Consider the following 72,089-nt stretch of genomic DNA (forward strand, 5'->3'; position numbering starts at 1 on the left):
GCCTCCATAGCACCCTCAGGCACTATGTAAACTAGCAGGCAGGGAGTGTGTTTCCCAATTAGTTCGGGGTTGATTTCTGTATTCCTTGCAGTGAGTATGCACCCTGTTTTTAAATCCTTTTCATTCTTTTATCTTGTAATTTCCATACTCTGAATTGGAAGACATAGAACAAGGGAACCCAGTTAATGTTGTACACAGAAGTAAGTTTTGTAGAACACACAGTAGATTAGGGACTTGTTTTGAAGACATTAACAAAAGATATTTCACAGGATGGCAGCTTCTTTCTGCATTGACTATTACTGCATGTTTAGAGTACAATAATTAGTTTTTACCAGAAAAAAGCCATAGTCAAACAAATGCTTTCAAAGAAAATAAAATACTATAATGAGAAAACTCCAAAGCACTGCATATAAACTTCAGAGGAAATAGCATTTATTATTATTGCAATAAGAAAAATTTTGACAACCAATTATAACTTTGTAGTTAAGGCTACAGACAGTGGAATAAGCTCCAAACTTGATACCTCTGTGACCCTGAACATGACATTTCTTTCAGCTTCCATTCTCTCATTTATAAAATTAAAATATTCCCTTATAATATTCTGAATTTCTTTGGTATCTGTTGTAATGTTTCCCTGTCTGTTCCTGATTCTGTTAATGTGGATCTCCTCTTTCTTTCTTTTGATTAGTTTGGCCAAGAATCTGTCAATCTTCCTTATTTTCTCAAGGAACTGGCAACTACATATGTTCTTTCTATTGTTTTCTTTGTTTTGATTTCATTGATCTCTGCTTTGATTTTTATTATTTCTTTCCATTGACTGGGTTTTTATTGGGTTCTTTTTTTTCCAAATTTTTGAGTTGCATCATTAAACCATTTATTAGTGTTCTTTCTTATTTTCAATAGTAAGCACTTAGAGCTATTAATTTCCCTTGTCTGACTGCTTTCAATGTGTCCCAAAGGTTTTGTCGAGTTGATTTCATTTTCATTTTGTTCCAAGAAGTTTTGTATTTATTTCTTGGTTTCTTCTTTAACCTATTTTTCATTCATTAATGAGTTATTTAATCTCCATGAGTTTGTGCATTTACTAGGGTTTGCTGTCAATTTTAAAGTTAATTCATTGTGATCAGATAGGATACAAAAAATAATTTCAATCTTTTTGAATTTGTAAAGATTTCTTTTGTGTCCCAAGAAGTGGTATATCTTAGAAAAGCTTCCATGTGCTATTGAGTAGAATATATATAAAATTAAAAATAATAATCATACCTGCCTTATAAGATTGTTTGCTGTGGGATATTCTCTGTATGGCAAATGTGTTGCTGATTAGTCAATAAATAAAACACTGATTGGCCATTGGCTAGGCAGGAAGTGTAGGCGGGACAAGGAGGAGAATAAAGCTGGGAAGTAGAAGGCTGAGTCAGAGAGACACTGCCAGCCGCCATGATGAGAAACAGCATGTGAAGATGCCGGTAAGCCACGAGCCATGTGGCAAGGTATAGATTAATGGAAATGGATTAATTTAAGCTGTAAGAACAGTTAGTAAGAAGCCTGCCACAGCCATACAGTTTGTAACCAATATAAGTCTCTGTGTTTACTTGGTGGGGTCTGAGCGGCAGTGGGACTGGCAGGTGAGAGAGATTTGTCCTGATTGTGGGCCAGGCAGGAAAACTTTAGCTACAATTGTTCAAATTTTTGTATGTCTGTGTGTGTAGTATATGTATACACCTATCTGGTGGTATATCATGTACTTGTGTGTACATGCACGTGGAGCCCGGAGAATGACATTTAGTGTCTTTTTCAATCATTCTCCACCTTATGTTAGAAACAGGGTTTCTCATTGAATATGATGTACACAGACTCAGTAGACTGGCTAGACACTAAGATTCATGGATCCACCTTTATTTTCCCATTTGTGCTCTAGAGTTACAGATGGCTACAGATGTAGCATGAATCTTAAAAGTTCTTATTAATAAAATCAAACCTGGGAGCCAGGTATTGGCGTGAACACTGGAAGATCAGAGAGACAGAACAAGCCACAGTCACCTCCCTTGCCAATTTCTCAGCTGATCCTGTTTCCTCAGATTGGAAGCCTCTGAGTCCTCATCCAGAATGGATCTCAGCTGAACTGTGCTGTTCAAAGCCTAAAAGCTTAACCAGCCTAGTTCCTGGTTTTCACGCCTTATATATATACCTTTCTGCTTTCTGCCCTCACTTCCTGGGATTAAAGGCTCACTTTCTGGGATTAAAGGCATGTGTCACCATGCCTGGCCGTTTCCAATGTGGCCTTGAACTCACAGAGATCCAGAGGGATTTCTGCCTCTGGAATGCTAGGATTAAAGTTGTGTGTGCCACCATTTTCTAGCCTCTGTATCTAGTGGCTGTTCTGTTCTCTGACCCCAGGTAAGTTTATTAGGGTGCACAATATTTTGGGGAACACAATACCACCACATACAGCGATGCCTAGATTTTTATGTTGGTGCTTGGGATCTGAGGCTTGTTCCTTGTGCTTGTATGTCAGTTACTTTATGGCTGAGCTATCTACCTGTCTCAGGGCTGTTAGAATTCAATGACTCAGGATGCAAAAACACTTAAGGGAGTATGTAGTAAATGTTCATTGAACAATTGCGGTTGGGCATAGTAGAGAATTTCAAGTATATATCTGAAAAGAGTTGAACTAAGTCCACTGAATTTACAGTTTAAGGATGATTTTTACTTTGGGTAATGATAAATTATTTCACAAACTTTCATGACTTTAATATGAAGTATTTTCTCCAAAATACTGTGTAACAAAGGCTTGATCCCCAGCTGGTGGTACTATTTTGGAAGGTTTTAGGAACTCTAAGAAGTAGCACTTAGCTGGAGAATGTATGTCACTGGGAGTATGACCTTGGGAGCTGTATCTTGTCCCAGGCCCCTTACTCTCTGCTTCTTTTCCTCTGGGATGTGCTCCTGTCCATATCATGTGCTACCTCATTACAAGACTGAAATCCCTAAACCCAAGAGCTAAAATAAATCTTTTCTTTATGCCAGGGAAATTGTCAGAGCAATGAAAAGTTTGACTAACACACAAACATGTTAGACACACTTTTATATGATAGTGGCTCTCCTATCCTAGAGGTATTCAAATAAATGGCGTGTTTTACAGAAATGCATGTTTGAAACTATGTTAGAAGACGTTTGGGATCCATTTTAATCTTGGATTAGCTGTGATTCTTCACAAAAGTCATGCAAGTTACATTTCATTGTAAAGATAACATTAGCTCAGCCTCTGTCCTGGAGGACTGACTGCCTTATGGAGTAAACATTGTCTATGCGTCATTCTTAAGCTTCAGGAAGTACATGAAAGCACATTTTGAAATCACTTTGTGATTATATCATATTCCCCACCCCCAAAATCAGCTTGCAATCATCTTCCCCCAATTCTATTTTCTGCAATGAAAGTGAATGGAACAATTTTAATAGTTTGATACTTAAGCCTGTAGGTTTTATAGTTATATCATATAGCTTTGAGAGTTATGTTTAGCAACATGGATGATTTATTTGGAGCAAGTTAATCTTTCAAAGTCTCAATTTTCACTATTGTAAAGTGGGAGTAATTATAACACCCATTGCCTGAGCTCATTGCAAAGCTTATTTAGAATACTGGTGACAATGTTTTTAATGCATAGTGAACTTTGAGTAAATATCACTTGTTATAGTAGTACTTAATACCTGTTTTTGCTATTGTATGACTAATTTCTGACATGACTTAAGTGTGACTGGTTTACATACTTCCCTTGATAGTAGCCCATATTAGACTATTAATTTTGGAAGGTTTCTGTGAAATTGTTAGGTAAAATAAAAAGTTTTTTCCCCATTTGCAATGAGAAACAGCTTTCTCCAAGGCCATTCCTATACTTAGGCAAGGCACGAGGAAGTATACACAGTAGAAAATCAGTCTTCCAGCTGTATGGCGATAACCTTGTCAACAAAGTGATTCTTATGCCACTTAGAAGCCAAGCATGAGGCTTATATTTGGATTTTTCACTTGAATAAAGATTCAGAAATTAGAATAGCCAGCTGCGAAAGGCCTGGCTGCTCTTGATCTGTGGAACAAGAGCTTACAATAAAGAATAATAATAAGGGAGAGAAAACGACCACCTTTCCAGGCTTTGTCTGTATAATGAAGGAAGTTTTCAAACTTCCTTTAGCAGCAAATAATTTCAATTAGCATTTTGAGGGGGCTGAACGTAAATACCCACTGCTGCCAGAGCCTTGAGCCTGTTGATTAACCATTGTACAAAGTGTTACAGCCTTCTATTTGGGGTGGAGAAATTGCATTACAGGCACTCTTGTTTGGCATTCTGTTCTAGCCCCAACCAGAAGCACTGAGTCTAATCTTCCCTCTTCACTTATTCATCCACCCACTCCAAAATGCAAATTGACTTTTAAGCATCTCAATGTGATAATGACAAAGAAAATAGATGTGAGGGTACTGTGAAAGATTCATCCACGTTTTCCCATCTGGGTTTTAGCCTTGAATAGTTCTTGTCTTATAGGTCTGTTAGTCTTGTATAGTCCAGAATGACTGGTCACTTTAACTGGCACTATCAGTAAATATCATGAAACTATTACATGAGGCACCTATGAAAAACCTTGTGAGGTTAAAGGGTCGGTAACCTCACCATGTTAATAGATTTCCTTAGCTAGGAAACAATGGAACAAAACATATCTTTGCTTTGAGGCTGAGTGACTAAAATGAAGCACATGAGTTGGAGGAGAGACAGTATTGAGGATGAAGAGACAGGAAGTAAGAGAGGACAATTATACAATGCTTTTTAATTTAACCTGTTTACTGTTGCTCAAGTAAATATCTGAGAAAAATGATTGAAAATGAAGGAAGATTTATTTGTCTTACAGTTTTAGAGGTCTTGGTTCAAGATCTGGATTTCTTGCTTTGTGTATGATCAGCAGAGGGTTTGATGTGGCCAAACTCATCACCTCCTGAAAGCCAGGAAGCAGAGAGAGACAAGAAGGGTTCAGGGCAAGTTATACTCCATAAAAGTGTGCCCTGCCCATCCCCACAGTGACCTACTTTCTTCATCTATGCTCCACTACCTAAAGTTTCTACCATATTTCTAAATGACACTAAAAGATAGAGAAAAAGCCTATAAAATGAGACTCTCATATTCAAACCATGACATTTGCCCCTCACCTCAAAGACTCATGCTGATCCTATTATGTAAAACACAACCAGTCAATTTCTAAGATTATCCATAGTTTTAACAGTTCTAGATCAAAAGTTAAAGTCCAAAACATCTTTTGACATTCAAGGAAGATTTTTATCTGCAAACTGTGAAAATTGAAAAGCAGATTCCATATGTCTATCTAATATAACAGTATTGACTAAATATCCTCATTTGAAACCAGAGAGGTGGGGACATAGAAAGGTGAGATAAACTATGTAAGACTGAATCCCAGCAGGAGAATCATTAAATACTATGGCTCCATGTCTGGCATCTCTAGTATATAGTGTGCCCCAGTGTTCTTGGTAAACCCCACACATATGTATAGCCTTGCTGATTACAGTTGACACGTCCTCACTGCTCTGACTGTGCTCATGTTCTTGGTGGATGTTCTATGTTCCATGTTTCTGGCATCTCCAGATTCCTGGAATCTTCATTATGTTTTGGCTTCATTATCACAGCTCCACCCTTTTACCTTCCCAGGGAATTTGACCCAATAACACATTATGTGCTCTCTAAGACTTTTCCTTGAAATCCTGGTAGAAGCCTCTGGGATTCTGGCAAAATAGCTTGAATTGCTGGCCTTTCAGGCCAGCATCACATGGATGACTCCATGGTTTGCCACCTACTCTGGCAGTATCTGGGCCATCTTAAACCATACCTACAGTGGCCTCTGAGTTTCTGGATGGCAAAACCTAAGGAAACACTTCCTTAAGTAATCCAATGTCATCAGGTACCTCAGAGCTCACTTCTCAAAGCAAGTACTTTCAAATCAGTTTGCATCTTTCTGTCCTTGAGCCTGAGATGAGGGCTACCTTGTCCATTCTTGTGCTAGGCTTTTGAATTACAGTAGTGGATATAATATATATGTTTTCCATTTTCCTATTCTTAAGGAGATTTGATTCATCAAAGTGACCCATATAAACTTGGATATTGTATTCTTTTGTTTTCAAATACTTATAGTTCCAAGAACGTCTCTGTCATTGTAACAATTTGAGACAGAATATGTGTGTGTGTGTGTGTGTGTGTGTGTGTGTGTGTGTGTGTGTGTGTATGTGTACGTTTTGGACTTTTTATTAATGTAAATATCTCCATAGTGATAGAAAGTAGTTAGATAAGTTGATTATCTATCCCAGAAGAGTAGGCTTTTGTTTTGGAGAGAAAATGCTAAGGTGAGTAGTTACTGGTGAAATAGGAAATGACTGTGATTGCTTTATATCAGTTCCCAATTATACATTAAACAGAAAGAAATTGTTGAACAACATGTGATGATGATGTCTCTCTGGGATCAAAAAGATATCTGTTAACAGATATATCATGCCAATTGCAATTTAAAAAATATCCTCTGTCAGCAACTTTCAAGGTTAATATCTAGTCATAATTCTATATGTTATTGTTATGGTGGGGAGTTGTGCTTCCATAAATCTATGTCTTTCCCTAAAATGTAGCATAGCCTACTAAGTCTTACCAATTTCCATTTCTGAGTCTATGAAACAAAGGAACAAAGTCAAAATTTTTATTACCCATTAAAAGCAGAAAGGGTTATGCATTTGTAGGATGAAGTGAGTTGAAATTTCAGTTCCTTCCATTCAGTTTTGTGGTGAACATAAAACTACTCTAAAATTAAAGTCTATTACAATATGTATTAACTATTCTTAGAATCTGCTTGATTCACACATAGATCAGGGGTTCTTACCCTGACCTGAAGATTGACTCCAGTGTAATGTCTATTTTTGTAGTCTATGAAATTGGATTGATTTCCATACATTTAAACGGCTGAAACAAAAGCAAGTGAAGAGTATTATTTTTGGCATGGAAAAATTACATAAAATTCAAATTTAAGTGCCCATAAATAAAGTCTTATTGGAACATATCCATGCTTATTTCTTTATATAGACAATCTATGGCTTCGTTGCTGTGGCAAAGCAGTGACTATATGATCCATAAAACCTATACAATTACTATTTTATCCTTATGAAAAAAATATACTGACCTTTGGCCTAGAAATCAGGCTTTTCATCTAGGTTTCATTATAGCTGACAGGAACCCTAGACAAGATGCTGAGTCAAATAGAAACTAAGGAATGATTTACTTCTTTCTATCTTTTTCTCAGAGCTTCTAACTCAAAACTGTGCCTCTAATTTTTCCTTTAAAGCAAAGCAAAGCAAGAAATATAAAGGAATTTCTTTGATACTCCACTCTCCCTAACTCCTCAACTCTCTCCTTTCTTCATAAAGTTCCATTATCTGCTATGTTGAAATGATAAGTTCAAAATATTCAGCTAATATGTTCCTGTCACTGATGGTTTAATAAATCAACACTGGAAATTGAACTATTAAAATTTCAAAACATTCAACAGCAAAGTGGAGATGTAATAGAAGAAAGATGAGGGGGAAAAGGAAATTACCAGGTAAGAAATATTTACCCTTCATCATAGCTCCTGTATAACATTGCAGATTGAGATTCTATCATTTGTTACAGAATAATTATATAAAAGGAAATGGATTGCAGTATAATTCTTCTGCAGTTTTCTTGGATGCTGGTAGGTGAACTGAAGGGGTATGGATCAAAGGACATTACAAGGAAACAGGGGATAAGGTTTAAATGTTTTAATCCCCTAGGAAACAAAGTGATTAGAAGTGTGGACTTTCAAGTAAAATGGACTTAGGTTTGAATTCTGGTGCTGGCACTGAGGAGCTGAGGGTACTTAATGGACTTATCTTTCCTTATTTGTAAAATGGAGATATTAAAACTACTTCCTTTTTGAAATTACTGGGAAATTTTAATATGTGTAAATGTGTATGGCACAAGTGTTAAATGTAATTTTTTCATTTTTGTTGTTGGGATAGATACTTAATTGTAGCTGAAGTTTTCCTGGTCCTGCCTGGCTCCTGTGGCCCTGTGGCCACTTGGATCCAAGTAAACATACAGAGGCTTATATTAATTAAAACTGCTCAGCCATTAGCTTAGACTTATTACTGACTAGCTCTTACACTTAAATTAACCCATAATTCTTATTTATGTTTAGCCACGTGGCTTGGTACCTTTTCTCAGTTCTGCCTTCACATCTTGTTTACTCTGTGTCTGCCTGGAGACTCCTGACAGCCTTCCTCTTCCCAGAATTCTCTTCTCTGCTTATCCAGCCTATACTATACTTCCTGCCTGGCTACTGGCCAATCAGCATTTTATTTATCAACCAAATCAGAGCAACACACATTTACAGCATACACAAATACATCCCCAGCACTTAATGAGAAAGTACTAGCTAGAAATCACTGCAAATCACTTTATTCCTTGAGAAGGAAATGGAAATAGTGAAAGTTGAGAGACCTGTGTTTTAATCTGGTTAATAATGTTAACACCACAATAGGATGGTATCTTTTATTTACAATGACAGTATATAGAGAATGCCATTATCCTTATTTTAAATATGAAGAAACTGAGACTAGAAAAAATTTGGTGCTTGAGTAAGATAACATAGTAATTAAATTTAAACTTTGGCAGACTAACTTCAGAACTTCAGTTGTTTAACAGGGAGACTACATTATCTTTCCAATATGTAGACTGGCTATCTGACCAAGGGCATAACAGGGCTACAGTACATTTGCACAGATTCCATATTACACAATTTAAGAAATGTTCTATTTGTGTTGCTATATGAAGCAAATCGCCTGCACAGTCACATGTATTAGTTTGATTTCTATTGCTGTGATAAACATCGTGCACAAACAACATTGAAATTAAAGGGTTTATTGTGGCTCAGACTTCCACATCAGACTCCATCATTGAGGGAAGTCAGGGCAGGAACATAAGGCAGGAACTAAGGCAGAGACCACAGGGAAACACTGATTACTGACTTGTTCCCCATGGTTTCCTCAGCCTTCTTTCTATGTGGGGAGAAGGAATTGTTTTATTTTAGATTATTTTTCCTTTTATTATTATTGTTTAATTTTTTCATATAATATATTTTGATCATGTTTTCCCCTCCTCATTGCCTCTCATCTCCTCATCACCTCCTTAGCCACCCAATTTTGTTGTTTCTTTCACTCTAAAAATAATAAGAAACAAAGCCAAAATATCCCAAGAAACAAAAAGTCCACACAAAAATGTAAAAAAGAGGTATTGCAAAATAAAAAAAATGTAAAAAAGAAAAACAAAAGCAAAAGACAAATATGACTGTCTGTCTGTCTGTCTGTCTGTCTGTATCTATCTATCTATCTTCTATCTATCTATCTATCTATCTATCTATCTATCTATCTATCATCGTCATTTGTCTGTACCTGTATCCATTTATCAATTATCTATCCATCTACCATCTTTCTGTTTGTTTATCTGATGAAATTAATTTGGATAACAAACCAAATATGGACATGGCATTGGAAAGATTTAGACCTGGTAGACTTTAGACTAGAAGAGAGGCCTTGTTTATCCATCATGCTCTCTTGCTCAGATTTCCCATACCTAAGGAAGCAGTTCATATCTGAAACAGAGGCTAAAGCAGCACAAAACAAAGTGCCTATTTTTCTAACATTCTTAGGAGTAGGGATATAGTTAACTGAATAGAGCTAGGATGTGAGCTGTATAAAAATTAAGTGAAAAGAACACCAGAGACGCAAAAGCAGTTATTCAAGTAAATTGAGTGTTTTCTAGAGAAACCCATTTTAATGAAGCAATTAATTAAGCAAGGATTATATATGCTATCCAACTTAAAAGCACATTTTTTTTTTTGCAATCATATTGTGAATCTACAGATATGTTCATACAAAATAGATATAGTTATCAGTGTGGTACTGTCACTATATTGAAGCATCACACCATTTCCTCTCATATGCTGATACTTTATGTTAGCAGAAGAAAATAGATTAACATGTTCTGTTCTGTTGTATTCTACTCCTGTCTTCAAATGTTAATTGAAAGCTATGCATCACCATTAAATGCATGCTGTTAAAATATATAAAGCTTAAAAAAAATAAATACAGTGTATGTTCTTATTTCTTCCATTGTTACACATGAATATGTTTCTTTCTGTTTGTTTGTTTTGTTTCTTTTGGTATGTAAAAGATTTTAATTGTTTGTAAAAAGTCACATCTAGCAGTCCAGTCATCCTTGTTCCACATCTAGTATCCTGCTATGAGTGAGTACGTACCATATTTGTCTTTCTGAGTCTGGGTTACCTCACTGAGGATGATTTTTTCTAGATCCATCCATTTGCCTGCAAACCTCATGATGTCATTGTTTTTCTCTGCTGAGTAGTATTCCATTGTGTATATGTACCACATTTTGTTTATCCATTCTTCAGTTGAAGGGCATCTAGGTTGTTTCCATGTTCTGGCTATTACAAACAATGCTGATATGAACATAGCTGAACAAGTACTCTTGTGGTATGATTGAGCATTCCTTGGGTATATGCCCAAGAGTGGTATAGCTGGATGTTGGGGGAGATGGATTCCCAATTTTCTAAGAAAGCGCCATATTGATTTCCAAAGTGGTTGTACAAGCTTGCATTCCCACCAGCAGTGGAGGAGATTTCCCCTAGCTCCACATCCTCTCCAGCATAAGATGTCTTCAGTGTTTTTGATCTTAGCCATACTGACAGGCATAAGGTGGTATCTGAGAGTTGTTTTGAAGGGCGAGGGTCGAGGGAAAGAGAGCTTGGGGGAGCAGGAGATCCCAGCTGGATCAACAACAGAGAGGGAGAACAAGGAATAGGAGACCATGGTAAATGAAGACCACATGAGAATAGGAAGAAGCAAAGTGCTAGAGAGGCCCACAGAAATCCACAAAGATACCCCCACAACAGACTGCTGGCAATGATCGAGAGACAGCCCGAACTGACCTACTCTGGTAATGGGATGGCCAAACACCTTAATTGCCGTGCTAGAAACCCCATCCAACTACTGAGGGATCTGGATGCAGAGATCCATGGCTAGGCCCCGGGTGGATCTCTGGGAGTCCAGTTAGTGACAAAGAGGAGGGTTTATATGAGTGAGAATTGTTGAGACCAAGGTTGGATAAAGCACAGGGACAAATAGCCAAATGAATGGAAACACATGAACTATGAACCAATGGCTGAGGGGTCCCCACTGGATCAGGCCCTCTGAATGGGTGAGACAGTTGATTGTCTTGATCTGTTTGGGAGGCATCCAGGCAGTGGGACCGGGTCCTGTGCTCATTGCATGAGTTGGCTGTTTGAAACCTGGGGCCTATGCAGGATCGCTTGGCTCGGCCTGGGAGGAGGGGACTGGACCTGCCTGGACTGAGTCTACCAGGTTGATCTCAGTCCACGGGGGAGGCTTTGCCCTGGAGGAGGTGGGAATGGGGGGTGGGCGGGGGGAAGGTGAGGGTGGCGGGAGGGGGGAGAACAAGTGAATCTGTGGCTGATATGTAGAACTGAACTGTATTGCAAAATAAAAAAAATAGTCACATCTAACAACAACAAAAAGAAATACTAGTTCTGAATAACTAACCATTCATACACAACAGTCTGCAACTGAGACAATACCATGCAATGTTCAAATATCTCAGAATATATTTACAAAAAATTCACTAAAATCCATGGGTATAAGAGCTCATGGGTTTATCAATAATATGTATTTGAACATCCTTATCTGTTCACCTGAGGAAACAAAAATCTTACAAGGGTATACATACAAATTTCAACACACCACACTTGTAATTTTTAAAATAATATATATGTCTATATTAACAAAAGAGAGAAAAGGCTTCCTGTAGAAGCATAGAAGCATGTAAGAAATGTACTAAAACTTAGCCTTCTGTCTTATTCATATGAACCACCACTCTTTATCATAAAAGGTAGGTTGTTTCCTTGACTTCCTGAGATTAGAGCTATGATAGCAGGTTTAACTTGAATATGCACTTTGTGCTGAATGTTTGCAGACCCTGGATGTCAGCTTATGCTCCTGTTGACAACCTCATACCATGTATATATAGGCAGCATTAAATAGATCCAGTAGGTATTAAATTGAGAGAGAGGGAGGGAGAGGGAGAGGAAGAGGGAGAGCACATAAAGTTGAGAAAAGTTTGTGTATGTTTTCCCTAGGGAAGTCTATTTCTTCTACTCTCAACATTCCTTAGTTGCTTGTGGTTCTTTGTATAGGGTTGAGGACTCAGGAGCTTTCCCCTTCCACATTAGAATGTCTATTGGTATTGTCCTCCTTTAGGTCCTGTTTAGATAGTCCTGTTGGTAAGACTTCATGTGTGCTGTTCCTGACATTTATAGGAGACATAATCCCACAACAAACTTCCTGTTTATTTGGCACTTACAATCTTTCTGTTACCTACTCCCTTTGTAATGATTCTGTAGTCTTATAAGAAGGTATTGTAATGTAGATGAATTATACACCCACAAGTAATATTATATATAGTGAGAAGGTTGTATTTGTATATTTAGGGATATACATATCAACAATTAAAGAAAAACAGAACATGAATTTGAGTGGGAGCAAGGTGGGAGTACATGGGGGATGTTGGAGAGAGGGAAGGGAAAGAGGCAGATGAAGTAATTTTAATCTCAAAAGATATAAAAAAAAGGAAAGAAAGAAAGAACCCAGAAAACGTATGTGTGTTGAAGGAGGAGAATTGAATAGTGTTTGTTCATTTTTTTTGAAAATTTTTTGTTCATTTTACATACCAATCACAGATCCCCCTCTTCCCTCCTCCTGCCCCTCCAGTCATTTTAAAGCTTATCAATTCTCCCTATCTTCAAGAAACAAAATGTCGTGGGTCCTTGGCCTTTCTTCCTATGCAGGTAGTCAATTTTGCATCCTTGAGAGAAAGATAACCACTTCTTCATAGCTAATTAAAGCTTGGAAATTCCTATACTATTCTCTTTCCCATGCTTTAAAATGATAGTTAGAGTCCCATTCTAGTCACACTAGTTTATTCACCACTCCTTCCCCACCACACCTTCCTGTCTAAGAAGATATTTCTCTCAGGCTTTATATGTTGTATAAAATCTGTCTCCCATCTATCCATTTCTGACCATCCCTGGTTTATATTCCCTCATTTAAATCCAAAGGCAAATTACACTCCCTCTAAAAATCTTCCTCTCACCTCCTTTGTGTTCTCTGTAGCTTATAATTTAGTTATATCACCAGTTGACTGCATTTGCTTAACTGTAAAATCAAGAGTTCATTCACTGAGAACTAGGACCTGTATCTAACTGAACACTTTGATGGATAATTTGAAAATGGAAAAGAATGACTAAACATTTGTCTGAAGTGTAGGACTCTTCATAGTCTGCCTTGTATTGGTATTTTCTTTTGACATGTCCTAATGTTATGAGTAAATACTGTATCTTTCACACTCTTATATCACCTCACACCTGTCCATTTTCTTTGCTTTCAGTAATCATTTCATGAAGTCATCAAAGATGTATTTAACTAATATGGCATTGCAGTCACTGTGTTAAGTGCTGGAGATACAATAAGGCCCTTCCTTGTCATGAAAATACATCATTCCAACTCCAGCACATTGAAAGTAGTACCATAATATGAAAGGCTAAGAATATAGAAGACTATGATTGCCTAGATTTGAGTTAAGGAAGTTTTAAGGAAAGTGATTTGTAAGAACTAGAGGATGAAAATTGTTTTGCCCAGAAAAGAACCTTAGGGCTTTAGTGTTAAAGGAATGTATGCAAATGTTCCAGAGGTGGGAGAAAATGACTTGTTATAGAAATTAAGTTTTCCTATCTCATTTGGAAAAAGACTGTGAAGGGGAGAATGGATGAAAGGAGAGGTTCAAAAGGATAGCAGGTTACTGGGCCAGATGCTATGGATAAAGGCATGCTAAGAAATGGCCTCTTTGCTGCCGAGTAGTTTACATTAACTAGAACACAGAGAAGTAATGAGGCTATTATGGCACGAAATACAGGTACACATTAAGGTACCTCAAACAAATAGGGAGATCTCCCATCAGGTGTGATTTTTATGTTGAAATGTAATCACTAAATGCTGACTAAATGAAATTGCATGCATGTAGTCATTTCCCATTTTTTAATCTTAGCCAGAGGCAATAAGAGCCAAAGAATGAAAGAAGGCTGTCTTATCTTTGGTTCCCTGATTTTCTCTCTGCATTTATGCACAGTTGCTGAAATAAATTGATTACATAAAACATAATCTCTCTTTTATTCTTCCAATAAGAAAGCAGTTTCTCAGCCACTTTATTAAATGCCTTGAAGCTTCTGCTCTTTTCTGATCAATATTTTAATGGAGTCTTATGTAAAATGTAATTTACATTCAGGTGTTCCCTTAGCAACCATAACAAAATCAAATACATCTGCTTTCAGAATGAGTTCCTCTTTTGAAAAACCCTTGTAGTTACACAATCTTCTTTTATTAGCAGAAATGGCTTTCTAAATGGGCTACCATCTCTTTTTAAAGCAAAGTACTTTAAAAACCATGTTTAAATAGAACTTACAGGGATTTAAAAATGGAGATGTGGAGTACTTTCTTCCAAAATTTTATGCACTTTGATCAATTAGCCAATAAACAATCATTAGTGCCTGTAGGTGTTACATTATATGCTGTGGATACATAGGTCAAAAATATATGATGCTTAGTTCTCCAAAAGCTTGTAACAGAACTAAAACTGGGAGTAATCACAATATAAGATTTAAGAATGGTCATGCTCATTAGGCATTATATAAACAAACACAAATGTGTTTGTTATAATAGGATTTGTTAAAATGATCTTTAACCCCTTTGAAGTAAACAGAGGAGGTATCACCTGTTAGCTAGTGATGAGTGATGTTTTAATCCAAAAGGTGAAGTCTAAATATATGAAAAGTCTTTCAGGCAAGAGTTCTTACATTGTCATAAGAATCTAAAATCTAAAAAATAAACAGGAACATGAAAGTAGCAAGAGGAACTGTCAAGAAAGTCACAAAAGGATTTTTGGTCTTTAATTTTATAATGAATGAGATATTCTTTTAAAATTAAAAATATTATTTAGAAATTATAATATAATTACATTCATCTTTTTCTTCCCTCGAAAGCCTTCCCATATTCCTCCCCTTTCTCTCTTTCAAATTCATGGACTCTTTTTTCATTAATTGTTATTACATGCATATATGTGTTTTCAAATTTTTATGTGTATACTTTATGTTCATATTTAGGAATATACACACATATATAAATATAAACTGCTCAATCTGTATAATGTTACTTAGTATCAATGGATACAGCTATAAAACACACCCACACCTAAGGTTCAGGATATTCTTGCCAAGGAAAACCTGGATGACTAAAGGATACAAAATATCCAAAAATTACTGTATTAAAATGGTATTTAATATATAATATTTTATTTAATATAGGAAAGAAGAGGGTATGTGCCTAGGTCCATACAATAGTTATTGGCTTGCATTCATTGTACAAAATGCTGTATTTCACAAAGACATTTTCTTCCCTGTATATCTTGCACTTTGGTTATTAAAATATTTTATTTTTGAGTTTAAAATATAATTATATTATTTCCCCTTTCCTTTTCTCCCTCCAAATCCCATATACTCCTTCTTGCTATCTTTCTTTTTATATTCCATGTCCCCCCACTTCCTCCCTTTCCCAGACCTTCATTATGCCAATCTTCCTTCTGCTTTCATGTCATTCAATATGCATCCATGCACACATACACACGCATGCATGCACACACACACACACACACACACACACACACACACACACACACACACAGTGTTTTCTTTTTCTTTTGCTCCAGCTTTAATTCTCCAATATACAAGATTTGGTTCAGTTATCAATGATTTCTTGCTGTCTTTCTTTACTCTTTATCCTTGCATAAAAGGTTGTACCCTGGTTTTCTTTTCCCATATCATTTTATGGTCTTAACTGGCACATATCAAAAATTTAATTTAGCTCAATTCCCCAAAAATTACAATTTGGGTTAGTTGATTGTCCTCCTTATGAGCTCTGTAAATTTATAATTTTCATGACGGCTGTCATCTCTGTTTGGGGGTTTACCATATTTTCTTAGATACTAATTAGTGTCATATGTAGAAATCAAAGTACTTTCCCATAATGCATTCTGCAAAAGTCCAGTCACTCCAAGGATATGGCACATTTATTTAAAGTTTACTATATATTTGCATATTCATGTTGAGGGATTATGTGTTTTACTATATTAGTGTTATTCTAGGAGAACACTTTATAATGCCCACTTGCCTCTAAAACCTTCCTTTTGTGACATGATATTTTGATAGTATTTTGATTTCTCTAAAAGGTAGGATGATGAACTTCCATCTAATCTCTGTATCTAATAATTTAGCTTCAAAATATGTAAAGCAGATTTGACTAAACTTCAAGGGAAGATTTACTAATATATTACCATAGTGAGGTATTTTGCATAATTTTCTTGATAAGCAATAAGGTAGGAATTTCAATAATAAGAAAATAGAATTTTGAACCATATAACAAATACTTCAACTTTCTCTCTCTCTCTCTCTCTCTCTCTCTCTCTCTCTCTCTCTCTATATATATATATATATATATATATATATATATATATATATATATATATATATATATATACTGGAACCAGGTCATTCTCACTTGTGAGAATTGTATTGCACAATTCTTTCCAGCTTCATATAAATTGATATTATGTTTGTAGCTTGAAATTGGCCCTGGTCTTAATACCATGGAAATTGGGTCAATACTATGTTTCTAGGTACCTGATTTTTGGTGAGCCAGTTATTAAACATTTGCTACCATTGTATATATAAAGTAGGACATTTATAATTTCTAGAATGCATATCTTTTAATTGAAGATGGAAATCTTTCCCATGTTACCTATATGCTATTTACAAACTAAGTATGAACAACTTTCAACGAATTTAACATATACTAAGTATATTATCTGACACTATTGAGTTCAAAGTACAAAGCAACAAAATAATAATTAGAAAATCATGATATGATTGTAAAATTAGCAACATATTTTAATTTATAGATCAAATACAAAATAATTTATAATGTGATTTAGTAAATATTTTGATTTGAATAACATATTTCAACACTTGTTAGATGTACTTTTAAGCTATGCTTAGAGTTAAATTTAAAGACAGGCAGAAAAATTAACATAAGTGGATAGCAATAATCTTTTCAAAAAGTCAGAAAAGAGCAGAAAATTAAACTCAGGGAATAGAGCAAAAAGTAAATAATAAAGATCAGAAATGAAGTAGAGACAAATGAACAAAAGAGAAATTCAATTTCGCCAAAAGTTGATTGTTTGAAATGACAAATGAAATGTTTAAACTTCTCTCAGTGTTATTCAAGAAGACAACCAAGGAAGACATGAATACCAATGTAAATTGTGAAATAACCTATATCAAAATATATTTAAATATAAATCTCAATGAACAACTTTTGCTAGAAAATTCGATAACCTAGATAGTATGGGCAAAGTTTTAGGAAAATTAAAGCTTGCCCAAATCAGACTGAACTAGTAAATATTATAAGTAGTCTTAGATTTGGAAGCATGATTGTCTACTATTTGTACCTCATTTGTTTCGCAATAGTTTTATATATGGGAATAAAAATGAGAATAAAGGAGCTTCACATTTAAAATTACATAAAACAACATAAACCATTCCTTAAAAATTTTCCCTTTAGGTGCCTTTAGAAAATATTTGCTGCAAGACATTAGAGCTGTTTCCTAATTTTGATGATAGTTTAGTGGACTTCCATGAGTTCATTAAAATTGTAGCATAAGTTGTTTTTCCCCTTGATTACTTTTTTTTGGGGGTAAATTCCCTATAATGGAATTACTAGAAGCCATATTATGTTTGATTTCTTTATTCTTCTCAAATATTTCTGTGTTACTTTCTTGCAAAACTAAATTGATTTACAGTGCTGCTAGCAATGTTCAAGAATACCCATTTTTCTCAAATACCCAGTAGCAACTGGCTTTGTACACTGCAGTTTTTATAGTTTAATAGATAAGCAATGGAACTTCCATGACATTTTAATTTGTATTCATTTAATTGCATTTGAAGCTTTATCCTCTTTTACATGATGATATCTTATTTCAGGTTCTCATCATGAAAACTCCTTGTTCATCATCTTTGTTAAATTATCAAATAGAATCTGAATATTAGCTTGATAGATGTGCATTCATTTTTTATTTAGCTTGGATAGTGAGCCCTTATCATTTACATTTTTCTCATGAATTTTTCCCATTATAATGCTTTCTTTTGATATCCATTATATTGAATTTCATAGTTTAACAGCCTTTTTATTTTTAAAGCATTTGAATACATTTATCTTGTATGTGGTGATATATTCAATTTCTTTAAATGTCAGAAATCTCTCTATACATACAGATAGAATAGCATATACTATTTTGTAGTGAGTTAACATGTTCGCTGTCCCTAAAACCTTTAAATCCTCATAGCTTGAAACGTTTAGCCTCTGCTTGTATATAAAGCCTAGATTTGATCAATCCTTCTTTTACTATCTCTGCTCTTCTTCTTCTATGCAATTTTGTTTCTTTCTTACACAGTAGTTTCTACAAAACCTCTCTACTGATCATCCCCTGGTCTTCCTAACACTGAGACTGCATTTCTTTCCACTATTCTTTTCAGAACTTGAGTTCAGAATAGCAACTGATACTGCAAAACCTGCTGCCATACCCCCTGACACATGTAGTCATCCAGATAATGCCTGCTTCTGTTTAGTACTCACTGCTTCTTCTTGCCCATCCACTGGACTACTCACACCTCTTACCCATTTCCTCTGCTTCCCTAAGGCTGGCTGCTTTCCTGAACTGTCATTGACAATTCTTGTATGTTCTAGGCATTGCTCTGCATGCCCAAATTTCTTCCTCCCTACTTTTGATTGATTCTATTTTGTTCTAGTGCAGGGAACATCTTTAATTCTTGGGTCCTACCTTTGAGAGTCTGACCGCTTATGATTCAGATTGAATTTTATCTTTAAACAACTTTATTTCTAAGAAAGCTACTTTTTATAATTTGTAATTCGTTCTAAATGTATGGTATAAAGTATGGATTTCAATTATTTACACAAATGTTTTAATATATATAACCAGCAAATTTAACATTTAATAATTATTAATTTACCCATTGATATATTCTTTATATTTTTACAACTGCTTTAGTTATTATGAAAATAGTTTGAATTCACTTTTGGATAGTTCACTTTGCTGTTCAGTCATCTTCAATTCAGGTATACTATTAATAGTATTTGCCAAATATGGTTTATAGGGTATATTAGTAATTTTTGAGTATTCATGTTTATTCAGTCTTTCTGTCAATGAGGAAGGCACAGATTCTCATTTATTTAAATATTCCACATTGTACTCATTGAAGTCTCAATTTTCTTTATGTCAGAAATTTAACTGATACATAGACATTTAGTATTGCTAATAATTGTTGTGACTGAGTGTTTTCAGATTATTTCAGGTTATTCACTCTATTTTATACATTATAAACATGGTTTCAGTTTATATTTGTGGATATTATTTCAGAACTAATGAATTCATTGTATATTACCTATAATAATTTTGGATGTAGTTTAATTTTCTAGGTACATATTTGTGTCAGAGAAAATATTATTTTTATTTGTATTTTCCTAAACATACATTCAATTATTCTTTATTATTAGTAACCATAGTCAATATTCCATTAAAAGAAAGTGGTAAGAGAAGAAAAGGGACTATAATATAATTAGCACATTATATTAGCCTTGTATTGTAGGAGAAAATGCAGGCATGACCTGGCAGTCAGCTTATTTGTCACCCTGCACTTCTAAATAAGAAGCATGTCACACCATGCACCAGAAGTCAAGAACACTGAATTCTGAAGTAGCGTGAGTAGACAATAGCTGGCTTGCAGTGGAGTCTCCACAAAGTCTCCTTTAATGTGCATTTTCCGCATGGAGACTGTGGTGATATGAGCTCTCACTGTCCAATCTGAGGTAATGTGCTAACCAATCACAGTTGATAGGCTTCCACTATATAAATGGTCGCTTGCTGCAATAAAGCAGATGCTGTTCCCTGAAACTGTATCCAAAGTGCTATTGTCCTTTACTGACCCACAGGCATTGCTGTCTTGATGGGGGATGTCCCAATGATTATATCATTGTATTCAAGGAAAAATAACATTTATAATTGAGATTGTTCTTACAGAAACAGGGAGCCAAAATAAATATTTCTAATATAAGGTCCATGAAATATTTTAAATTAGTTTTTAAAAGATTATAAGAAACATTGCTAATTTGTAATGTATTTTCCTGATTAAAAATAATATATTTTTAATGCAAACATGGAAAGAACATATTCAAAAACAATACCAGTAATATATTTATGCAGAACTTGCCTGTAAATACTCTATAAAATGAAGGATAGGTTAGCTGCATTGGAATATTTATCACAGTGATGAAAATATTACTAATAGACCCTGTTAAAATTTTTACATGTATAGTAGGTTCATTATTCTTGACTATAAGCTCAATATTGTACAGTAAATATTTAAAAGTTTTTCACTTTATATAACTATTTTTACCATCACACTGTTTCCTTAATACTAGTCTCTGGCAGCTACGAGTCTACTTTCTGATTCCATGAGTTTATTTTATATAGTTCATATGAATGGAATGATGCAGCATATGCTCTTCTGTGAATGGTTTACTTATCTTACTATAATGATCTCCAAATTCATCTGTGTTGCCACAATTGACAGAATTTCCTGACTTTTAAAAGACCGAATAGCATTCATAGGTATGGACACAAACACATACACACACATAACAACAAACAAATTAAAAATTTTCTTTATCCATTCATCTTATGGTTAATACTTAGAATGTTTACTTATCTTGATTATAGTGGATAATGCTTCACTGAACAGAGTAGCATTCATAACACTTCAAGATGCTGATTTTGTTTTCTTTGGATGTTGTCTTAGTTATTTTCTCGTTGCTGTGATCAAATGCCTATCTCAAAGCAACTTAGAGTGAAAGAATCAATTTTGGCTCATAGCCCCAGAGAAATAGAGTCTATTGTGTAGCTAGAGTTTTCCTTCCTGGCCCACAGTCAGGACAAATCTCTGACACCCGCCAGTCCCACAGCTGCTCAGACCCAACCAAGTAAACACAGAGACTTATATTGGTTACAAACTGTATGGCTGGGGCAGGCTTCTTGCTAACTGTTCTTATATCTTGAATTAATCCATTTCTATAAATCTATACCTTGCCACGTGGCTCGTGGCTTATCGGCATCTTTTTTTTTTTTTTTTTTGATTTTTCGAGACAGGGTTTCTCTGTGTAGCTTTGCGCCTTTCCTGGAACTCACTTGGTAGCCCAGGCTGGCCTCGAACTCACAGAGATCCGCCTGGCTCTGCCTCCCGAGTGCTGGGATTAAAGGCGTGCACCACCACCACCCGGCGTTATCGGCATCTTAACATGCTACTTGTCATGGTGGCGGCTGGCAGTGTCTCTCCCTCCACCTTCCTGTTCTCTTAATTCTCCTCCCTGTTAGTCCCGCCTATACTTCCTGCCTGGCCACTGGCCAATCAGTGTTTTATTTATTGACCAATCAGAGCCATTTGACATACAGACCATCCCACAGCACTTCCCCTTTTCTTTTTTCTATTGCAGCAGGGAAGACTTGGCAATAGGCATGGATGGCATGGAGGCAAGACCAGGAGGCTTTCTGGTCCCATTGTATCCACACTCAGGAAGCAGAGAGGGATGAATGCATACCACTGCTGCTCACTTCCCTTTCTCAGTACAGTTATGATACCAACCAAATGACCTCAATCAATGCAATCAGTATAATCTCCATAGGCATGCCTAGATGCTGGTCTCCCAGGAGAGTCTAGATTCTATCAAGCTGATGGTTTACAATAAGCATCACAGATGATTATTAAGGCATGATAATGTAGATTCATATGAGAATTGTTTTATACCTATACATTTTATTAGTATATACTAATTGTACGAAGTATTTAGCTTTATTTTCAGCATGTGCATAGTATTTGTTGATCATTTTCACACACATATCCCATTTTATTTTCACACACATATCCCATTTTATTCTAGGTTGGTTTCTTAACTTATCTACAGTGAGTAGGGTTGAATAGGCCTTTAAAATGTGCAGGTGTCTCTACTTTATAATGACTTTGATTTCTTTCAATATATATGTGGAGTGGGATAGCTAGATAATACAGGAACTCTGTTTTTATATTTTAAGGAAATTCAACACTGGTTTCCATAGTGGCTGGATTAAAATTTTAATCAATATATTTGCATGAGAGAAACTATGAATAAGTGAAGAATGGAAGGACCCTACTGCAAATATAATAATGACCATATATGACAAACTCATGGCCATCAGATTACTAAATTGGAAAAAACTGAATGCATTTATTTTACAACCAGGAAAAGGAAAAAGGCACTTGTTCTCTACACTTTTACACTAGTTCTTGAATTCTTGGAGAGGTCAGTAAGTCAAGAAATCAAAATAAAGATGATATAAATAGAAAAGAGTTAAAATTATCCACATTTTCAGATATTGTGATCCTATATGGAAAAGACATAAAGAGGGGATTGGAGAGATGCCTCAGTGGTCAGGAACACTTACTGCTCTTGTAGGGGACCTTGGTTCTTTCCGCAGCATCCACATGAAGTGAAGGCTCACAACTATCTGTAACTTCAGTTCCAGAGGATCCAGTGCCCTCTTCTGTCCTCCAAAACCACCAGGCACACACATGGTGCATATGCATACATTCAAGGCAAAATAAGCACATAAAATTAAATATTTTATGGAGTGTGGTTGATATACCAGTTCTACTCTATTGGAGAAAAGTGATTTTACATTTCCTAGCGGGTATCAGTCACAAATAGCTTTCATGGTTAAAGGTGGGACTTTGTGTCTACTTTCCCTTCTCTGAGCTTGAATTTTATCTGATTTGAACCAGGCCCCTTACTCAGAAGTAGTTGGCCAGCACAAAACAAACTGTATTGTTTCTTTGTGTGTGTGTGTGTGTGTGTGTGTGTGTGTGTGTGTGTGTGTGTGTGTATGTGTGCTTTTTGTTTTGCTATTTATTTTTAGTTTGGTTGTTTTGATTTTTATGTGATTTCTTTTGAGAGAGAGATGGAGGGAGAGAAGAATATGAAGTTGGGTGGAAAGAGAGGTGAAGAGAGTCTGGGAGGAGTTAAAGGAGGGGAACTATGATCAAAATATATCATATGAAAAAAATTTTAAATACAAATAAATTAATTAGAAAATATTTTTGAAAAAGACCAAAAGACACCATAAGAAAATATTTAGTTTTGATACATAGTTTTAACAAATTAGAATAATACAAAATTTGGATAAAAATGAATGTTTTCAATTTTTTTGTTTTTTGCTTTTGTTTTTTCAAGACAGGGTTTCTCTGTGGAACTTTGGAGTCTGTCCTGGATCTCACTCTGTAGAACAGGCTGGCCTCAAACTCAGAGATCTGCCTGGCTCTGGTCCTGAGTACTGGGATTAAAGGCATGCACCACCACTGCCTGGCTTGTTTTCAATATTTTTATAAATAAAAGAATAAGAAACCTACTGAGAAATAAATTAGAAAAACAATTTGAATCACAATAGGCTAAAAATAAAATATCTAGAAATAAACCTTAAAAAAGACGAAAGACGTTAATGATGGAAAATATAGAGCATTTCAAGATTTATTTTTAGTTGTGTATATGTTCCTGTGTGCAGGTATGTAAATGTGAATGCAGGCGCCTACAGAGGCCAAAAGAGGGGGTTGGATCTCTTGAGCCACACAACATGGGTCCTAGGTGCTGAACTTGATTCCTCTGAAAGAGCATTGCTTAATTTTCACTGATGAGCATTTCCCTAGCCGATAAAACTCTTTCTTAATAACATGAAATCAAGAAGTCTGATGATTCTAAAGATTACCTCAAGTATTTTTGTGGTCATATATAAATGTTAAGATTTTTTCTCTTTTGTTTCAGAAAAGTGCTATTAAAACATCAAATGGAATTTCATTATATCTGCAAATTATTTTGGGTAGAATCTATATTTTCATAATATCACCTCTTTCCAATCATGCACAAGGAAGACTTCTAAGTATTTGTGCATTCAATTTTATAGAACTTTATACATTTCGATGCATAGATATTTTAATCTTTTTTGCTAAGTTTAATTCAACCTATTTTATTTCCTCTAATTATGAAATTGTGATGGTTTTCTTAATATGTTTTTGGATGTTATTGTTACTATATAGAAATGCAACTGACTTTTATGTTAATTTTGTAATTTGCCATTTTACCTAATTCATTTATGTTAACATTTTTGCCATGGAACACTTAAGATTTTCTATAAAATCTAACCATGTTACCTACAAAGACCGTTTTATTTCTTCCTTTCTAAAGCAGATGATTATTTTATTACCTAATTGCTCTCTTTAGGAATTCTAATATTCTGTTTAGTTAAAGTGGTGAACAGTTTGTCTTGTTTCTGATATTAGAGGAAGAGCTTCACTATTTAATACTGAAAATTTTTTTACCTGTGGATATGGCATATATTGCTTTTATTAAGTTGAGATTCATCCTATAATTTTAAAGTACTTTTTATCATGAAAGGATATTGAATTTTTAACATATTCTATTTTGTACATTAATTAAGATGATCTTGTAATGTTTCTCTCTCATTCTGTGAATGTGATATCTCCTGTTTATTAATATGATTATGTTGAAGCACTCTTGCATCCCAGGGGAAATATCCACTTGTCTACAACACATAGTTCTGCTGTTGGATTTTATTTGGTAGAATTACATTGAAGGTTTTCATACCTATATTCATTGGACCATCATCTTTAAACAATTTTATATCATCAACTGTTTTTGGAGTCATGGTAAGCTGGATTTGTCAACTTTGGATAATTCATTCATCTTCATATGATTTGGGAAAAATTGAAAATATTGCTGATTACTCTGGCTACTTAGTATTGTTATGGTAAAGCACCATGACCTAACCAATTTATAAAAGAGTTTATTGGAATTACTATTTAGAGGTATAAAAATATGTCACCATCACGGCTTGGAAGTGTTGCAGGAGGAAGACCTGTCAATTGGTGAATTTAGCTGAGAGCTTAAATTTTAGCTGCAATCAGAGAGCAGAAAGAATAAACTGGGAATGGCCCAGGTCTTTTGACCTCAAATCTTGTCCTCACCCTCAATGACATAATTGTCCAGCAAGGCCAAATCTAAATCTACTCAAACAGAGTCAGTGACTGGGGACCAAAGATTCAAAAATCTAAGCCTATGAAGGACATTTTTATTCAAACTACAGCAGTGATGTCTATTTAAATGGTTGAGAGAATTTGTCAGTAAAGTCACAGCATTTCTTGGGAATTATCTTTATATATGGATCTATTTTCAAACTGAAGTGTCTTTGAAGGATCCAGTACCGGAAGCTCTTATTTGCATATTGATTTATATCCCTTTCTAAACATTTTCTTTAGAAATAGTGACTATTGCATAATTAGGCTTTGGTAACTGTCAGGAAGTTCTAGATGACTCACAGAGAATGTTGAAGTATTGGTAATTCACACATTTGTAAGATTTGAATGGAAAAATCCGTATTAAAATAGCTGAATTATGATGAAATGTGCAGAATGACTCAGAGAAATAAGATATCTAAAATGCATATTTTGATCTTTTACTGATTGTTTGTTTTGGCCTTTAGCCTTGACTCCTATTAGATGGTGGAGGTTTTAGACTCTGGTAAATTGGAATGGACTTTTATTTTGAATCATGCTGGTTTCAGAATAATTTTCTTACTGGTTATGATTAGCGTTTATGAGTTGAGGTAATAAGTTGTTGCATTGGAGTAAGTCTTAACTGAGGCAAAGTAGAACTTTTGAGGCATACTCAGATAAGAATATAGGAATAAACAATTGATGACTATTGATGAATTTGCTCTGTGTCAAAGATGCAAATGTTTCTGCTCTGGTCAATGCAGAGTTGAATTTTCTATCAAGAAAGAATTGAAAAATTGTGAATTGCATTGGTTGCAAACAATCTTTATAACTATTCATTACCAAAGTTGCTATCTGAATTGTTTTTTTCTGTACTCTTCTCCAACATTGAGAAACAGATTATTTTCATTTTTGAAAATAGTAAGTGGCAATAGCTATTTTCTTTTCTGATTACTTCTCTGCTTTATAATCTCTTTATTTCATTCTTTCATTTATTTTTATTTGTGTATATGTATGCATGTCTCTTTGTTAGTATGCGTGTGTGTGTGAGCCAGCAGAGCCCAGCAGAAGGTAGCTGATCCCCTGGAGTTAGAGTTTCAGGTGGTTGTGGGCCAGTCAATGTGGAAGCTTGGAAGTGAATCGCAATCTTATGAAAGAGTAGCAAGTACTCTAAACAGCTGAGCCATGTCTCCAAACCATGATCATTTCTTTATATATTTATTGACCATTTATATTTCTGCTCCTATAAGGTATCTGAGCAAATGATATACTTTTTTTTAACTTGGTTCTCATCTGCATTAGAGAACTGAAGTTCTTTGATTATTCTTTATTAGCATTATTCCCTGCAAGTTACATGATTTAACTTAGATACTTATACTTCTTTGCAAATCACTTTTACATTGTGCTATCATCACAATTAAGATTTTATTCCTTATGCATTTTATGTTTCAAAATAGCACCTTAAACCTCTATCATAATCTTTTAACTTTTTTTTAGTATTTTCATGGTTATTTTACTATTGCTTTTTATTTTAAGGTTTAATATATTTGGAATATATAAGTGTATGCTTCTATGAGTTTATAACCATATGTCTATCTGATATTTAGTTAATTTTTCTAAACTCATATTTTTTCATATTCTTCATTTCAAACCTTTTCTTTTGCCTTTTCTCAATACTTTTACCACATTCCTGGATTTTATATCTCTATACATGTGCTTCCCTTATGAAACATACTCCACAATACTATATTTGTTTTGTTTTGAGAGCTGGTTTCACGATGTAACTTGGACTATCCTTGAATTCATTATATACCCCAGAATGACTTCAAACTCTTCAGAGCATCCTGCCCTGCCTCCCAAGAGCTGAAATTATAGGCATGTGACAACAGTGTACCTGTTTACATATTTAAATGAAATAAAATGCTATTCAATATGTATCAAAATCCACAAGTATTATTTTGGGAGATTCTAATTATGCAGAACAAATGATTCTAGTTCTCAAAGACTGGCAAGGACTAGGTAATTAATGTCTGAACAAGAAAGAGGCCAAGGTTTCTGTATCAGAGGTGTATCCAAAGGAAAGGGAAATATTACATATTAATTTTTAATTCTTGATTTTTTAAATATTATCAGCATCTTTTTAAGATAAATTGTATTACTCTCTTTTCTATATCAGTGAATTGAATTTAGAGTGATAAAAAACTTGACTGAGGATAGCAATTAAGGCTCTCCAGCAAAACACAACCAATGGGGGAATTGTTATATCTACATAATATCTACACAAACCCCATAGATTAACATTAACCATAGTCTAGCCAACCTGACACAAAAGTACCCTCCATGCTAGCTAGTTTTATGCAAACTTGACACAAGCTAGAGTCATTTTAGAATTGAGGAAGACCTCAATTGTGAAAATGACCCTGCTAGATTGGCCTGTGAGCAAACCTGTGGTGCAGTTCCTTGACTAATGATTGATATGGGCGAGCCAAGATCACTGTGGATATTGTCACCACTGGACTGGTTGTCCGCAGTGCTGTAAGAGGAGGCTGAACACACCATGTTGAGCAAGCCGCTAAGCAATGTTCCTTCATGGTCTCTGTCTCAGTTCCTGGTTCTTGACTTGAGTTACGGCCACAGCTTTCCTTCATCATGGAGTGTAATCAGGATATGTGGGATGAAATAAACCTTTTCCTCCCAAGTTACATTTGGTCACAGTGTTTTATTGCTATGTTACAAACTCTAAGTAAAAATTGGTATCAGAAGTGAGATATTTCAGTGACATATCTGACCATGTTTGGGGAGGATTATAAAAAGACTTGAGTTTGGAACTTTGTGTTGGACGAACCAACGAGTGCTCAGAGCTCAGTATGCTGTTCTATGGAAGCTTTTTTGTTTGTTTGTTTGTTTTTTATAATTTTATTAGAAAAAAAATTTCTTTCTTTTTAAATACCAACCTATTCCCCCTCCCTCCTCTTCTTCCGCTCCCCCCACCTACCCCCATCTCATCCCCATCCTCTCCTCATAGAGAGTAAGGCCTCCCTTGGGTAGTCAACACAGACTGTTATACCATGTTGGGGCTAGACTTAGCCCCTCCCTTCTGTATCAAGTATACAAACTGACTTTTTAGACCCCATTCCCTATGGTGTTCTGTGGAAGCTTTGGAAATAAGAATGTTCAAAGCAGTGAAGACAGTGGAGGTCTGGCTTGTAAACTTTCAGAGGGAATTTTGAGAGTCCCTTAAAGATTCTATTGGAGCCATTGATACTTTTAGCAGAATATATAATTCTGGTCAGCTGTGAAGAATCAGCAGTGATTAACAAGGGATTAGATTCATTAAAGTGAAATCTTTGCTTTTCTGAGGCAATCAAAATCTTCTAGAAGTGTTTCCATGGGTTCAGAAGAAGCTGTCATCCAGAGGCAGACAAGGCTGCATCCCTTGCTGGTAGTATATGAATCCTAGGTGGTATTGGTTTTGAAGGCATGGGGCCATGGAGGAGAGCCGAGGCTTGGCATCAGGAGAGGTCAGGCCAGGCTATTGGTAATAATGTAGCTCCAGTAGCAGTGAAAACCCTGGGATTGAAGGGGTCATGAATGGTGATAAGTTGAGGCTTGGCACAATGTGGAAGTGTTAGAATCTCTGAATGCTAACTCAGGAGAGGCTATAGGTGAAGATGCAGCCTTGTTACATGGAAACCTGAGCATTTTGGAAATTTCATTATCGTGGGACACACCTGCCAAGGACAACATCCTCTGTAGAGTAGAGGCGACCCTGGCCTATTAGACACATTGTATGTAAACGACTGCCAAAGACGTTTGGAGGAGCCAGGAACATTGTTTGTGAATCCCAGAAGTCTGCTGGGCTTTGGTTTTGCTTGGCTTTGATTGTGACTGTCCCTCATTCTTTCCTCTTGTAATAAGAACCTATTTAACTTATTTTTATTTTACAGAAACCCACACTTTGAAGTTTTCAAGGAATTTTGGGTATGTTAGAGAGACTATGAATGTTTTAGAGACTTAATATTTTAGAGACTTTTGATATTTTAGAGAGGCTTGAACTTTGAAAGAGGCTGGGTGGTTTAAAGAGATTGTTGAGCTTCAAACACAGTATGTACTCACTCATAAGTGGATATTAGACATAAAGCAAAGGATAACTAGGCTGCAGTCCACAACCCCAGAGAAGCTAGCTAACAAGGAGGACCCTTAGAAAGACATGTCTGGATCCCCCTAGGAAGGGGAAATAGATAAAATCTCCTGAGTAAATTGTGAGGGGTGAAGGGAAAGCGGTAAGGGGAGGTGGCAGGAGAATATGAGGAAACAGGATGGTCGAGTTGGGGGAGGGGCAGAGAGGGAGAACAAAGAAAGAGATATCTTGATAGAGGGAGCCATTATGGGGTTTAGGGAGAAACCTGGTGCTAGAAAAATCCCCAGGAACCCACAAGAATGACCCCAGCTAAGACTCCTAGCAATGGTGGAGAGGGTGCCTGAACTGGGGCCTTCCCCTGTAATCAGATCGATGACTACCTTAATTGTCATCATAGACCCTTCATCCAGGAACTGATGGAAGCAGATGCAGAGATCTACAGCTAAACACTGGATGGAGCTCCTGGTGTCCAGCTGAAGAGAGGTAGGAGGGATTATATGAGCAAAGGGGTCAAGATAATGATGGGGAAACCCACAGAGACAGCTGACCTGAGCTAGTGGGAGCTCACTGACTCTAGACTGACTGATGGGGACCTGCATGGGACTGAACTAGGCCCTCTGAATGTGGGTGACAGTTGTTTGACTTGGGCAGTGGCAGTGGGACCAGGATTTATCCCTAGTGCATAAGCTGGCTTTTTGGAGCCCATTCCCTATGGAGGGATGTCTTTTTTTTTTTCTTTTTTTTTTTGGTTTTTCGAGACAGGGTTTCTCTGTGTAGCTTTGCGCCTTTCCTGGGACTCACTTGGTAGCCCAGGCTGGCCTCGAACTCACAGAGATCCGCCTGGCTCTGCCTCCCGAGTGCTGGGATTAAAGGCGTGTGCCACCACCGCCCGGCAAGGGGGATGTCTTGATCAGCCTCAGTATGGGGGAGGGGTTGGTCCTGCCTCAACCTGATATGCCAGACTTTGTTTACTCCCCATGGGAAGGTTTACCCTCTCTGAAGAGTGGATGAGGGTGGGGTGGGGAGAAGGTAGGGAGTGAGCAGGAGGGGGGGAACTGTGGTTGGTATGTAAAGTGGAAAAAACCCTTTTAAAAAAAAGATTGTTGAACTTTTAAAGTGTATTACTTTGTAAAGTCTGAGATTTTCAAATGTTTGAAGGTTTTATATTATAATATTAATAGTAATTTACCATCTTGGGAACAAATGAAAACGGAAAGTTTGTAGTTGAATAGTTATGTGTTTGTCTATTAAGTTGACAAGATAACAATTGTGCTGCTAGTTTTATGTTAACTTGACATAAGCTAGAGTCATTTTAAAAGCAAAAACCTCAAATGAGAAAATTCCCCCACAGATTGACCGACAGGCAAGAGTGTAGTGAAATTTCCTTGATTGATTGATGTGGGAGGTCTCAGCTTACTCTGGGTATTACTATCCCTGAGCACCATGGTAGTCCTGGATGCTGTAAAAAGGAGGTTGAACAAGCCATGGAGAACAAACTGTTCCTTCACTGCCTCTGCTTCAGTTCCTGCTTCTAGGTTCCTGACTTGAGTTACTGCCCTGGCTTTATTTCAAGATGGACTATGATTGGGACATGTGAGATGGAGTAAATCCTTTACTCCCCAAGTTGCTTTTGGGTATGGTGTTTTATCACAGCAGTATGGACCCTACCAAAGATACCATTTCAAGATGAATGAAAGGAATAGAAACTCTTTTTTTTTAAAGATTTATTTATTTTTACTTTATATGCATTGGTGTTTTGCCTGCCTGCATGTCTGTGTGAGGGTGTTGGATCCCCTGGAACTGGAGTTACAGACAGTTGGGAACTGCCATGTAGGTGCTGGGAACTGAACCCAGGTCCTCTGGAAGAGCAGCCAGTGCTCTTAACCACTAAACCATCTCTTCAGCCCCAGAATAGAAACTCTTAAGAGTTGTTCTCAAATGTTCACTCATCATCATGTGACTCCTTTTCCAATTTCCTAGGTAAGTAAAGTTTTGCTTTACATCTGAATGTATTTTTAGTTTTTTCAAACTTTTAAAATTAATTCTTTGTGAACATCATATAATGTGTTTTGATTGTCTTAAACCTTCCTCCCCTAACTCTTCTTAGATCCTTTCTCCATTTTCTACCACCCAACAGTGTGCCCTCATTTTTTTAACCTCTCTCTTCCAAATTATACTGCCCATATACTTGTTAGTGTGTTGTTATCCACTAGAGCATGGTTAACTTACCAGAGGGACACAGTCTTAAAGAAAAGTGACTTTCACCTTCTCAGAAGCAAGCAATTTCCAGTATCTCTTCATTTAAGTGTGTGACTTCATGCCCACTTCATCTCTCTATGCCAGGATATTGTCTGTTTTGAGCTTATACAAACCTCCAAACATTACAAGCTATTGTTAATATTCTTGTTTAACCTCCAGAACTTGACTTTAGGAGCCTGTTGCTGAAGACACCATTATAACTTGTTCATATAACATGGAGAAATCAAGCTGGTACCAATCTGGGAGTTTCATTCCTATTTTTTAGTTTTTGTAGTGCTGCAAGATAAACACCACCAGAGGAGAAAAGTAATAATCAATCTTAAGCAGTTGGGCACCCTGTGAACTACAATAATGACCACCCTAGCAAGATGTGTGCACTGGTGCAATCGTGGCATGAACATCAATAGAGTAACCAATGTCTTTTTGATTGGGTTTAAGTCCCGTTCCACAAGATGAAACCCATACCTGGCACCATTACTGAGCCAAGAACAAGTGACTTGAGAAGTCATGGCCCTCGGGGAGAACCTACTCTACTATTTGCTAAATGGACATAGTTTTAAACTGACTCCTAATGACAAATCACTATACCCATAGATTAATGTATCTCTCAACCATAGTCAGATAGGCGCTTATTTGTAGTAGATGGCAATTAACAAGAGACCCACAACTGATCAGGGTACAAAGAATGAAATATTGTATACTCTAAGCCTTAAATGTGTCCTCTATATCATGCCTCTTCCTCCAAAGACAAATTATTATTTACATATATACATACACATATATATTATTGAACTCCACTCATTAAAGTAATTTTTTGGTTACATGAAATGCAGTTTCTCTGAGACTAAACATTTGTTCTAGGCTATTACTTGCTCAAAATTACTACCTACCTGGTTTCATACTTTAACTGGACATTAAGATTCTTAGAATTTTTGCTTCACTTTTCACTTCCTTGTGTATCCTTCCTTACAGGAATAACTAAGTATTATTTATCATCTCTACCTGTTCCTTAAGTATAGTAAAGTTTATGATATTCAGTTTCATATACCCGAATTTTCTTGTCTGTAAATTCTGCTAACTAGTTCTTCTTGAAGTACTCTGTTTCATTAGAATACAAACTCCAAATCATACCATCAAGTCATAATATAAACTGTTATGGAAACCAGAGGTCATGGTCCAGTATATGTGGCTGAATCTATATTGACTTCAGGATTTCCACTAAAATTTGGTTTGTTACTTTCGCTATTTTAATAAACTTATGGTGAAAGCTTAATATAACAGTCTTTCTACAAAAATATGTGCAGAGGGGAAAATTGTCTAACTGAAAAAAATATTAGACTAGAATTAATTGAGATTTTATGGAATTTTTTCATAATGTAATTGTCACCTTGCCACTATCTTATTTAATATCTGCTTTAATCCTTGTTATGAAGTGAATTAAATAAATGATAAAGAAGTTCATTGCAATTCATTAGCTCTTATAAATTAGTGAGAATATAAACAAGTACAGTAATAAATCAAAAATCAAAGTCCCTACTTACTAAATGGAGTATAATACATTTCAAGAACTATTCTTTTCTCTACACTATTTGGGCATCAGATAGTATCTTGTTTTGAGTCCTGAGAAATCAGGATGAAATCAGGGATGAAACTTAACAGCCATAAACCTAGCTTTATCTCTCTTAATTGATTAATTTCTGATAAGTGAAGTGATCTGTATATATTTAAATTTAGCTCTTGATAAAGACACTTATCATTACAATTGACAAAGAAAAAGATCTCTTCAAAAAATCAGTTTGGAGTGATTGTTTCCAGAGAACTTGTCTTTAATGGTGTCTTCTGTACATTGTGTTTAGTATTCTCAGTGTTCTTAAAAATGTTTCCTAGCACCAAAGAGACTAAGACACAGGGGTGAAGGCTCCATGCAGACACCAGCTCAACCCCTCTATGCTCAATGATCTGTGTGGATGTTGTCCTCAGCAATGAAATATTTCCTAATGCTACACTTCTATACTCATAGATTGATGCCTTTTTATCAGAAAGGCTTCCCCTGGCAGCAGATGGGAGCAGGTGCAGAGACACACAGCCAGACATTATATGGAGAGGGTCTAAATTGGAGGTCTCCATTGGGGCCCTCCCTTTGGAGTTCCACAGAAAAAGGGGTAGAGTAGGTGTCAGAGGGGATGGAGGACATCCGGAAAGCATGGCCACTGAATCAACTACCTGGGCACATGTGGACTCACAGAGACTGAAGCAGCAAGCACAAGGTCTACGGGATCTACACTAGGCCCACCATGTATATGTTGTAGCTGGTAGCTTGGTGTTTTTGTGGGACTCCTAGCAGTGGGAATGGGTGTGTCTCTGACTCTTTTACCTGCTTTTGGGACTCTTTTCCTCCTGTTGGGTTGCCTTTTCAAGACTCAAAGTGTGGGCTTTGGCCTTGTCTTATCTTGTATTGTTGTGTTTGGTTGTTGTCTCTTTGGAGGCCTGCTCTTTTCTGAAGGGAGATAGAGGGGGAGTTAATTTTTGGGAGAGGGGAGGTGGGAAGGAGTTGGGAGGAGTGGAGGAAGGGGAAACTGTGATTAGGATGTATTATATGAGAGAAGAATATTTTCAATTAAAAAATAACTTTCTTAGAAATTCTCCTGGAATAAACCTGGTCCACAATTACCATCCTTTGGCTCTGAATTATTTCACTACTTAGCACTGCTTAGAAGTATTTATTATTTATGAAGTTGGATCAAATTCAGTCATTTAACAAGTATTGGTTGAATGCCCAGTACTTTCCACAGACAATTCTAGTCATTTGGGTATATACCATTGAAGAATAGGGTCTTTATAGCCAATTAAGCTTTCCTTACCCAGAATCAAGCTTACCTTGGTTGCTTTTCTAACTCTGTTGCTTCAATCCAGCTGCTCTGCTGAGATATGGATTCCCTGCTACTTTGTTCTTGAAAATGTCTCTTCTAATCCTGAGGTACAGCAGAATCAGAAAGTGGTACCTAATTATGATTATACCATTTTCCTAAAGAATATGTATTCATCAGTTTTTATCCCTGCAGTTCACACAATACCTATAAAATTCTATATGTGACAGAGTGGATGGCAATAAAATTCTGAGATCTGAAAACAGATGAATCTTGATTCTTTGACTTTATTGGGTATCCTACCTTGGGAAAGTTATTTTATCTTTCTGAATATTAGTTTCCATTAGTAAAATGAGAAAACTATAACTTGCCTTAGAGGAGAAAAATGAAGAATTAATTTGAATCATGTTATTATATAAGTAAACTGCATAGCATACTGGGCTCCATAAATGATAACTGTGGTGTATGTATATCATTGTATACACTCAATAAGAAAGTGAGAATTAGCTAGCAGATATGAATAGCAGAGAGTACCAAGGGAATTAATCAGTATAACTTTGCATGCTTATGTAAAGCATATGGGATGGTCTGTATGTCAAATGTGTGCTCTGATTGGTCAATAAATAAAACACTGATTGGCCAGTGGTCAGGCAGGAAGTATAGGCAGGACAAGGAGAGAAGAGAATTCTGGGAAGTGGAAGACAGAGGAAGGAGACACTGCCAGCCGCCGCCATGACAAGCAGCATGTGAAGATGCTGGTAATCCACAAACCACGTGGCAAGGTATAGATTTATAGAAATGGATTAATTTAAGATGTAAGAACTAGATAGCTAGAAGCCTGAGCCATTAGGCCAAACAGTTTGTAAGCAATATAAGTCTCTGTGTTTACTTGGTTGGGTTTGAGCAGCTGTGGGACTGGCAGGTGAGAGAGATTTGTCCTGACTGTGGGCCAGCCAGGAAAACTCTAGCTACACTTATGATTCGTTCCCATTTAGGAACCTGATTTTCAGATCTGTAGAGCCTCATAACTCTTTATCTCAGTGGTGAAGCAACTCTAAGTATCTTTGGTCTCTATTGTGCAGTGGCAATCTCTATGCTAAATGTTGTAAATGATGAATAGTTGAAATAAGATAAATAACTCATTCTAAAGGGAAAAAAATAACCTAGTTGACATTGGTCAGGAATTTTTTGAAATTGTGTGGTCCTTGGAGTACAAGGGATTTTAGTGAGATGCAATAGGGAAAGGTGGGGATGAGGGTAACTTGTTTGAGTCAAGAGTCTTTTTTTTTTAAGAGAACTGTAGATACTCCCTGCTTAGGCAGAAAATTGAGCCTTTTTGATCAGGTACCAAAACTGTTCTGTATTTCCATATAACATATATTAAAAGTCAGAAGATGGAAGACATAAAGAATAATAAAGTAAACTAAGAGACCTGATTTTTTTCCTAGATTTTCCACAATTCATATGGCTTTACAGGTTAGGTATTGGGAAACAGCTTCAAAGAATGTTCAATAGGGACATGATAAATACCATCAATAAGCAACTTTATTAAATAACTATAAGAGCTAGGACCAGTTGATATAAACGAGAGTAAATATAGTCTTTAACTCAATATGAAAGATAAATATCAACAAAGAAATATCCTTTAGTGCTGTAAAACCCGAGGACCTGAATTTGAATCACCAGTACTCACATAAAAGGCTAGACTGACTTCCAGATGCCTGTAGCTGCAGCAGTGAGGAGATGAGTGACTCAGATCCTAAGAGATAGCTAGCCAGACGGCCTCACCGAAATGAAGTTTCCAACTCCTTCCAGACCCTTCTCCCCTCTCGACCTACCTAATTACAGGCCATTCTCTCTTTAGAAAACAGGCAAACAAAACCAACACACGAAACAACAAACCAGAATATGAAATAAATAAAAAGCACAAGAAATACACACAGAGAGACATACATAAACAGAAAAACCTAAATCCCATAAAAACACAAAATCAGAAGCCATAATATACAAGAAAAATTAGGTCTTATTCTTGTCTTTAATCCACATTCCATTGATTTTTACAAATGTTGATGCAGGAGTTTAATTTCATCTTTTCAAATGTGAATATTCCCAGCACCTTCAATATTTAAAAAAAACTATTTTAAAACCTCAATTTTGTAGGTTTGTGGATTTACTTCTCTCTTCTCTATTCTGTTTCTTTACTCTGTACAGTGTTTTTATTTTTCCCCTTTTGATTTGGATTTGTTGTTTATGTTTTGAGATAATGTGGTCTCACTATATAGTCCACACTGGCTGGGAACTCACTTGTGAGCCAAGACTGGCCTAAATGTCATTGTTTTCTTTTCTCAGCTTCCTGAGTGCTGAGATAAAAGCCAGGAGCTACAGCATTCAGCACTGTGGCTCTATCTGTACTGCATTGCCTTTATTATTATAGCTTTGTATTGTATTTTCAATTCAAATATTGTAGTTTAGCCTATGTTTTTCTATTTGGTTAAGATTATTTTGGTTATTTGAACATTTTTTTTCATTTCCAACAAAAATTTGGAATTATTTCTGGTTCTATGAAGAGTTACAATTGTACTTTATAAGGGACTTCACTGAATCAGTAGGTTTCTTTGAATAGTTGGGGCAATTTTACAACATTTATTCTTTAATCCAAGAGCACAAGGCATCTTTTCATTTTCATATTAATTTTAGTTCTTTCATTAATTTTTTGTTTTCTTTGTGGATCTCTCTTCCTCTTCTTTGATTATATTTATTTCTCATTTCTTATTGTAGGTTTTATAAATGTGATTGCTTTCCTGACTTCTTTATCAGATGATTTGCTATTAGCGTATAGGAACAGCATTCTTTTTTGTATATTGGTTTTTATCAAGAAACTTTACTAAATTCATTTGCTAGTTTTTTTTTATTAATTTATTTTGCAATACAATTCAGTTCTACATATCAGCCACGGATTCCCTTGTTCTCCCCCCTCCCGTCCCCCTCACCTTCCCCCCAAGCCCCCCCCCCCATTCCCATCTCCTCCAGGGCAAAGCCTTCCCCACAGACTGAGGTCAACCTGGTAGACTCAGTCCAGGTAGGTCTAGTCCCCTCCCAGGCCGAGCCAAACAATCCTGCATAGGCCCCAGGTTTCAAACAGCCAACTCATGCAATGAGCACAAGATCTGGTCCCACTGCCTGGATGCCTCCCAAACAGATCAAGCCAATCAACTGTCTCATCCATTCAGAGGGCCTGATCCAGTGGGGACCCCTCAGCCATTGGTTCATAGTTCATGTGTTTCCATTCATTTGGCTATTTGTCCCTGTGCTTTATCTGCTAGTTTTAAAGGTTTGGGGTGGCATCTTTGGAGTTCTATATGTTTAACATCACGTCACCTGCAAATAATCATAATTTTAGGTTTTTTTCTTACCAACTAGGCTGCTACTATTATTTGAATCTGATCTGTTTCCCCAATGTCCCATAAGTTAAAGGCTTGTCACCAGCCTGTGACACTCAGGTGGTAAAGCTTTAAGCAATAATGTCTACTGGAAGGAAATTATATTGTTGGGGACAGGAAGATATGAAACTGTTGTTTCCTCTTTTCTCTCTCTCTTTGCTTGTCCATCAAGGTGTTAATTGGCCTACTCTACTATTCATGTGCTCTACATAAAACGTACTGCTTCATCACAGACTGAAAGATGATGAAGTCAAGTGACCATTGATGGATACCTCCTCAACTGTAAGTCAAAGCAATTTTCCTCATATAAGTTGAAGTAGATCACATATTTGTTAAAGTAATGGAAAGATAACTGACAGTAATTTCCTTTATTTCTATTTCCTTTCTTATTGTTGTGGCTAAGATTTGAGAGCTAGGTTGAAAAAGTGAGGAGGAGGGCATCCTTATCTTTGTAAAATTCTGTTTTGTGGGTATGTACATGTGAGTACAAGTGCTCATGAAGGCTAGTAGAGGTCAGTAGAGTTCCTGGAGCTAGAGTTATAGACTGCTGTGGAACTGACTTCAGGCTAGGAACCAAACTCCAGACCTCTGCAAGAGAAGTACACTTAACTATGTAGCCATCTCTCCAGTCCCCAGGCATCTTGCTCCAGATTTTAGAGAGAAAGCTCTAAACTTTCCAAAGTCCACTATGATGTTATCTGTTGGTTTAATATGTGTAATTCTTATCATGTTGAGGTATCTTTCTGTTATGCAAAGTTTATTTAGTATTTTTACCTTCATGTGATATTGAGCTTGTCAAATGAGGTTTCTGTATTTATTGAGATAATCATAGACAATAATTTTTCCTTTCATTCTTCTGATGTATTTTACCATGTGAACTTATTTTTTTTTTGCATTTGTTGAGCCATCTTTGTATCTCTGAGACATCTCTGGAGTGATCATGGTACATAATTTTTTATGGTACTACTGGATTTGATATTTTGTTGAAGATTTTTATATCTAAGTTCATCAGATATTTGGACTATGCTTGTTTTCTTTGTTGTATTTTTATATGGTTATGATATCTGGGAAACACTTGCCTCATAGGATCTTCAGAATTTTTGGAATAGTTTTAAATATTGATAATAATTCTTCAAGTGTTTTGCAGAAATTAGCATGAAAATATCCAGCTTGGCCTTTATTTGATGGGCTATGTAATAGTTACTTTAAAAAATATAATTATATCAATTTCTCCCTTCCCTTTCCTTCCTTTACCCCCTCCCAAGTCACCTCACTCCAACTTCTTCCATGTCCTTCTGCCACTTTCAAACTGATAGCATAATTTTCCTGGATTATCTTTGTATTTGTGCATGTGTTTATGCACAAATATATAAATACAACCTTCTGAGTCCATTTGTATTGTTTGTGTATATGGTTTCAAGTCTGACCACTTTGTATTAGACAACCAATTAAGGTTGTCCATTTTGTATTGGACAGGCAATTAAGGCTCATCTCTGGGACAAGATAACTCACCCTCTCTCAGAAGCCATCAGTTGCCTGTAATTCCTTGTCTGTAGGTTTAGTCTCAGTATATTTTACCCCTTTACATTAGTATGTCTATTAATATTTCCCTTATTCAAATCTGTTTATGCAGCCATTTCTATAAGAGTCCATTATACGGAAGACTCCTGGTATTCTGGCTCTTACAATCTTTCTGCCTCCCTCTTCTGCAATGTTTTCTGAACCATAGATGCAGGAGCTGTTTTGTAAATGTATCTATTGGGGCTTTGCTCCCCACAATCCGTTGACCTATGCATTGAGTCCAGTTGTGGTTTTCTGTAATGGTCTGCATTTGCTTTTTTGATGAAACTACACTTAATTGTGGGTATAAGAATAAGATTTAGATAGTAGTAATTATTCTGGTCTAGCAAAGTGATGGTAGTAGATTCTCATTTTTTATGTTTTTTTCCCTTGTATTGAAAATAGATTTTTTTCTCACATGATCTATCTTGATTACAATCTCCCCTCCCTCTACTCCTCCTAGTTCCTCCCCACCTTCTGGCTCATCAGCATCTACTCTTTTCTATCTCTCATTAGAAAACAGGCTTCTAAGGGATAATACTAACATATAATATAAAAAATAACACATTGGAACTGGACAAAAAAAAGCAAACAGAAGGAAGGGCCCAAGAGAAGGCACAAGAAACAGAGACCCCTCCCCCCATTCACACACTCAGGAATCCCATAAAAATGCTAAACTGGAAGCTATAATATATATATATATATATATATATATATATATATATATATATATATATATATATATAAAGAGGGAGAGAGAGAGAGAGAGAGAGAAAAGACATGATTCAGACCTGTGCAGGCCCTGTTCATGCTGCCTCAGTCTCTGTGCTTTGAACCTGTTCTGGCTTTGTTTGTGAATGTCTTTACAGAAATTCACAGCACACTGACTTTCTTTTTTTCTCTACAATTAATCAGTTTCACTGTCTCAGCACAGGATGATGTCCAGTTCCTGGTTTAATAGGTATCTGCTGGGTTTGTGTTATTGCCCCTTCCCACATAAAAGTATAATTAGTTGGCGTGTTATAATAATGAGTCAGATGAGTACCTAGGGAGTGGTGTCTTACTATTAAGCTTCTTCTTGTGCTCTATGATAGGCCCATCTGCTTCATCAGTCATTGATCTGTGGTTAGCCTCTGTGTTATTCAGCGTGTCTCTGGGCTGAATCATTGTGAATGAATGGATTTCATTCTTCTATACTATGCCTGTGGCTACAAGTGCAACAAAACATTGTCAAATGTGGACCACACAACCTGTCAAGACTACTAATGCTCTGGAGAAGCACCAAGGCCCATGATACCAAGATCTACTTACTGATGAGGTGAACTTATGGCCCAAGCATGTAACAACTAACCGCAGATGATGTTAGTTTGAATAAAAATCTAATAGTGTAGCCCTGTGTCTTTCTCTGGTCTTGTAACTGTTTCAGAGGCTCTTTCTGTAGACAGTCCTGGGGATTAGAACCCTTAGCATCTACACAGTGTTATATTTCAATAGCCTATCATTAAGTTTTTTAGGGCAATGACCTAACCTTAGTACCCTATCCTTCTACCAGAAAATGGAGTCCTATTTAACACTATAATGCTAGAGATTGGGTTAGTGTTGACTATCCTGGCTGAGAGATGCTACATCCCATGTGACTCTCACATCATCAAGAATCTTCATAGTTTCAGCGTGACACTGAGGTTACTATTCCAGCTGGCAGACAATAGTGGAGGCCAAAACATGAGTTCATCCCTCTGGGATGCCTATCTCTGCCTGTTGTCAGGGTAGTTCGAGAATGTATCTATGAACATAGACCAGGCAACAGTTGCCCAAAGATGGAGATGGATAGTGGAAATAGTCACTCAGCCACCATGGCTTAAATTAAGTTGGATCATGTTTGAGTCTCATAGACCTAGGGACTGGCATAGTCTCAGGAAGAGATGTGAGTAATCCAAGTTCACATCACATATAACAGTGATGAAGGATGAAGCATGAGTCTTCCCCACTGCTACCAACGTCCACCTGATGCCATGTGAGAGCTTAAAATCCCATCTTTGAGCTCTGGCTTGTGTGCAGGGCCTCTGATTATTAGTGACACACCTCACTGAGATAAGCATTACCCTCACTTTCACATGTGCAACCTGGATTTTATTCACTTTCTCTCCCCACAAAAAGAAACTTCTCTCCAACATCAACTTCTTGGAGTGGATTGAGAAGTTATAGAAGCTCCTTCATTTCAGTCTTTGTCAATGATGCTTTTTTTTAAAAAAAAAAAAAAACTTTTCTGGTTCTTTTTAAATTTTAAAATACTTTATTGATATCTATTCATTGTACATAGTGCAGACTCTCATAAAGACAAATTATTGTAAGTTCATGATACACATAGACCATATTCATCTTATACTCTGTTTTTTCTCCCCACCTCCAACATCCTTATGCCATTAATTTTCTTCCTTCCCTCAGTTTCTCTCTGCTTTTATTTCTTAGGTGTATAATAAAGCAGGTTTCCTTTCCTTCCCGAAAGGTATCTTGGTGTGTGCACAGCTGTTCTACTTAGTATGCCAGTGAGGACACTGTTGTCAGAGAATTGTATGCAATGCTCGTATTGTGCCACTTTGCCCAGAGACTTTGACCTAATTTGGCATTTCTAGTTGATAATACATAGAGCATAAGAATGAGATGTTACTTTTCTTGTTATTATTTGTTTCTTGATGTGTACTAGTAGTAATGATACACGTTTTGGGAGAAATTAAGTTTAGGCTTTCTATTTTTCTCATATTTTGTGGGATGACATTACTTGAAATGCCTTTCTCCAGGCAGTTCTTGCTCTATGTATCCATAACAGCTAAACCATGCTTTGTGATTAGATTGCTTGTATATATTTTTCGCATGTGAAAAGAACTCCACACACTGTGTTTCAGGAATAATTAACACTCTAGTATTGAAACTGTGAGTTTTATTCAATTATTAGGGTCATTTTTCTTTTAGTTAAGGGTTTGTTTTGTTTTAGCTTGGATAACCAATCAGTTTGTTGAGTTGGCTACTTTCAGGAGGAGTGTGCATGAGAGGTGACTCACAATGAATGAAGCATTTAATCATGAGCATATCTTATATCTTAACAACCACATCTCATATCTCTTAGTAGCAAGTAATCCAGTTACATATAAGTCCTCAGCACAGGCTTTGGGATACCTAGCTCAGAGGTTGCAGACATTAGAGCCCTGTGTGTTTTGGGCTTTGGGGTGGCAGAACAAGTTGCAGTTCATCAACAGGAATGGCAGGAACAGTTATCCAGACCCCCTAAGGAGGAAATGAACTCTTCTGCCTGCAGCTGCTGTTTGAGACCTGGAGGCTAGAGAAGTCTGGCTAGCTAACCAGGTGGCTTCTTTCTTCCTCAACTGTGAATCTTTTCTCATTTTCTACCTTGAAGCTATGGAACATCCAAAATTGTAGTGCTCTCAGCTGAGTCCTGATTGGCTAGATGTGTGAGTGTGCAAATAAAGCCCAAAAGGAGGCCACTCAGGGTACAACTATTAAAAAGTTTTCTGAATAGTCTTACATCAAAGAAGTTTCTTCTTTTGTATGTAACTATGATAAACCTGACAAAGTGTTCCTTGAGAACGTCACCAGTTATTCCTTTCTTATATGTTTAATTCCTGCACCTACATATAACTGTCTCTGCTTCTGCTGTACATCAATTTAAAAATCATCTTAATAGCTTGTATCCATAGGAAACATTTGTTTATGTACGTGCAATTGTCATGGTTCAGTCAGTCATACAGAACATCAGAGTTTTTTTTTTAATTTATTTTTATTTTGCAATACAATTCAGTTCTACATTATCAGCCACGGATTCCCTTGTTCTCCCCCCCTCCCGCCCCCTCACCTTCCCCCCAGCCCACCCCCCATTCCCACCTCCTCCAGGGCAAAGCCTCCCCCACTCCTCCCCCGCGGACTGAGATCAACCTGGTAGACTCAGTCCAGGTAGGTCCAGTCCCCTCCTCCCAGACCGAGCCAAGCGATCCTGCATAGGCCCCAGGTTTCAAACAGCCAACTCATGCAATGAGCACAGGACCCGGTCCCACTGCCTGGATGCCTCCCAAACAGATCAAGCCAATCAACTGTCTCACCCATTCAGAGGGCCTGATCCAGTTGGGGACCCCTCAGCCATTGGTTCATAGTTCATGTGTTTCCATTCGTTTGGCTATTTGTCCCTGTGCTTTATCCAACCTTGGTCTCAACAATTCTCACTCATATAAACCCTCCTCTTTGTCACTAACTGGACTCCCAGAGATCCACCCGGGGCCTAGTCATGGATCTCTGCATCCGGATCCCTCAGTAGTTGGATGAGGTTTCTAGCATGGCAATTAGGGTGTTTGGCCATCCCATTACCAGAGTAGGTCAGTTCGGGCTGTCTCTCGACCATTGCCAGCAGTCTGTTGTGGGGGTATCTTTGTGGATTTCTGTGGGCCTCTCTAGCACTTTGCTTCTTCCTATTCTCATGTGGTCTTCATTTACCATGGTCTCCTATTCCTTGTTCTCCCTCTCTGTTGTTGATCCAGCTGGGATCTCCCGCTCCCCCAAGCTCTCTTCCCCTCGACCCTTGCCCTTCACTACCCCCACTCATGACCAGGCTGTTCATGTAGATCTCATTCCATTACTCTGTCGTTGGGTGATCACCGTGTCTTTCTTGGGGTCCTGTTTTCCAGGCAGCCTCCCTGGTGATGTGAGTAGCAGTCCAGTCATCCTTGTTCCACATCTAGTATCCTCCTATGAGTGAGCACATACCATGTTTGTCTTTCTGAGTCTGGGTTACCTCACTCAGGATGATTTTTTTCTAGATCCATCCATTTGTCTACAAACCTCATGATGTCATTGTTTTTCTCTGCTGAGTAGTATTCCATTGTGAATATATACCACATTTTGTTTATCCATTTTTCAGTTGAAGGGCATCTAGATTGGTTCCATGTTCTGGCTATTACAAACAATGCTGATATGAACATAGCTGAACAAGTGCTCTTGTGGTATGATTGAGCATTCCTTGGGTATATGCCCAAGAGTGGTATAGCTGGATCTTGGGGGAGATGGATTCCCAATTTTCTAAGAAAGCGCCATATTGATTTCCAAAGTGGTTGTATAAGCTTGCATTCCCACCAGCAGTGGAGGAGAGTTCCCCTAGCTCTACATCCTGTCCAGCATAAGGTGTCTTCAGTGTTTTCGATCTTAGCCATTCTGACAGGCGTAAGGTGGTATCTCAGAGTTGTTTTGATATGCATTTCCCTGATGATTAGGGATGTTGAGCAATTCCTTAAATGTCTTTCAGCCATTTGAGTTTCCTCTGTTGAGAATTCTCTGTTTAGTTCTATAGCCCATTTCTTAATTGGACTGTTGGGCATTTTGATGTCTAATTTCTTGAGTTCCTTATATATTCTGGATATCAGTCCTCTGTCAGATGTGGGGTTGGTGAAGATCTTTTCCCATTCTGTAGGCTGTCGCTTTGCCTTGTTGACCATATCCTTTGCTCTACAAAAGCTTCTCAGTTTCAAGAGGTCCCATTGATTGATTGTTTCTCTCAGTGTTTGTGCTACTAGTGTTCTATTTAGGAAGTGATCTCCTATGCCAATGCGTTCAAGACTACTTCCTACTTTCTCTTCTATCAGGTTCAGAGTAGCTGGATTTATGTTGAGGTCCTTGATCCACTTGGACTTAAGTTTTGTGCACGGTGATAGATATGGATCTATTTGCAACCTTCTACATGTTGATATCCAGTTATGCCAACACCATTTGTTGAAGATGCTTTCTTTTTTCCATTGTACACTTTTGGCTTCTTTGTCAAAAAGTATATGTTCATAGGTGTGCAGATTAATGTCAGGGTCTTCAATTCGATTTCATTGGTCCACATGTCAGTTTTTATGGCAGTACCAAGCTGTTTTTATTACTGTAGCTCTATAGTAGAGCTTGAAGTCAGGGATCGTGATGCCTCCAGAGGTTGTGTTATTGTACAGGATTCTTTTGGCTATCCTGGGTTTTTTGTTTTTCCATATGAAGTTGAGTATTATTCTTTCCAGGTCTGTGAAGAATTGCATTGGTATTTTGATGGGGATTGCATTGAATCTGTAGATTGCTTTTGGTAAGGTTGCCATTTTTACTATGTTAGTCCTGGCTATCCATGAGCATGGGAGATCTTTCCATTTTCTGACATCTTCTTCAATTTCTTTTTTCAGGGACTTAAAGTTCTTGTCATATAGGTCCTTTACTTGCTTGGTTAGTGTTACCCCAAGGTATTTTATGTCATTTGTGGCTATAGTAAAGGGTGATGTATCTCTGATTTCCTTCTCCACTTCTTTGTCCATTGTATATAGGAGGGCTACTGATTTTTTTGAGTTGATCTTGTATCCTGCTATGTTGCTGAAGGTGTTTATAAGCTGTATCAGTTCCTTGGTGGAATCTTTGGGGTCGCTCAAGTATACTATCATGTCATCTGCAAATAGGGAAAGCTTGACTTCTTCCTTTCCAATTTGTATCCCCTTAATCTCCTTATGTTGTCTTATTGCTCTGGCTAGAACTTCAAGTACTATATTGAATAAATATGGGGAGAGCGGACAGCCTTGCCTCGTTCCTGATTTTAGTGGAATTGCTTTGAGTTTCTCTCCATTTAATTTGATGTTGGCTGTTGGCTTGCTGTAAATTGCCTTTATTATGTTTAGGTATGTTCCCTGTATTCCTGATCGCTCCAAGACCTTTATCATGAAGGGGTGCTGGATTTTGTCAAATGCCTTTTCTGCATCTAGTGAGATGATCATGTGGTTTTTTTCTTTGAGTTTGTTTATATGGTGTATTACATTGATGGACTTTCGTATGTTGAACCACCCTTGCATCCCTGGAATGAAGCCTACTTGATCATGGTGGATAATTGTTTTGATGTGTTCTTGGAGTCTGTTTGCCAGTATTTTATTGAGTGTTTTTGCATCAATGTTCATGAGGGAGATCGGTCTGTAGTTCTCTTTCTTTGTTGTATCCTTGTTTGGTTTAGGAATCAGGGTAATTTTAGCCTCATAGAAGGAGTTTGGTAATGTTCCTTCTGTTTCTATTGTTTGGAACAATTTAGAGAGTTTTGGTATTAACTCTTCTTTGAAGATCTGGTAGAATTCTGTGCTGAAACCATCTGGTCCTGGACTTTTTTTGGTTGGGAGACTTTTAATGACTGTTTCTATTTCGTTAGGGGTTATTGGACTATTTAAATAGTTTATCTGGTCTTGATTTAACTTAGGTATGTGGTACCTATCCAGAAAGTTATCCATTTCTTTTAGGTTTTCCAGTTTTGTGGAGTATAGGTTTTTGAAGTATGACCTGATGATTCTCTGGATTTCCTCAATATCTGTAGAACATCAGAGTTTTAACATTTACAGTTCTATACCTATTCTACACTGATTCTTTCTTTTTTCTTTTGTTGAAAATAGATGTTTTATACAATATAGTCTGCTTATGTTATCGCCTCTCCCAACTCCTACCATTTTCTTCTCACTTCCCTTCCCATCCAGATCTGTCTCCCATCCCTTTCTTTCTCTCCTTAGAAAACAAACAGGCGTCTAAGGGCCAATACAATAATATACAATACAATAAAACAAAAACAAAAAAGTCAGAATAGGCCAAAACAATCAACCATAAGAAAAAGAGCCAAAGAAAAAGCTCAAGAAACATACATGTTTACATACACGGGAATCCCATAAAAACACAAAACCAGAAGCCATAATATGTATGCAAAGAATCTAATAGGTTAAAAAAAATCCCTGACTAAACATTCTGAGACAAAAAACCTCAAAAGCTGCCCTTGAGTTCACTTTTTGTTGGCTATGTACTCTGGGTATGGGACCTACCCTTAAGAGTAGTTATGGTGGGATGCCTTGCCCAGCCTTGATGCAGGGTAGAGGGGTTGGTCCTGCCTCACTGAATGTACCAGGCTTTGCTGACTCCCCATGGGAGGCCTTACACTTTTGGAGGAGGGGATTGGGAGTGGGTCAAGGGAGGAGGCTGGGGGGGAGTAGGAAGGAGAGATGTGAGGGGGATCTGTGGTTGGTATGTAAAATGAATAAAAACAATTTCTTAAATAAAAAAAGAATGGTTTGTTTCCCAGTGAGTTTCCCTTTGGAGAAAACCAATTTTTCATTTGAAAGTGGCTATCAATTGGAAATACTTTTTGGTTTAGGGATGCAGGCATGTGTCCACTTCTCCCTTTCAGTTGTAGGACCCGATTTGGTGCAGATCTATGCCTAAGTATCTGTGAGTTCATATGTATGCCAGCCCTGTTTTGTCTAGAAGTCCTTGATTCCTTGGTGTCCTTGATCCCCTCTGGCTCTCACATTCTTTCTGCCTCCTCTTGGCAGAATTCCCTGAGCCCTGAGGGGAGGGACTCAGTGAGACATCCTTTTTAGGGCTGAGTGTTCCCAAGTCTCTCACTCTCTGTATATTTCTGGTTGTGGATCTCTCTGTATTTGTTTACATCTGCTGCAGAAGGAAGCATCTCTGATGGTAACTGAGCAAGGCATAGATCTGCTTCCCTGGCCTGTGTCGCCAGTGGGTTCTCCTGGAATGCCAGTGCGATTTGGTGGCCCAGACAAAGGGAATGTATGATAAGGGAGGCTGTAAGAGAAGATCTGTGTCATTTTTAAAAAATTCTACTGTCACTTGCTGTGGGATGTTCTGTATGGCAAATGTGTTGCTAATTAGTCAATAAATAAAACACTGATTGGCCATTGGCTAGGCAGGAAGTGTAGGCGGGACAGGGAGGAGAATAAAGCTGGGAAGTGGAAGGCTGAGTCAGAGAGACACTGCCAGCCGCCACGATGACAAACAGCATGTGAAGATGGCGGTAAGCCACGAGCCATGTGGCAAGGTATAGATTTGTGGAAATGGATTAATTTAAGCTGTAAGAACAGTTAGCAAGAAGCCTGCCACGGCCATACAGTTTGTAAGCAATATAAGTCTCTGTGTTTACTTGGTCGGGTTTGAGCAGCTGTGGGACTGGCAGGTGAGAAAGATTTGTCCTGACTGTGGGCCAGGCAGGAAAACTATAAATACAGTCACTTGAATACAATTAAATGTTTCTTGATTCAGTTATATATGTCCTTTAAGGAATATGAGTAACAGCAATGTGGTAATAATGGACTGGTTGAGCTGGAGAGATGAGCAAGTTTTGTATGTTCAAACTGACTACTATCCTATACATGTCAGTCTTTCTGCATATGTCCTCTGTGAATGTGCTAATATGTGTATATTGTGGGACAATCAATGCATCTTGTATGCAGGTAAATGGTTCACAAAGATGGAGACCACTAGATCTCTACGATGCTTTCACTTCAGCTTTGGAATGACAGCAGCGCTATTGATACTCTAGACATGTTTTAACAGCTATTTCTTTAGACGAGAAAGGAGTCAGAACTCTCTTTTCTCACAAATCAAACCCCATATTTAGGCTTGACAGCACCACTGACTTGAACCTCAGTGCTAAGAACTTTTGTTATTTGCTTAGATTTCCTGGTTCCGGACAGGAGGCATCTTCTTGAATTTAAAACCTTTGGAGGATGTTCATTTCAGTAGTTTCTTGCTATTTCGACATCACAGGCCAACAGGTCTAAGTCTTGAATCTAACAGCTTTACATGTTACAGAAATACTACAGATGGAAGTTTTCTTCCTACTCCTGCCAATTGGGAAATTCTATCAAACATGCAGGATAGCTTTATGCCTATTGTTTAGATGTTTTGAAATAATTTCATATGTTTACATTGCTTGGAAATGATTAAACTATATGTTTCTGCTTAAAATTTCATTCAAAATGCAAGTAGGGGAGAGAAGAAGAAATGATTTATGAAAATATCACTAATATTTAGGAATTTTATATTCTTTAGTATCTTTCTTGAAGTATAAAATGACCTCCAGCATTGTGAATATTTTCATCTCTTATTCTTTTCGACCTAGCAGTGTTTGAATTACAGTTCCATGTGGCAAGTATTTCACTTCACCAACAGTTGCTATTCCACCTAGGGATTTTGTTTCTTCTCTGAGTTAATTCCTCCCTTTGTCAGGAATTCTTTATCTTTGTGTTAAGCAAATTTGCTTGGTTTTGATTATAGTGCCAAATTCTCCAATTTCTCTTAGAAATACAGGATTGCTCACTGCTCTTACAGATATCAAAACCTCATTACCTGAGGGTGATACTAGATATGCAAACCCATAAGGGGAAGGGGAATAGCAGATACCCATCCTACTTAAACACCATGCTCCCATACTTACACCCAATAAAAGTCATTCTTTCCAAATTCATTTTCTTACTGATTTTGATTAACATTTTAATTATACAAAAGAGTAGGCCTCATCATGACATTTTCATGAATGTATACAAAGTACTTAGATGGGATTCATCTTTCCTATTATTGACATTTATCTGATTTTTTTTTTCTATCCTTGATGTGATTAATTCCCATAGACAGTCAGCACTGCAGCATGTTCCTATGGTGGAAAAAGCTGACCCATGTCTGTTTAAGAATGACAATATGGAGCCCTTATATCCATAGAGTTTTCATAGAACTTGTCCTCATGTTGTCATTGTTTTCTTCCCTTTTAAATCAAGGGATTTGTTCTTTCCTGGCCCTTCCCGGAAACTTCATGCATTGAATAGGCAGATGGTGAGTCGAGCTTTTAGAGACCAGAAAGGGCACATTCGTGCCTCAGCAATTTTTTTCTGGTTTGGTAGCACAGATGCCTATTTGTGAGCTATGTACAGTAAATTTTCATTACTTCAGTCAAATCTCACTTTTTTTTTTGGTTTTTCAAGAGTATTTCTGTGTGTAACAGTCCTGGCTGTCCTGGAACTAGCTCTGTAGACCAGGCTGGCCTTGAACTCACAGAGATCCGACCGCCTCTGCCTTCCAAGTGCTGGGATTAAAGGTGTGTACCATGACAACTGGCTAAATCTTAATTTTTTTTAAATACTTTCTTTTTTTAAAAAAAGATTTATTTATTTATTATGTATACAGTGTTTTGCCTGCATGTGTCCCTGCAGGCCAGAAGAGGGCACCAGATTTCATTACGGGTGGTTGTGAGCCACCATATGGTTGCTGGGAATTGAACTCAGGACCTCTGGAAGAGCAGTCAGTGCTCTTAACCATTGAGCCATCTCTCCAGCTCTAAATCTTAATTTTTAATGCAGCTTTCTCTATATTTTTGTGGCTATACTTATAGAACTTTTTCCCTCCTTTTTCTTGAATTCTTGGACTTGTTAGCCTCTGCTTTGAGTGTATCTGTTTACTTTCATTTACATAACCAAACCATACAATCAGATGAATTGAGTTTGAGTAGTTGTTAGCCATCTCGTTAATAATTTGCTCAAAGCTTATGTTGTCTGTTTGTTCTAAACTTACACTTACCACTTTTTTTCCTACTAATGAATGTACACACATTATCCATACATATTTTTTCATTTTTCTTCTTGTTTTTTTTTTTAGAGAAGTCAGATAATTTAGGCAGAATAATTTACAGAAGTTGTCCTAAAGAATACCCAAAGTGCCAGAGTGAGTCTTTCATTTAGACTAACCTACTCAAATATTAGAAACAAGAAAACTTCTATTAGCTGTAGGAACTAGGCTAATGTATATCCTCTTTAAATCTTTCTGACTTCCTGAGATGAGGTAATATCAATTATTCCATCTGTAGTTGTTTTCAGTCTCCAGTTTTCTTCTTTGACTTACCCTGTGAACTTGTTTAAATGCATTGACTTAAAGTAAAATCTATACTTGGGGCTATAATTTCAGAACACTCAACATTTTACTTCTCTGTTTTAGTACAATGTAGACAAAAAAAAATCTCAAAATTTGAATCCAAATGTCTTCCTTTAAACTTCACCCATTCTGATTAAAATCAGAACTTGAGCAATTTCACCAATAATTTTATATCTCAAGTTCTCACTTGTAAAGTCTACCTGTTTTATAATGTCCTTGAAATCTTGAATGAGTAATTGCCTGTAAAGCACAGAATACTATGTGTCATGAAGTACCTTTTGAAAACTACTGAATGTTTATTATAATCCATCAAATATCAGAATATTTGAATAGAAAATAAAAATAAGTATTCAGTTATATATAAATAAAGATAACAAAATATGAGAAACAAATGTAATTTAAAAAAATAAAATACCATTTAAAGTATGAAAAAGACATCTTTGACATTTAAATTTTCTTTCATAGATAAAATACTGGCAAAGACTTACCTCAAAAGAATGCTGATACATCAGAACATCTTTAAATATTCTGCTGGTGAGATAGCTCAGTTGGTGAAATGAATACTGTGTAAGATGAGGACCCAAGTTTGATTCCAACATAAAAGGTAATTCTAGGGGCTGGAGGGATGGCTCAGAGGTTAAGAGCACTGGCTGCTCTTCCAGAGGACCTGAGTTCAATTCCCAGCACCCACATGGTGGCTCACAACCATCTGTAATGAGATCTGGTGCCCTCTTCTGTATACATAATAAATATAAATAAATAAATAAACAAACAAATAAATAAATAAACAAACAAACAAACAAATAAATAAATAAATAAATCTTTAAAAAAAAAAAGGTAATTCTATCACTGGGAAGGTAGATACAGGTGAATCTTGGGGACTCTGAGTCCAGCCAGTTTAGCCAAATTGGTGAATCACAGGTCCCAGTAAGACATCTTGTCTCTGGAGAAAAACAAAACAAAACAAAACAAAACAACAACAACAACAACAAAAAACGGTGGATGGTTCCCAAAGAACAACACCCAAATGAACCAGAAATGAAATACTTTTAAAAAGTCAATATGCACTACACAAGGAAAATAAGGCTTGAAATGAAATAAAATATGAAGAATGTGAAAGAAAATAAAATATCCCTCAGCAAATGAACTATAATTTAGCCATGGAAAGGAGTAAGGTACTTATAAATGCTACAAAGAACATTTAAAGCATTATTCTTTATGAAAGAAGCTATGTAAAAAGGTTACATGTGGTATTATGTTATTTCTATGAAGTATGGATAGGCAAATAACATAAAGACAAGGCAAGGAGCAGAGGAAGAGACTGTCAAAGAATTTGAATATTTTGTGGAAGGCAGAACTTGGGAGTCATGAACTAGACTATTGGGCAGAAGACGTCTGTGAGCAAAGTTCTCAAGATTCTATTGACTTCTTATTGCAAAATATAAGAAGAGAAAATAATTAAAGCTCCCATTTATAAACAGAAAAAAGCAGATCCTAAACACTTAGAAAAATTTCAGCCTAGCCTTAACCATCGCAGCTGTGTCTCAAGAGGGACCCATGCATAACTAGGACTTTTGCTTTAGAGGAAACAAACATAATCTCAGTAGCAGACTGAATGTTGGAAGCATGGCTTCTTCCACCTGTATTACAAAGGATGCCAAGAGAAACCTCAGGATCCAGGCTAGAGATGTGGTATACTGTTATGAATACTAGCAGACCTACCAGTGCTCAGTGGACTTGTAGAGTCAGATGACTACAAAGAGCTCTCAAAAGTTTAATGTTGTTTTGAGTCATGAGAGCAATATTCCCCCTCACCCACTTAAAGTTCCAGACGAATAAAGTCAGTGCGTGTGTGACTATAGCCTGGAAAAGCATCAGACATATGAGTCTAAAATAGAAGTGCTGTGTGGGCTGAGACTGGTAAAGGCATAGGGTAGAGTTACCAGATACCTCAGGGGCCCCACCTTTCTGGTAGGCAGGACATGGTATCAAAATATTTATAATTAAGCCTAACAGTTAAATGCAATATGTATTGTAGGGTATTGAATGCACTTAAATCATGTTACTTATTTTTTCTTTCATATGTCTCTCTTTTGAATTAGTGATACCTTGTCTATGTTTGTCCCATCATCCATTGTATTTTAGGAGAACATCCACTATCATTGAAAGCTCACAGCTGGAAGAATGAGTTACCATGGGCTGAATCATTCTTTGAGTCTCATCCAGTTCTGATTTGGATGATATTCAGATGAAACTTTGAGCTTGAAGTTGATGATATGAATCATGACTTCTGAGAATTTGGGTATAGAATGGCTGGGCTATATTCCTTTATGTAAGATGATATCATGCTTGACCATAAAGAATAGAGTCTTGTTTCCTAATATTTGCTGAGTATTTTACCTTAATGATTTTTAATTTATTTAAGAGGAGCAGTGAAATGAATTTTCTAGTCAAATTATAAATGAAACAAATCAAATACTTTTCACGAATTAGCTGAAATAAACACAGAAAGTCTAAGCAAAACTGAGAAAATGGAATATATGAACATATAGACAAATGTACATAAAAGGAATCATTTAAGTACAGAGTTTTAGTGATAAATCAAACACTGGTAATCCATGGAATAAATCATTCAATGGCTTGGAAAGGGGCCAGTTGCCTGTTCTCACAATGGTGCAATGGGACTAACTGAACATATGAAACCACTAAAGTGAAAGCCAAATTAAGACTTTTCTATTTATATGTTGGATTTCTCACATAGTTTTGTACTATTGGAAAGGTACCAAATCCCCCAGGAATCTATTTATACTTTTATAAGGGAATACCGTACTACCTTTTGTCCTTAGACCACGTGTGCACCCTTGGAAGCCAAGTGCAGCCTTTACTAGACCCTGAATCCACTGGTGCCTTTGTCTCAGATTTCCCGATTCCCAGTGCCCTAACAAATTAATTTCTATTATAAATACATTTCTCAGTCTAATATATTTTCTCATGGCAACAGAAACAAACTTACATGCACTTATTTCCCATCTTTCTTGCTTAACTTGGTAATCATTTAGGAGGTAAAATACTACTACTTACATCTTGCATGAAGTCACTCAACATATTTCAAGTTCTGTTTGTTCTATTTTTAGAGAGTCTTCTAAGTAGCCTGTATTTATTTGTTAAAATTATCTGACCACATTCATGTCTCATGCTGGCATAGTAAGCCATAAAACCAGAGACTATATCTATATTTGCTTTCTCCTGTCCTGCCCTTCCCTCTTGTCAAAAATGCATGTGTTCAGTGGACATTCCTATACCAGATCTAATATTGGATGCTAAAACAATCATCAATGATAATGAAAAGAGACAATGCCTATTAATGGATGAAGCTTACTTGTTACAGGAACAAGTATGTGAAAAAAATTCATTTCTTTGATTCTTTTTTGCTTTTGTTTTTCCAGACAGGGTTTCTCTGTGCAGTTTTGGTGCTTGTCCTGGATCTCGCTCTGTAGAACAGGCTGGCTTCAAACTCACAGAGATCCGCTTGCCTCTGCCTCCCGAGTGCTGGGATTAAAGGTATGTGCCACCACTGCCCAGTTTCTTTGATTCTTTTAAAAAATTATTTTGTGGCAATATCCCCTCACTATTAGAAGAAAATAAAATAAGAAGCATCAGGTGGGTTGGTTCAGGCAAGGAGCTGAACCAAAAGTACAATTAAGAAATGAGATTTATTAGGTGAGAGGGCATGGCTACCATTGAAGCTATGACCTGTCTTTGTGGTGGGAGAGCATTAGAATAAGATGGTATGCTATGTCAGAACCAGTGTTACCAGTCTTTACAGGGAAAAGGGGGCTTCATTTTAAAAACATGAAGATTTTCATTAAGAAGGATTTAGATTAAAGGAAAAGTAACTAGAGCTGCCACGAGCAACATGATGGTAGGCATAGAAAGGAGAGAGAGCCTTCAGATATACTCCAAGAAGAAAGGAGAATATCTGACTTTAAGGGGCTGGTGAGAAATTCCACACCATGGGATTTAGTTTGATGTTGTCTATAGGATAAAAAACATGGAGATGCCAGGCGTGGTGATACATGCCTTTAATCCCAGCACTCAGGAGGCAGAGGCAGGCAGATCTCTGAGTTCAAGGCCAGTTTGGTCTACAAAGCGAATTCCGGGACAGCCAGGGCTGTTGCACAGTGAAACCCTTTCTCGAAAAACAAACAAACAAACAAACAAACAAACAAACAAGCATGGCAATGCTGGCTACTAGGTTGGGCCATAAATTGAAGATGTTAGGTCACAGCACAGCATGGCTTCTTGACTCTGTCCTAAAGAGAGAGCTAAATCAAGGCGTGGCTTGATTTCTTCAGACTGTGGGATTTAAACTCTGAGAATGACTAAGATATATTTTAAAAGAACTGGCCTCAAACTTCTGACATGTACCTTTTCTTTTCTATTCTCATATCACCTATGCCATTTTCATGTGTCTCATCAGGATAGCAACCACTCAAGCTATATACTAGTATTCTAGCTCAGGTATGCAATAGTCAACACATGCTTGTTGGAAAGAGAAATGGCAATGTATATTATGCCTTCTCCTTCTTGCTTTGTCTGTGTAAGGATCAACAGGGATATTTATATGTAAAATCTTGAAGTGATTTTTGTAATTGCAACTAAATATTACCAAGTGTAGTTGTACATTGTGTCTATTAACTTCTTAGTAGTCTTTTTGTTGATGTTTTCTTGGCCTTCCTGATTTTCTTTTTGGAGGAGCAGTGATAAGAAAAATCCTCAGATGAAGTGTTCATGAGTACACATCAACTCACACCATAATTATCTGGCCCTTATTTGGACATGCAATCTTTTCTTACCCACCTACTTTGCCTTGGAATCAGTAGCAGAGTGTCATAGTAATAATATGCAGCATGAATTGTCATCCTGATAAAGGCAATAAGTAACATTTACTCTCTTAATTGCGAAGAGATGTTAAAAGCTACCTGTTTTGATTAAAATCACCTTTCAACATTCTGCTAGTATCTGAAACTTGAAGTAGCAGAACGAAAATGAAGTGGAAAAGAGAAGGCGGAAGGGTCCTGTGAGTTGCATAACAATGGCCTCTTTTCTTCCCCAGAGCTCACCATAAATGATTAAAAATCACCCCTCAGGGGCTTGGCTTGAATTTCCTACTTGTAGCAGCAGGTTTCTGAGTAAAAGAACAGCTGCCCATCTGCTAGAAAAATGAAAGGAAATAAATCAGACTTATCTACTGATGCTGAAGCTATCTTTACCTCTGTTTATATTTTGCTATTGTTCCTATCCTTGTTGCAGCAAAAATAAAAAATAAAAAAAATAATTCTTTATATTGCATTATCCTCACTAGGCTTTTGAAATAACATTGATCTCATTAATATTAAAAATCAGTCTCAAAACTGTTACACAAGGAATGCATGTGAATTTTTGCAATTATAGCTGAGAGATAGGGAAAGTGGAAAAGTTATGCTTATCAGGCATGATAACCAATGATAACATTTTGGTGTATGCACATGTAACAAAGACTGGATTGTACATAGTTTGTAATTTAACTTTATTCTCTCAATGTTACATCATGAACAGTCTTCATTGTGTATGCTAGTTACATTTGTGTAGCTCTGACAAAAATACTGGAGAAAAACTTAAAGAAGAAAGATACATTTTTGGCTCATGGTTTTAGAAGGGTTTAGATCACAGTTGCTTGACCCATATACCTGGACTGAACTTTTGGTGGAAGAGCGTCTCTTTTGTTAATTCTTTGTTTGTTTGTTTTCTTGTGGTTTGGGGATTAAAACTAGTGCCTTGCACACTCCAGTTAAGTGCTATGCCAGAGGAAGAATTGAATCTCATGGTATACAGAAAGCAGAGAAATACAGGAATTGTAGGAAGAAACAGGACCAGATAAACCCTCAGTGACTTATTTCTTGACTTTTTGGTTGTGAACTTTATCCTTTAATGGCTGAGCCATTTCTCCATCCCAACTTACTTCTTCTAACTAGGCCTCTTCTCCTAAAGTTTCTACAACCTTCCCAAATAGTGCTAACAATTAGGTATCAGGCATTTAAAAACATGATCCTATGGCCATCATTTCATATTGAAACTATAACATTCTAGACCTAGGTCTCCAATGGTTATCTCATATTCCAAGATCCATTTAGTCCATCTCCAAAGTCTGTCAAGTTTTAGCAGTTTCAACATTGTTCAAAAGCCTAAGTTCAAAGTCTCTTCTAAACCTCAAAGCAAACTTTCAGCTATAAGCTCCTATAGAATCAAAAGGAGAATTACATGCCTCAAATATACAATGACATTGAATAAACATTCTTTTTTTCAAAGGAGAACAACAGAGTCATAAAAATAGGAAGTTGACCAGAGCAAGAACAAACTCCAGCAAGGCAAATATTAAATCCTATAAACTCATACCTATCAACTGGAATGACGGTAATATGTTATAGACTCAAATAAGCTTGAGTAGTCCTGCATATATTGCTTTTCCTTTTGTAATCTATATGACCTCACACTTGGGCTGGCTCCACTATGTGCCTGTGGCTTTTGTGAATGGATATTTCATATTTTATTAAGTTGTAGATTCTTGGAGTCTTCATTGCAATTTAGGACCCACTCACACAGCTTCATATATCATATACTCAGGATTCTTTGCAGGGCATCTGATGCTGTTAATGTTACCTGGCCTCCTAGACCATCCTATGAAATCTAAGTCAAGGCCCTAATGACTACACAATACTTCTATTTTTTTTTGTAACTGAATAACCATTTAGACAATGTCAGGATCAGCTACCAACTTGAACATTATGGCTCCTTGAACTAGAGCATCAGAACTGGAATCCTAGGACAACAACTTGCTTAGTAGCCCTATGTGAGCAAGGCACCCAGAGCATCATTCTTCTATAGTAAAGTCATGCCTGGCTTGTTACCCACTATGTAGCTCAGGCTAGCATGCAAGGCATGGCAGTTCAGCTTCAGCCTCTCAAGTTCTAAGATTACAGATGTGGACCACCAGACCCTGTTTTCTTTTTGATGAATTAACTTTTTCAAACCTTTGAGCCAGGAGTGAATGGGACCAGTCCAATTCCTGAGACAGTCTCAAGGAATATTTCCTATTACTCTTATACAAAGTGCTTGGCTTCTTTTAAATTTTGCTGTTCTCTTAAAAATCATGCCTTCCTTGGAACCAACTTTACTCAGGATTTTTTTACCAGACCCCAAGATTTTAAATCTTACTTCTATGCCTACTTTTGACCATTTTCACTGTATACTTGATTAGAAGAAGCCAGAGATAATCATGCCACCAACTGAATGATAGACTGCTTGAACATTCCTTCTGTGAGATTAGTTATTCCATTGCTTTTATACTCAGTCTGCCATAAAGTATCAGAAGATGGAGGAAATGTGAACTTATTCTTTGCCATAATGTAAGATACATTATGTTGCTAGTCTTGTTCCCAATACAGTCTCACTTCCATCTCAAACCTTATTTGCCCATGCAGCCTTTACTGTCTTCATACCTGGAATACCCATATTTCGATGTGTGCTTCTACTAGTCAAACCTATTACACTTTGCATTCAGCATTTTAGAACATCCCTACATAATTTATCCAAATGTTTCTGAATTCATCCCATATACCACATACAAAGGATTCAGATACAGACTGTCAGGCAGTCACTGCAAAGATCCATCCTACTTTTTGTGGTTCCCATTTTCTGTATAACCATTTTCTACAAACTATGGAAAAATGACCAAAAAGAACAACTCTAAGGGAGAAAGCTTCATTTTGGTCTCCTAGTTGCAGGGTATGCAGAATGTGGTTGTTTGGCCTCATGCACTTGTGCAGAACATTATGATAGTTAGATCATGTGACAAGGGACCCTCTTTACCTCACAGTAGACAGGAAGCATAAAAGTGAATACAAAAAGGGTGCACAGCAAGGTACAGCACCCAAGGACATGCCCACAGTGATTTACTTCCTTCAAGTAGGATTTACCTTCTAAAGTTCCCCAACACAGAACTCTAGGAAAGTAATCTTTTCAACATGTGAATATGTATAAGTGCTCCACATTTAATATTCAAACCACAATTCTCTTCGCTAAATGAGTACAATATAATTTTAAATGTGTGTGTGTATCTGTATGATGTGTGTTCATGTGTGTGTAAGTACAGGCACAAGAGTGTCTGTGTGTGTGTGTGTGTGTGTGTGTGTGTGTGTGTGTGTGTGTGTGTGTGTGTATGTTAAGGTCAGAAGACAACATTTGGGTGTTGGTCCATACCTTTCCACCTTGTTTGAGAGACAGTCTTTTTGTTGTCTGCTGCATATACCAGGGCTATGAGCTTCCTGGGGCCCTCCTGTCTCTGCCTCACCTCTCCCTGTAGAAGTACTGGAATTGATAGCATATGCTACTGTACTTGACCTTATGTGGGTTCTGGGGGATCCAAACTTTGATCCTCATGCTTGAGTTACAAGAACTCTACTCCCTGTGCCATTTTCTCAGCTTTTAATCATTATACAATAATTACAGTACATAAATATGCTACCATTGTCTTCAAAATTCTGTTTTACAAGATTTTTGGGTATATATTTTAATGACTATTTTTAAATTCCCTTATGTGTATCCATATAAATGTTGTTTGCTATATTGATAATTTATTTTATTTTATAATTTAATTTAATTTTACATATCAGCCACAGATTCCCCTGTCCTCCCTTGACAACTATGTGTCAATATGGATAGGTTAGGTTATGCTGTGATAATATTCTAAAATATCCTTAAAACAATGCTTTGTATCTTGTTAATGTTACAATTCCATTGTATGTACATTGACTATGCTTATTAAGTCTAGACTCAAACTTACTGAGGCTCCTTTACTGCCCTCTCAACACGTTCTCTCATAAATACACTGGCAGGGAATGAGAATAAAATGAATTGCTTGCTGGCTTTTAAGTGCTCCTGCCTAGAAATGAAATATTCATGCCCACATTCACTACCCCCATCTCCTCAAAGGAGTGGAGACAGTCAAGTGTTACCATTTACCTCAAAGGTAAAGAGAAGCAGACCTTCTCTCCCATGTTGCTAAATGCTGAATTAAATGCTCAAATAGCTATTAGGGCGTGCATAGTTCATAAAATGATTGTGTTACATGTTGCAAAAATGCTTTCCAGGAGGATTATACCATTTCACATCCAAACTGTTGTAATTAAGTGATGTCCTACAGTCTTTTTCTCCAGTTCAGTCATTTTAAACTGTTAGTGGCAATTTTATGAGCAATCCTGGCATTTGTATTTTCGTTTAATTAATATTCCTTTTATTATAAGAGGATGACCATTTTAAAATACTCCCGTGGCCTAGTAGGTCTTGGTGGCTTTAAGAAATGCCATGGAAGTGTGACTTTTTAATTTATAAAACAGTACAACAGGAAAATACGTCTTAAAATTATACTTACTGCTGATATGGTGCCCTCCTGGAACTATTTCACCCCTTTACTTTCTGGATATAACTGTGTTCATGAGTAGAATTACATTTTGAATGAATATAGCTCTTTAAAGAGGACATGGTAGAGTATTTGAAAAGTATTTGCATGTGGTAAGTGAAGAAGTAGAGTTTCACTTTGTAGCCAGACTTTATGAACATGATAGTGTTTTTAATCAATTCATACAGAAGCCTCATGTCCCATATAATACTGTAAGTTAGAAGGTTAATTCTTTGAGGGAATGACTCACCAGCCCATGGACACAGGATTTAATGATAATAGCATTAATTGATTAGTGCTTTTTGATGTGGTAGATTGTAAATGGATCAGATGTGAGTTCCAAATCAGGATGTAACGTTATTAGTGACCTATACTAGTGAGGTGAGATTAAAGTAACTTCAATTTTTCTCTCCAGGGGAGAATGTGAAGAATGCTCTTATCCTTTCTCCTATTCAACTTTTCATCTTTGAGGTACCTAAATCCCTATACATATTCTTGCATCTTATATGCATCCTTACAATAGACTTAACTATAGGTAAACAGGGCTTCTGAGGAAAAAAAAAACATACTCTTTTCCTGCACCTACCAACCCCTGGGAAGACTCAGGAGAGAAGTAATAGGGAGAGGAGAGATACAAGCCCCATGCCTATTAGGATCACAGCATTGCTGCTCGTCTTGGCCCACTTTATTGACCTAAAGAGTGTATCCTTGATTCTTTGCTTGCTCTAATTAAACTCTTGATTGCTTGTTCTACTATTATGTTTTGTCTGAATTCCTCTGTCTGAAGTTTTCTCTTCATGGAGCAGAAGAATCAAGATTACAACTGCACTTAGGGCAGAAGAAACTGGGACCTCCACATAGCACTATGGAACATTTTAATTATAAAGCCAATGTCTTTTTCCTTTGATTTTTCAATGTGTGCAATCAGCTTCTTGGTGTGCAAGTAGAAGCCTAGTAGATGTGTATGGTAGCATATGTTTGTCCATAGTGGTAAGTTCCAAAACTTGTAGCAGAAGACTAGAACTCCACAGAAGTTTCACATATACATATATTTTCCCTCTGTGTACATAACTAGGCTGAAACTCTATTTATAAATTAGGCACTATAAGAAATGAACACAATAACAAATAATGAAGTAGAAAAATTATAACCATGTACAGATGATTTCTAATTTACAACAGTCCTGCTTCCTGAGTTTGGATTTTATGATAGCACGTAAGTGATACACATTTAATAGAAACCATATTTTTATTGTTGTCTCATACAATACAACCTGACCACAGCCTCCCCTTCCTCCACTCCTTCCAGCCTATCTCCCACTTCTTCTCTCCTGCAGATCCACTCTTTCTCCATTCCCCTTCAGAAAAGAGCAGGCCTCCCAGGATGTCAACTGAACATGGCATAACAAGATGCGAAAAGACTAGGTACAAACCCTTGTATCAGGACTGGGTTAGGCAACCCAGTTGAGGAAAAGGATTCCAAGAACAGGTGAAAGAGACATAGACATCCCACTGCCACTGTTAGGAGTCCCACAAAAACACCAGACTAACAATTATAACATATTTAGAAAGGACCTAGTACAGACCCATGCAGGCACCATGATAGCTGCTTCAGTCTTTGTGAGCCCCTATGAGTCCTGCTTAGTTGTTTCTGTGGGCTGTGTTCAAAACCCTTTAGAAGCCATGTTTTGAACTTTCTTTCTTGTTTCTTTTTCCAGATGAGTGGGATGTGCTAGGCTACCTCTTTGTGATACTGAAAGGTACCACCAAGTCTCAGCTCCCTGTTAGCCACTGTGTCATGAAGAGAAATAACTGATTCTCTATAGTGTCTCATGTTGCCAGGATTATTGGATGTAAGGAATGAATACATTGTATGAGCTATTCAGCATTTTATTATCAAATAGGTTTTTGTAAATGATTTTTCTCAGCTGGAAGCTAATGTAAATGTTCTGAGCTCACTTAACAGATAATTTAGGCTAGGCTATAATGTTTGATAGGTTTAAGGGTACTAAATACATTTTGGAATCAGTGTATTTTCAGCCTATGATAAGTTTATTGGATATAACTTCATCATAAGTTGAGCATATGTTCCATAATGAAAGTTATATGATTTTTTCTTCTTCCTTGTCTTCTTCCCCCTTTTCTCCTCCCCACTGCTGTGGGATGTCTTTCTATATGCTGTGAATGTGTTGCTCTGATTGGTTGATAAATAAAATGCTGATTGGCCAGTAGTCAGGCAGGAAGTATAGGCGGGATAAACAGACAAGGAGAATTCTGGGAAGTGAAAGGCTGAGTCAGTAGACGCCAGCCCGCCATCCAGGGAACAGCATATAATGGCACACAGGCAAAGCCACGCAACACATGACAACATATAGATTAACAGAAATGGGCTGAGTTTAAGTGTAAGAGCTAGTCAGTGGGAGACCTGAGAGAATGGCCGAGCAGTTTTAATTAATATAAGCTTCTGAGTGAACATTTTATAAGCAGGCCACAGGACTGCAGAGCCCAGGCAGGCCCAGAGAAACTTCTAGCTATGCCCCACTCTCTTCATATTGCTAACTTTTCTTTGGTGAGTGTAGTGATTAACTTTTATGAATAACTTGAATGGACTGAGAGATGCTTAGAAAATCGGTGAAACACCCTCTTTGTTATGCCTATGAGAGTATTTGTAAAGTCAATTGGCATGTGGATGGATGAACTAAGGAGGAAAATCTACTCGGACTATGGACCACAAAGTTGCATGGGTTGGGAGCATGGGTAGAACAAAAATATAAGAAGGGAAAGCTCACATGAACATGCACTCCTCTTAGATAGTTTCATTGTATTTGCTATTGCCATAGCTAATAATTACCAAATTGGAGCTTCTTTAGTATTTGAATATTGAGTTGCATGAATGGCTCACCAGTGGGCTCCTGGGACTTGAGTTTCAAACTGAGGCACCATCATTGGTTCCTCGTATTCTGAATCTTTCAGCCTTCTTGGACTGAGCAGTTATGATTTTGTGGCTTTGTAGCTTGCAGAGGACCATTATGGGACAAAAATGCCTGTAGCTAGAGTTTTCCTGCCTGGCCCACAGTCAGGACAAATCTCTCTCACCTGCCAGTCCCTCACCTGCCAGTCCCACAGATGCTCAGACCCGACCAAGTAAACACAGAGACTTATATTGGTTACAAACTGTATGGCCGTGGCAGGCTTCTTGCTAACTGTTCTTACAGCTTAAATTAATCCATTTCCATAAATCTATACCTTGCCACATGGCTCGTGGCTTACCGGCATCTTCACATGCTGTTTGTCATCATGGCGGCTGGCAGTGTCTCTCTGACTCAGCCTTCCACTTCCCAGCTTTATTCTCCTCCTTGTCCCGCCTACACTTCCTGCCTAGCCAATGGCCAATCAGTGTTTTATTTATTGACTAATCAGCAACACATTTGCCATACAGAACATCCCACAGCAAATGCCTCTGACTATGTAAGCCACCTAGTAACTCCTGTCTTATAATATGTGTACATCCTATTGGTTCTGTTCTTTCAGAGAACCACAAGTCACAGTCCACAGTTGTTTTTTTTTTTTTTTTTTTTTTGCCGTTTGAAATGCAACAGCAACAGTGTAACTACTTGTTTATATTTTCATGTGCACAGGTTTTGTTCTTACCATAAATCATAGCCACCTTAGTACTTTTTGTTTTCCTTGTTAAGCTAAGGGATTGTGTGTTTTCTCTTAAAGGAAACACTTTATGAATTTTCTTGGAGTATCTAAATTGCCAGCATCTCTGTTTTGTACTATAAAACAAGGGTTATTTGAATATGAGCACAGTAAGACTGTAGGATTACTGAGTCGACTACTAAGTGAGCAATGGGCACATAACCTATATAGCATGAATATACCCATCTTCATTAGGTTAGAATTGGATAGTGCAAGAGTTCCTTATGTTAATCAGAACAGTATACATTGCAAAAATTATTGTTATTCTCAGAATTCTACATTAATATTTCCAAACTTCTATTGATTGCAGACAACTGAAAAAACAGAAAGCAAAATACTGTAAATGGATATGGCTATAATAAATGATAGCAAATAGAATGGGAAATAAACTTATTTCTATTGAATCTTTTCCAATAATTGTATATCATTCATTTAGGTAGAGGCATTATTTGATAATGTATACTTTTGATAGGATAATTTTTAAAGTATAATTCATAGCATTGTTAAAGGCTAGACAAAGCAATGACTATAGTATCTCTCTCTGTGTTTGTGTAGATGAGGAGTTGTGTTGACTGGATTTCTCTAAGCTGAGATAGAGTATAGTCATTTTTACTTCCAAAATTCCTTTAGAAAAAATAGGATTTGATAGTACCTATGGAGATTAAAGACCCTCAGTCTCTGATATAGCCTTTTTTTGGAATACTATGTTAGCTGACTCTGGCCTTAGAGTTTGAGTGTGTCCTCATAAGCCAGGGTAAACTCTACCATTGTTACCTGATTTTTGGCAGAGGCCAAGGTTGAAAAGTGACCTGAATTATCAGATGTTGACATGTGCTTTAATAGAGAGACTAATGTGTGCTCAGAAGGAGAGAATTTATTATGAGCGTCCTTATTACTGGAGTTTCCTTTCTTATGTGCATACATTCAATATTTGATCCAAAGTGATAAGAGCTGGATGCTAGGCATAAAGAAAAAGGTTAAAAGATCACTCTATTTGGAATTTATTGATGTGGTATGAACCATTCATGAATGGCTTTGATTATATAATATCTAATTCTAAGTCTATCAGTTTAAATGAAACAAATTAGAGAAGGCACTGTGTGTTAAAGAAACAGCATAAATTCATGTATGAGGTTTCATATTAGGACTTTTTAACTGATGGAGAAAGAAAATATTGGGATATATATTTTCAGTGAGTTTTGGCCATTTCTATCTGTGTTTTCTAGAAAGACAGCAAATTTAGTTACATAGTCATCTGCTTACAGACAGGAGACTCTGCCAAATGACGTCTGACAGTCCCACTGGTCATGTGACTATATCCTGTGCAGCTTTCTGTATTCCTCTTTCAAACTAACATTAGATCCGTGTTGTTTTTATTTAGACTTTAGGTATTTCTTTACTTGTAGTGGCAAGAAGAAATCATGATGGGATACTAAATTAATTGTATTTGTCAATCAGTTCATATACTTTATTGAGTTTTAGTAAATATTTAGTATTTTGGTAGAAGTCAAAGTAAGAGATTTTATTCTTGTCCTATACGTTCTTTGACTCTATTTGAGTAACGTGATGAAATATCACACTTGAAGCAATTAGGAAGCAACCAGGGACACTTTCAGCTATTTTTCAGTGTTCCTAACCATTTTAAGGAAGACTTTGTTCATATGAGCTATAGTGAATGGACTTTGGAAAAGATAGACCTTAAGGAAATCCACATGGAAAAGAAGAATTTGTGTAAGTTGAAGTCAGAGGCATAGGAACCATATGCACACAGAAGTGTCAAAGGCAAACACTGTCTCATCTTGTGTGTTTAATATCAGCTTCACTTTCCTAGGCATTTTTTTGTGCTGTGTGAACACATTTCCTCAATTAAATAGTAAAAATTTGCAATACCAATATGCTAAAAACACAGTGTGGGCAATCCTTAAGAGGTTATTGTCACCAAAAATGGAGATAAGACTCTGCATGCTTGCAACTCTTCTGTGTAATTTAAGAAATTTAAACCAATTGTTCTATTTCTTACACCATAGGATAATAGAGTATGTCAGGTCAATATTGGTTACCTGGGTTCTTGTATATGTTAGTTATTAGGTATGTGCAGAAATGTAGAAGCTTTATGGTTATTCCTGGTAGAACATTTTTGTTTTTAGAATCCTCTCAGTTTCTTTTATTGTTATTATTAATTAAAGTTATTCATTTATTTTATATTTTGTCTACAGTTTCCCCTCCCTCCTCTCTTTCCATCTCCCCCCATCCACTACTCCTCTGTTTCTCCTCAGAAAGGGACAGGTGTCCCATGAGTGTCAAAAGAGCATGGCATATCAAGTTGAGTAATACTAAGCTCCTCCCCTTGTATTAAGGCTGAGCAGGGCAACTCAGTATGAGGAATAGGTTCCCAAAAGCAATCCAAAGCATTAAGGACAGCCCCTGCTTGCTTCTACCACCAGGAGTCCTACAAGTAGACCAAACTACACAACTGTCATACATATGTAAATGGCCTAGGTCAGTCCCATGCAGGCTCCCTAGCTGTCTGTCCCGTCTGTGGGCTCCTATGAGCCCAGGTTACTTGTTTCTGTGGTTTCCCTTGTGATGACCTTGACCCTCCTGGCTTGTACAATCCTTCCTCCCTATCCTCAACAAGATTTCCAAGTTCACCTTGGTGTAAGTAAAGTTTTTCTGTGTTTAGGCAGCCGCTTCCCAAATAATTGATACAGAGGCTTAGTATTAATTATAAATACTCAACTGATAACTCAGGCTTGTTTCTACCTAACTCTCACATTTTAAATTAACCCATATTTCTTATCTATGCTTTGCCATGTGGCTCATGGCTTTTTACCTCATTTTCTACAAGTCCTGCTTCCTCTGCAGCTGGCTAGCATCTCCTCTGACTCCACCCTTCTTCTTTCCATCATTCTCCTAGTTTGGTTGTCCGGCCTATAATTCCTGCCTGGCTACTGGCCAATCAGCTTTTTTATTAAACTTATCTGAGTGACAAACCTTCACAGTGCACAAAGGGAGTATTCCACAACATTCCCAGTACTTGGCATGGATCTCTGCATCTGTTTCCATCAGTAACTGGCGTAAAGCTCTCTGATGACAACTGGGGTAATTATCAATCTGATTACAGGAGATGGCCAGTTCAGGCACCCCCTCCATTATTGTTATGAGTCTTAGCTAGGGTCATTCTTCTGGACTCCTGGGAATTTCCCTAGCACCAGGTTTCTCCCTAACTCTGAAATGTACCCCCATCAAGACATCTCTTTCATTACTCTCCCCCTCCATCCTGTCCTCAACTAGCCCAACCTGATCCCTCACATTCCCATCCCCCATGGCCCAGCCACCAGTTTATGCAGGAGATCTCTTCTATTTCCCCTTCCCAGGGAAATCTATGCATCCCTGCTTTGGCCCTCTTTGTTACCTAGCCTCTCTGGGGCTGTGGAGTGTAGCCTGTTTCTCCTTTACTTTATAGATAATATCCACTTATATTCTCTCAGTTTCTAATGTGGCAACATTCCTAGCTATTAATACACCTACTTAGAAATTTATTACTTTAGAGAACAATTATCATTCATCTCCAAATGCTATAAAACAATGGCAGGATACATCCAGTACCTTGCCCCTATCACTACTAATGAAATTAAATTGAAGCACAGGGTTTTGGGTAGGGGGTGGTATACCACATGTCATTGACAACAGATAAGATTTACATGTTCTATATTTATAATTCTATATTATGAAAATGACCTGTCTAGGCCCTAACGCCCTTCTCCTGTCTCTTCTTCTTGTATTCTCTTTCTCCCTCCCTTCCTCATCCCACTCTCTGTCATCCTTGCATTTAACTTCATTGAAACAGTAATATTTCAATTCTCTATTGCTAACAGAAATTCTATATGTAATTTTTCAACATAAATTCATTGGATACTTCAATACAAAAGCAGATTTGTGGTGGTATTGTGTTCCTCAAAATATTGTGCACCCTAATAAACTTATCTGGGATCAGAAACAGAACAGCCATTAGATACAAAGGCTAGAAAATGGTGGCACTCACACCTTTAATCCTAGCACTTCAGAGGTAGAAATCCCTCTGGATCTCTGAGTTCAAGGCCACATTGGAAATGGCCAGGCATGGTGACACACGCCTTTAATTCCAGAAAGCGAGCCTTTAATCCCAGGGAGTGGTGGTAGAAAGCAGAAAGGTATATAAGGCCTGAGGACCAGAAACTAGAAGCATTTGGTTGATTAAGCTTTCAGGCTTTCGAGCAGCACAGTTCAGCTGAGAGCCATTCGGATATGAGGACACAGAGGCTTCCAGTCTGAGGAAACAAGATCATCTGAGAAGTTGGCCAGGTGAGGTTAGCTGTGGCTTGTTCTGTCTCTCTGATCTTCCAGTGTTCACCCAATACCTGGCCCAGGTTTGATTTTATTAATAAGACCATCTAAGATTTCTGCTACACAGATTTGATATACATGAATTTTTTCTTTCATTAAAGGTCTCTGAAGAATCATTATATCTAAGAAGTTCTTCAATGCACTATTGCTACGAACCATATAGATATACTTTATCATTTTCAGTAAAGTACCTTATTTGAGAGTGGTACCAACTTAAAATTAATACTATTTGAGGAATTTGTGGTTTTTAAAGCAATAAACTATGCCACTTTGTTTTTCAAGCCTCCTCTTAGATTTGTATACAGTTTTCTTATAGAATCTAATCTTGGTGTTAAGGAAATTGTATTGTCTTTTTTATGTTTTGATTTATATGAAAGTGTCTTAGTATACATAGGTCTGATACTTCAGTGAATGATTTGTTTGTTGATATAGACACTGGGGCAACTCTCTAAAGTAAACAATAATCTGGCATATTAAAATATCAAGTAATAGAATACTATCATGATAAAGTCTAGAAAGTGATACTATTTGAAAAAATATACATATTTTTCATTTGCAAAGTTTTGGTAGACCTAGTAAAAATATGTTCAGATTTGAAACTAATATTCATTCCCATCTGTAGACTACTACAGTTGGGATTAGTATTGTTGTAAATTATCTCTTCAACTCATGTGTACATTATGATGCCCCACAAAAATAAAACTATAACTCTTTTAAAAATCAAGGCTTCTAGACCACATCATATATAGAGGGAATGAATGTGGTTTTAAATGTTAAAACAAGTTAGACAAAACATGCATATATTATAATTGTTATAATCTCCTATAGTTTTGTCATATTTATAAACCATTTTGACATCATGTTTCTGTTTAGAAGTTTTGTGCTTTTAAGAAAAATTTTAGCCCCCTTATGTAGTGGGTAGCCATTCCAGCTTTGATCTGGAAGTTCCAACCCCCATTGAGACTTCAGCAACTGTCACGCCTACAAGGCAGGGCCAAGGGAGGCGCCTGGGGACCCGAGATCTGGATCGGCGGGCGCTCTCTGTGGCGGGACCCTGGATAGTGGAGGTGGACCGAGCAGAGCTCCAGAGAACACCGCTGGACTGTGATACAGCTTCCCCAGACTCCGCGACCTACCTATCCCTTAATTTGTAAGTTACGCCATTAAATAAATCTGCTTTTAACTACGTGGAGTGGCCTTAATAATTTCACCAATATCTGGCGCCCAACGTGGGGCACGAACCCACGACCCTGAGATTAAGAGTCTCATGTTCTACCGACTGAGACCTCTGTTATAACCTCTTGTGTATTGTCACAATTTTGAAGTCATCATTCTTTACCATACACTTGCTTATAGACTGTTTACCTTGTTTATGTGAAGCCTTAGTCCTTAGGTTATTTCGGTAGATAAGACTTATAGATTTATAGTCACCTATGCTTGTCATCTCTATAGTTACGTTAGTTAGGTTATCCAGATTTACAGATACATAGGTCAGATGGACAGGTAATCTTCAAACACTTCATAGACCTAGAGAATATGACATTTAAATAACTTAGAATTCTGTTGATGTGAGACATAATTGCTCCTGGCTACACCAATTTGATCCCGAGAGAATGTTGGGCTTCTAAGACATTTCCATTTGGAAGTTTGTCTTCTTGGCACAAAATGGCCTACTGGGCAAAGAACTGCCCTTGCCTCGACGGCTGACAGTACTAATGCAATGCTATCCTTTCTGGACAAGCGGGACACAAGGAAAGCGACCACTGTACTCTGCCAAGACAGGGTAAGATGGTCTGTTGCTAGAGTTTTCCTGCCTGGCCCACAGTCAGGACAAATCTCTCTCACCCGCCAGTTCCAAGCTGCTCAAACCCGCCCGATCAAGTAAACACAGAGACTTATATTGGTTACAAACTGTATGGCCGTGGCAGGCTTCTTGTTAACTGTTCTTACAGCTTAAATTAATCCATTTCTATTAATCTATACCTTGCCACGTGGCTTATGGCTTACCGGTACTTTACATCTTCCTTGTCCTGATGGCGGCTGGCAGTGTCTCCCCCTCAGCCTTCCACTTCCCAGCTCTATTCTCCTCCTTGTCCAGCCTATACTTCCTGTCTGGCCACGGGCCAATCAGTGATTTATTTATTGACCAATCAGCAACACATTTGACATACAGACCATCCCACAGTAATGGTCTTTCAGAATTCCTGCTTCTGAAAATGGTCTGTCAGATACTTTAGGCCTGTAGCCAATTTGAATGCACCAACAATGCTGAGAAACATTAGATGACTGTCCAGGCTGCCAGCTGTCTCCGTCTACTCTCGCAAGATTCCCGAAAGTTGCTTGCATCCATCTACCATTTCTCAGGTACCATTATATTCCTTCTCAGGTCTTTGATGGGATTGAAGACTAGCAGTTATAGTTACAACTTAGTAGATAGAACATATTAAGTATTAGATTCAGGTTCTTTAGGATAGGACACCTTTTGGAATGATCTTTGTAACATGCCATTTACCTATGCTCTATACTTCTCTGGACTTTAGTATGTGTTTCTTGCTTGATATTGTTTGCATTGGTTGTACTTCCATCTTATCTAGGTCATTATTCCTCATTATTCCTGGACAATATTTGATAACCATTCCTTTGTATATAGTCTTGTATCAGGTTAGAACTTTCTTATTTAGACAAAAAGGGGGAGATGTAGTGGGTAGCCATTCCAGCTTTGATCTGGAAGTTCCAACCCCCATTGAGACTTCAGCAACTGTCACGCCTACAAGGTGGGGCCAAGGGAGGCGCCTGGGGACCCGAGATCTGGATCGGTGGGCGCTCTCTGTGGCGGGACCCTGGATAGTGGAGGTGGACCGAGCAGAGCTCCAGAGAACACTGCTGGACTGTGATACAGCTTCCCCAGACTCCGCGACCTACCTATCCCTTAATTTGTAAGTTACGCCATTAAATAAATCTGCTTTTAACTACGTGGAGTGGCCTTAATAATTTCACCAATACCCTTAT

General features: G+C 37.2%; 1 long non-coding RNA gene across 3 annotated transcripts; it reads left to right on the top strand.

Annotated features, from left to right (window-relative positions):
* Nucleotides 1–21,510: 21,510 nt before the first annotated feature.
* Nucleotides 21,511–41,347, top strand: LOC128110695 (uncharacterized). Of its 3 annotated transcripts, XR_008218285.1 has the most exons (5): nt 21,511–29,454; nt 30,012–30,097; nt 30,966–31,594; nt 38,353–38,462; nt 40,835–41,347. It is a non-coding gene; the product is annotated as an uncharacterized LOC128110695 (long non-coding RNA). The 3 variants fall into 3 exon arrangements; XR_008218283.1 differs by having other exon boundaries at nt 21,511–30,097; XR_008218284.1 differs by having other exon boundaries at nt 21,511–30,097; nt 31,137–31,594.
* The last annotated feature ends 30,742 nt before the right edge of the window (nt 41,348–72,089 follow it).

The sequence above is a fragment of the Peromyscus californicus genome, unplaced genomic scaffold (genome assembly GCF_007827085.1).
Source record: "Peromyscus californicus insignis strain IS unplaced genomic scaffold, ASM782708v3 Scaffold_10__1_contigs__length_136768540, whole genome shotgun sequence".
NCBI lineage: Eukaryota > Metazoa > Chordata > Mammalia > Rodentia > Cricetidae > Peromyscus > Peromyscus californicus.